The sequence below is a fragment of the Bos taurus genome, chromosome 10 (genome assembly GCF_002263795.3).
Source record: "Bos taurus isolate L1 Dominette 01449 registration number 42190680 breed Hereford chromosome 10, ARS-UCD2.0, whole genome shotgun sequence".
NCBI lineage: Eukaryota > Metazoa > Chordata > Mammalia > Artiodactyla > Bovidae > Bos > Bos taurus.
Window position 1 is genome coordinate 22,219,374 of NC_037337.1, and position 71,509 is coordinate 22,290,882.

Consider the following 71,509-nt stretch of genomic DNA (forward strand, 5'->3'; position numbering starts at 1 on the left):
CCAAATGTGTGGATTTTCCCATACGAGGCATTTTCCCAGTTCTCAGTCAACACCAACTCGGTGTTCCTAATATTACTCGGTTCTGGCATTGACTGCCCTGACTTAGTGCAGATGCCACAGGTTAAGGACTCAGTCCCACAAGACTCTCCCCTCCTTCTACTTTAGATGCCAATCTCAAGTTCAGGTTTCACCTGTGCCTCTTATCACCGGCTATAACTTGGAGGTTCCCAAGACCCCCTCCTAAGGTTTGATAACTTACTGCAATGGTTCACAGGCCCCAGGAAAACAATTTACTTACTAATGTTAAAGAAGAAACAACAGGGAATTCCCTGGTAGTCCAGTGGTTAGGACTTCGTGCTTTCACTGCCAAGGATGTGGGTTCAGTCCCGGGTTAGGGAACTAAAAAACAAAAACAAAACAAACAAAAACCAACCAAGCGAAAAAACACAACAGGTCCAAAATGGAGTCACTTGTGCTAAAACCAATTTCTAATTAGACAGTGCAGAATTTTCTAGTCAGGACCAATGAGATGCTTTCCATCCTCCAAAGAAAGATTAGGTAATTTGTCAAAAGGACCCATTCTGTCTCCCATAGGTAGGTTATCTAAACCTGAAATAATCTTTTTATTTATTTATTGCTTTTTTGACTGTGCTGAAAGGCAAGCAGGATCTTAGTTCCCTGACCAGGGATCAAACCTCTGCCCCCTGCTGCAGAGGAAACATGGAGACTTAAGCACTGGACTACCAGGGAAGTCCTGAAATAATCTTTTTTGTTTATGATTTTTTTTGTCTTGCTCCTGAAAACCTCTCCCTTTCTGTAACTCTGGAGCTCTTCTCTACTGGTAAGTTGGGATGCTGCCTGATTCATGAGTTGTTCAGTAAAGGCAGTTAGATCTTTAAAATTTACTTTGTTGAATTCTTGCTAACACTAGATTACTGGTTTATTATAAAAAGATACAATTTAGAAACAGCCATAAGGAACAGATGCACAGGGTGAGATACAGGGGAAAAGGCACATAACTTCCTTTATCTTTTAGATTGTGTCACCCTCCCAGCATCTAAATGTGATCAGCAACTCACAAGTTCTCAGAACCCCTTTGGTTAGAGTTTTTTATGGAAGCTTCATTACATAGGCATGATTGATTATATAATTGTCTACTGGTGATTGAATTCAATCTCCAGCCCTTCTCCCCTCACTGGACCTTGAGAAAGAAATGAAAGTTCCAACCTGGGAATCATGTGGTTGGCTCCCCTGGCATCCAGCCTCCATCCTTAGGGGCTTTCCAAAAGTCACTTCATTAATATAAACTCCAGTGTGGTGAAAGGGCCTTGTTATGAAAAGCAAAAGACATTCCTTCCACCTTTATTGCTCTGGAGCTATTTCAGAAACGGGACAAAAACAAATATAACAAAAGATGCTCCTATTGCTTTTACCACTTAGGAAATAATGAGACCTGGAGATAAAGAACAAATATGTATTTCTTATTGTATCATACTGTCATACAAAGAAAGGGGGTTTTGGCCACACTAGGCCAAAGTTTAAAGGGTGGAGCTGTTACATGCAATAGCAGAGAGAAGAAAAAAAAGGATTTGAAGGAGAAAGTGAAAATAAAAGGGAAAAGAACTGGAAAACAGACTTTTTCACACAAAGATTATCTTTAGAAGAGTCCTCTTTTTAGGAATATATATGTTTCTTTTGATAAAGAATGTCATTTCTTACCATAGTGAGATACACTGTACATTCATGGCTTTTGTTTATCAGGGGAACTTCTTGACCTTCCACTTTCCCATTGTTTTATAATGTTGAGTGTTCAAGGGTAGCAGAATATGCCACCCCAAACTATGCCACTTTAGTATAGCATTATTTTGAGCTGAAGGCAACTGAGAAGACACAGATACAAGAAAAGTTCTGGACTTCCCTGGTGGTCCAGTGTTAAGAATTGCCTGCCAATGGAGGGGACACGGGTTCGATCCCTGATCCAGGAAGATTCTGCAGGCTGCTGGGCAACTAAGCCCGTGCTCCACAGCTACTGAGCCCACGCGCTGTAACCACTGAAGTCTGAATGCCTAAAGCCTCTGCTCCACAACAAGAGAAGCCACCTTAATAAGAAGTTCATGCACCACAACTACAGAGGAGCCCCGTTCACCACAACTAGAGAAAGCCTGCGAGCAGCAAAGAAGACCTAGCACAGCCAAAACCAAAAATAAATAATTAAAAATAAAGGTTCTCTGCCCTCCTCTTATTTGCCTAAAAGCAGGACAGAAAGGTGTTCCTGCTCCTCTCTCTACTGCTGCTGCTGCTGCTAAGTCACTTCAGTCGTATCCGACTCTGTGTGACCCCATAGACGGCAGCCCACCAGGCTCCCCCGTCCCTGGGATTCTCCATGCAAGAACACTGGAGTGGGTTGCCATTTCCTTCTCCAATGCATGAAAGTGAAAAGTGAATGTCGAGTTGCTCAGTTGTGTCCAACCCTCAGCGACCCCATGGACTGCAGCCTACCAGGCTCCTCTGTCCATGGGATTTTCCAGGCAGGAGTACTGGAGTTGGGGTGCCATTGCCTTCTCCTAGGAAGGACAGAAAACTCTTGACCTTATCAGCCCAGAGAGGGCACCAGAGGAATCTACATAACAAACTTTACTAACTAGCCCTTATTTTTCATTAATGCTTAATATATTTACTTGCTCAACTTCATATATTTACTCACAACTTGCTTTCCTCTGTTATTTCTCTAAAAGTTTATTGCTTTCTTGGGTTAAGATACTACTGTTAAAAACAAGACAACAGGCTCAAAATGGAGTCACTTATGCTAACTTAATTACAATTTCAGTGCTCCCAGAGATGAAATCTTAAACCAGACAATCAGGGATTGCCTGATCAATACTGTGTGCATGCTCAGTCGCTTCAGTTATATCTGACTCTTTGCAACCCTGTGGACTGTAGCCTGCTAGGCTCCTCTGTCCATGGGATTCTCCAGGCAAGAATACTGGAGTAGTTTGCTGTACTATTAGGTAATCTGCCTGATAGATCCCTGCCATCCCCTAAAAGGATTTCCCTGGTGGTTCAGATGGTAAAGCATCTGCCTACAATGCAGGAGACCTGAGTTTGATTCCTGGGTCAGGAAGATCCTCTGGAGAAGGCAATGGCAACCCACTCCAGTACTCTTGCCTGGAAAATCCCATGGATGGAGGAGCCTGGTAGGCTATAGTCCATGGTGTTGCAAAGAGTTGGACATGACTGAGCAACTTCACTTCACTTTATTTCATCCCCTAAAGGAAAATGACCTTGCTGTAACTAATCTGATTTTTGTCTAGTATAATTAACTGTTCTGTCTCCTTTCTGCCTATAAAAGTCTCTTATTTTAGATAACTCCTCAGAGCACCTTTATATCTGTTGGTTGGATGCTACCTCATAAATTATTGAATAAAGCCAATAAAATCTTTACATTTGCTGAGTTGGATTTTGCTTTTTAACGTTATATAAGCCCAAGTTCTAACCACCCTTTTGAGTCACTACTGACTGTTCCCCATGCATGTGCAATGCACATGTTAAGAAACATGTTGGTTTTCCTCTTGTTTTTTTTTTTTTTTTTTTTTTTTTTTTTTATTCTTCCAATTTTATTTTATTTTTAAACTTTACATAATTGTATTAGTTTTGCCAAATATCAAAATGAATCCACCACAGGTATACATGTGTTCCCCATCCTGAACCCTCCTCCCTCCTCCCTCCCCATACCATCCCTCTGGGCCGTCCCAGTGCACCAGCCCCAAGCATCCAGCATCGTGCATCGAACCTGGACTGGCAACTCGTTTCCTACATGATATTTTACATGTTTCATTGCCATTCTCCCAAATCTTCCCACCCTCTCCCTCTCCCACAGAGTCCATAAGACTGTTCTATACATCAGTGTCTCTTTTGCTGTCTCGTACACCGGGTTATTGTTACCATCTTTCTAAATTCCATATATATGCGTTAGTATACTGTATTTATGTTTTTCCTTCTGGCTTACTTCACTCTGTATAATAGGCTCCAGTTTCATCCACCTCATTAGAACTGATTCAAATGTATTCTTTTTAATGGCTGAGTAATACTCCATTGTGTATATGTACCACAGCTTTCTTATCCATTCATCTGCTGATGGACATCTAGGTTGCTTCCATGTCTTGGCTATTATGAACAGTGCTGCGATGAACATTGGGGTACACGTGTCTCTTTCCCTTCTGGTTTCCTCAGTGTGTATGCCCAGCAGTGGGGTTGCTGGATCAATCCCTATCAAGCTACCAACAGTATTCTTCACAGAGCTAGAACAAATAATTTCACAATTTGTATGGAAATACAAAAAACCTCGAATAGCCAAAGCGACCTTGAGAAAGAAGAATGGAACTGGAGGAATCAACCTACCTGACTTCAGGCTCTACTACAAAGCCACAGTTATCAAGACAGTATGGTACTGGCACAAAGACAGAAATATTGATCAATGGAATAAAATAGAAAGCCCAGAGATAAATCCACGCACATATGGACACCTTATTTTCGACAAAGGAGGCAAGAATATACAATGGATTAAAGACAATCTCTTTAACAAGTGGTGCTGGGAAATCTGGTCAACCACTTGTAAAAGAATGAAACTGGACCACTTTCTAACACCATACACAAAAATAAACTCAAAATGGATTAAAGATCTAAACGTAAGACTAGAAACTATAAAACTCCTAGAGGAGAACATAGGCAAAACACTCTCCGACATACATCACAGCAGGATCCTCTATGACCCACCTCCCAGAATATTGGAAATAAAAGCAAAAATAAACAAATGGGACCTAATTAACCTTAAAAGCTTCTGCACATCAAAGGAAACTATTAGCAAGGTGAAAAGACAGCCTTCAGAATGGGAGAAAATAATAGCAAATGAAGCAACCGACAAACAACTAATCTCAAAAATATACAAGCAACTCCTACAGCTCAACTCCAGAAAAATAAACGACCCAATCAAAAAATGGGCCAAAGAACTAAATAGACATTTCTCCAAAAAAGACATACAGATGGCCAACAAACACATGAAAAGATGCTCAACATCACTCATTATCAGAGAAATGCAAATCAAAACCACTATGAGGTACCATTTCACACCAGTCAGAATGGCTGCGATCCAAAAGTCTACAAGCAATAAATGCTGGAGAGGGTGTGGAGAAAAGGGAACCCTCTTACACTGTTGGTGGGAATGCAAACTAGTACAGCCACTATGGAGAACAGTGTGGAGATTCCTTAAAAAACTGGAAATAGAACTGGTTTTCCTCTTGTTAATCTGTCTTTCGTCAGTCTAATTATAGGCTCAATGAACCTGAGTAGAGGGAAATAGTTTTTCTTCTCTAACAGTGTTTTAGTAACAAAAGGTCTAAGTTCTACACTGATTTCAGCTTCAACCTAATTTGATTTGTCCTCTGAAAGCCATAAGAGTTGCAGTCCCTCCAGTACCCATTATTTTGCATGCCCAATTACTGGGGCTCTGTGCTTTGCCCAACTTCTAATTATTCAGAGAAATAACAAAGCAGACATAGTTAATTACCTGGGTTAACAATAGTTAATAAGAACAAATATTTCCTTAATATTTACTTTATGTCAAGTGCTGTGTTAGTTACTGTTAACATTATCTCATTTAATCCCCACAACCTTTGAACTAAAGAATGTCACGCTTGTCATGTATCTCTAAAAGGATTGAGTCATTAGTCACTGTGGTGGCTGACCTTCAACACACTCTGAAAGGAGTTGAGGGCAGAGATCAGGAATGCGGCACTCTGTGCTTTGGGAAAACTGGCAGAACAGGCCTTCAGATGGATATTTTCAGGAGAAAATTTGAATCCAATTGAGACAGGAGGGAAGGAGGCAGGGCACAACCATTAAAAGAATGATACACAGGGGAATTTCCTGGTCGTCCAGTGGTTAGAACTTGGTGCTTTCACTGCAGGGGCCCAGGTTCAACCCCTGATGGAGGAACTAAGATCCCACAAGCCATGTGGCCTGCCCTCCATCCCCCTCCCTTCCCCCTCCCCCCACACAAAAAAATAGAGGATAAGAAAAATACCATTTAGAACCAAGTAGGCCCAAGATGGTGGGAGATTCAAATTCCAATAGACCTTGAGCCTCATTATAAGCTCACTGTAATACATGTGCATGCTCAATGACATACCCGCAGGCACCATAACAGTTCTGAGATTGGCCATAAAAGCCCAAAAAGTGAGAGGTAAACCAATTTCTAGAAACCCCCACTCCTTTTCCCAAATAGTTGGAATGATCTTCCTACTTGTTAGCCTATGAAATTACCCAACCTATAAAAACTATCAACCATGGGGCTTCTCTCCGAGATGGCCCACACTCTGTCTATGGAGTATGTAACTCCCTCAATAAATCTGCTTTCACTCTACTTCATCTAGTTCTTGAATTATTTCCTTTAGGAAGCCAAGGACCCTCACTTTGTGGCTTATCCCAGGGTCTTGCCGAAGACTTGGGAAGTGACCATCCTCTCATGCCCCATTTTCCTGCAACACAACTTCTTGCATTTCCCCACGCTTAGAAAAGCACTAAAATCATTAACTAAGACATCTGTGCCTTGTGACTAGCAGTAGCCCTCTACCAAGATGTGCTTGACGGCACTTACCCACTCTCTTCTCCACAATCAAAGACATGATCACCTCTCCCCTACCTCTTCAGAGCAGTTCCTCAGAGCTACCTGAGACAGTCTCTTGGGCTATGCTGCTGCTGCTAAGTCGCTTCAGTCGTGTCCAACTCTGTGCGACCCCAGAGACAGCAGCTCACCAGGCTTCCCTGTCCCTGGGATTCTCCAGGCAAGAACACTGGAGTGGGTTGCCATTTCCTTCTCCAGGGCATGAAAGTGAAAAGTGAAAGTGAAGTCGCTCAGTCGTTCCCGACTCTTAGCGACCCCGTGGACTGCAGCCTACCAGGCTCCTCTGTCCATGGATTTTCCAGGCAAGAGTACTGGAGTGGGGTGCCATTGCCTTCTCCGATCTTGGGCTATAGTCCTCAGTAAATCCCCAAGTAAAACTGAAACTCACAGCTCTCACATTGTGCATTTTTACTTCAGTCAACAATCCAATAAGCCAGGTATTGTTCTTTACATCTTGAACAAGAGGAAAATGAAGCTGTCAGACTAACTAACTTGTTCTGGATTAGAGAACCAGTCAACAGCAGGGCTTCCCTGGTGGCTCGGTGGTAAAGAATCTGCCTGCCAATGCAGGACACATGGGTTTGGTCTGGAAGATTTTCTGGAGAAGGAAATGGCAACCCACTCCAGTATTCCTGTCTGGGAAATCCCAAAGACAGAGGAGCCTGGCAGGTTACAGTCCACGGGGTCGCAAAGAGTCGGACATGACTTAGCGACTAAACAACAACAAAACAGCAGAATCAAGGCTCAAATCCAGGATTGTCTGAGTCTTGAGTATGTCCACTACTTAGGATGTGACTTTTTACATAGAGATTCTGATTTAAAATATTGAAACTAACACTAGTATTAACAATTTCCCACTGAGAGATCAGTCAAAAAAATGTTTCAATGATTATAGAATTGTTGCTGGAAGGGGGACCCCTTCCAGGGCCCAAAACTGGGCTCTTTTCTAACACTCGGAAATGAATTGTCTGAGGAGACACATGTGCTGACAAAGCAAGAGATTTTATTTGGAAAGGGCACCGGGGTGGAGAGCAGTAGGGTAAGGGAACCCAGGAGAACCGCTCTGTTGCGTGGTTCGCAGTCTCGGGTTTTATGGTGATGGGATTAGTTTCCAGGTGGTCTTTGGCCAATCATTCTAATTCAGAGTCTTTCCTGGTGGCACACGTATCGCTCAGCCAAGATGGATGCTAGCGAGAGGGATTCTGGGAAGTGTACGGACACGCGGTGTCCTCGGTGTCTCCTTTCGACCTTTCTGGAACTCTTCCAGTTGGTGGTGGCTTACTAGTTCCATATTCCTTAGCAGGATCTCCTGTAATAAAACAACTCATGCAAATAGTTACTATGGTGCCTGGCCAGGGTGGGCGGTTTCAATCAGTGTGCTTCCCCTAACAGAATAATAAACTGAACACAGAAGACTACTTGCTGTTTTAAGTAGTCGAGAAAGCTTTAGTTCATTATATCTGTGTTTGACTTTGCAGATCTCAGAAAAGGATGTATTCAGTAAGTGAATTTGATGTTTTTCATCTCTTCCGCTTTCCCCCTTTGGGAGTTCCTGTGGAGATGCTAATGATGATAGTAGATAAGGATCAAAGGTAGACAAAACATAAGGGATAGACTACTGGAAGGAGCCCGGATGATTCCCCTCAGGAATCCACTCCTAAATGATTAAACAGCATCCGCCTAGTCTTTAAAGTTTGAAGTTGAATACTGGTGAGGAAGCTATCGTCCTACTTACTGATGAGGCAGGGAGAAAGTTTCAACTTGTCAGAGAAACTGAGGCTTCTTGCCTTATTATATTGAAATTCAGAACTGGCATGGTTATGCACTTTTTTCTCAGCAATATAAGAGAGTTTAGATTGAAGTTCTGATAACAGTGTAAATCTCCATGAGTGTGAATATGAATATATCTTCAAATAGATTATAAAGTTTTTTGAGGACATGGATTACATCTCTTCTTTCTAGAACTAAGCAAGGTTTTGCTCATGACTGTTAATCAGTACATTTGTGATGCTCATTTGGTTCCAGTTTAAACACAAATAAGAAGTGAAAATGAATGAAGGAAACTTGCTGTTTTAGGAGTTTTGCTTGAATGCCTAGAATCAAAGTTATTAAATGTAAGCTGTAAAAATACCTGGTTCATGTACTACTTGTAGCTCAGAGGGAGAAAGACTAGGTCTGGAAGGTCAGATTCATATGAAATTAAAACGCAGAAAATGCCAGAAATTAAGGTATATCTTATTTTTCAAAAAGTTAAAATGCTAGATATGAATAGTTGATCTCACTTGTTAAAATACAAACCCTCAAACCTTCATAGTTTCCTCTGCAAAATAAGTTGGAGCTGGTAGGGTTTGAACAAGGCACCAGGCAATGCTCTTACAGGCCTTTCAGAGCTGTCATTCTGGGATAGTACGACAGGTTCAAGATGATAGCTTGGGAATAGAAGGCTGCTAAACTTAGAGAAGGAAATGGCAACCCACTCCAGTGTTCTTGCCTGGAGAATCCCAGGGACGGGGGAGCCTGGTGGGCTGCCATCTATGGGGTCGCACAGAGTCGGACACGACTGAAGAGACTTAGCAGCAGCAGCAGCAAACTTGATCATATACCCTTATGCAATTTAATGGACTTTCTCCCCGCCCCTGCCCATCACCAGCTCTTTTAAGACTATATCATATTTCCCTGAGGATACCTACAATCTAGCATAACGACCTGCTGCTGGAGTGGGTTGCTATTTCCTTCTTCAATGCATGAAAGTGAAAAGTGAAAGTGAAGTCGCTCAGTCGTGTCCAACTCTTAGCGTAACGACCTACAATTTAGCAAAATGGGGGCTGGAGGAGGCGTCCAATAAATGTCTGCTGATTGAATGAACACCTGCGGGACTAGATTTTACCGCACTTATTTCTAAGCGTCCTCAAGAGGTCAGCTCCCAAATCGAGTTCAGGGTCTGGCGGAGGTTCCCGCACCTTCGCACCGCACTTGCCTTCTGCAATAACCAAGTCTAAACTGATGCCTTCGCAGTGACCGGCTCCGGTGGTTCTCACTGCGGGACAACTTGAGTTCCTCTAATGATCTGGGACAGGCATCTGCAGTCAGTGCCCTTAACAGATTTAGGGCCGAGCGGGTACCGAAACCCAGGAAGCGCCAGACATTGACTTAAAGCAGATCCAATTAGGACGCCCAAGAACCAAAGAAAGCCGGAACCCTCGGGTAGCCACGCTGTCCGCTGAAAAACCTATCCTCCTCTTCCTCCCACGCTACCCTGTTGCTAGAGCAACTGTGGGCGTCACTAACCTGACGGCGGAAACAGGACAAAAAGAGTACACGTCTCCAGCTACAGGACAGATCCGTTGCGCAGGCGCACTAGCTTTCTCTGGCTATAGTTCTCATGCAGTAGACGTATTCTGCGTCTGCGCATTACTTATTTCGCGCCTTGGCCGGCCTATACGCCTGCGCAAAGTGGCAACTCGAGGAGGGCGGAGCTTGCATATTAGCTGTACGCATGCGCCGAGCCTATATCCGGTGTGGTGGTCTGTTCAGTTAGGAGTCTGAGGGTAGGCCGGCGGGAATATTCAGCTTGTAGCTGACTGTAGCCATGTCGGCGTCTGTGTTGTCGGTCATCTCGCGGTTTTTAGAAGAGTATTTGAGCGCCACACCTCAGCGTTTGAAGTTGTTGGACGCGTACCTCCTGTATATACTGCTGACTGGAGCGCTGCAATTCGGTTATTGTCTCCTCGTGGGGACCTTCCCCTTCAACTCCTTCCTCTCGGGCTTCATCTCTTGTGTGGGGAGCTTCATCCTAGCGGGTAATGATTCTATAAGTGATCTCAATAATAATGTGTTGCTTTGGTGCGTACTTCTATTTCCACACAGTTCCCTGGTGGCTCAGACGGTAAAGCGTCTGCCTACAATGTGGGAGACCCCGGTTCGATCCCTGGGTTGGGAAGATCTCCTGGAGAAGGAAATGGCAACCCACTCCAGTACTCTTGCCTGGAAAATCCTATGGACGGAGGAGCTTGTTAGGCTACCGTCCACAGGGTCGCAAAGAGTCGGACACGGCTGAGCGACTTCACTTCTATTTCCACAGTACTCTGTTCTGTATCAGACCACCGCCTTCTGAAGTTGTTAGGGTAATCTGCATTGCTGTGTTTTTGTGAGTGGGGAAATTGAGGCTCATTCAGTTTGTCGTACCTAACGCCAAAAAGCCGCCGAAGAACTGGACTTAAATCTAGAAACACCTTCATTCTGCTCCTCAACCTGGTGATCCACTTCACTTCATATTGGTCCAGGGAAAACTGCATTTCATCTTTAACTTAAGTTTAACACAGCTTTGAAGTTGGTAAACTTTTAAAACGGAAAACCCAACTCTGAAGCTGTTATTTTACTGTCTTGAACCCAGCTTTCATTCTTATAATTCTATTATTGGTGTGATACAATCAGAAGAATTTTATTTTTCCTTATGCCAAGTCTTTGGGTTTGAGGCTGCTGTGGCTAAAATTGAATTGGCAGACCCCCTAACTTCCTCCCCAATGAGAAGTTGATGGCTTTTCATTGAAGAAAATGCCTAGTGAGAGGGAGTAATGGAGTTCTTGTGGGGGATTGTGATTTCATAGCTGTTGGATAATAGGTAATTGGGTCTAAGAAATGAAAATTGCTTTAGGAAAAAGGATTCAGGGCAATTCATAGTTGCTGTGGAAGGGTATTGGTTGCATTTCTTTTTATTTTTTAAATTTTGTTCTTTTAAAACTTATTTTTAACTGGAGGAGAACTGCTTTACAATGTTGTGTTGGTTTTTGCTATACAGCAGAGTGAATCAACCATAAGGATACCTATATCCCCTCCCTCTTGAAACTCACTCCCACTTCCACACCCCCATCCCCCATCTCTGGGTTGTCATATAGCACTGGGTTGAGCTCCCTGAGTTACATAGCAGCCTCCCACTAGCTATCTGTTTCACACATGGTAATGTATATGTTTCAGTGCTACTCTCAATTCATCACACCCTTTTCTTCTGCTGTGTCCACAAGTCTACTGTCTGCCTCTCTATTCTGCCCTGCATATAGGTTCATGAGTACCATTTCTCTGGATTCCATATATATGTGGCAATATATGATATTTGTTTTTTTGTTTCTGACTGACTGCACTCTGTGTAACAGGCTCTAGGTACATCCACCTCAGTTCAGCACCCTCAAATCTGTTCCTTTTTATGGCTGAGTAATACTCCATTGTGGAGAAGGCAATGGCACCCCACTCCAGTACTCTTGCCTGGAAAATCCCATGGATGGAGGAGCCTGGTAGGCTGTAGTCCATGGGGTCGCTGGGAGTCGGACACGACTGAGCGACTTCCTTTTCACTTTTCACTTTCATGCATTGGAGAAGGAAATGGCAACCCACTCCAGTATTCTTGCCTGGAGAATCCCAGGGACGGGGGAGACTGGTGGGCTGCCGTCTATGGGGTCACACAGAGTCGGACACGACTGAATCGATTTAGCAGCGGCAATACTCCATTGTATGTATGTACAGCTTCTTTATCCATTTATCTGTTGACAGGCATCTCGGTTGCTTCCATGTCCTGACTATTGTAAATGGTGCTGCAGTGAGATTTGGAGTACATGTGTCTTTTTGAATTACAGCTTTCTCAGGGTGTATGCCCAGTAGTGGGATTCCTGGGTTATACGGTAGTTTTATTCCTAGTTTTTAAAGTAATCTTCATACTGTTCTCCATAGTGGCTGCCTCAGTTTACATTCCCAACAGTGGAAGAGGGTTCTCTCTTCTCCATATCCTCTCCAGCATTTATTGTTTGTATAATACATTTTTTGATGGTGGCCATTCTGACCATCGGAGAAGGCAATGGCACCCCACTCCAGTGTTCTTGCCTGGAGAATCCCAGGGGCGGGGGATCCTGGTGGGCTGCCGTCTGTGGGGTCCCACAGAGTCGGACACGACTGCATTGACTTAGCAGCAGCAGCAGCAGCAGCATTCTGACCAGTGTGAGGTGGTGATACCTCATTGTTTGATTTCTTTAGATCATTTCTCTATTAATGAGCCATGTTGAGCATCTTTTCATGTGTTTATTGGCTGGATTTAGAAAAGGCAGAGGAACCAGAGATCAAATTACCAACATCCGCTGGATCATCAAAAAAGCAAGAGTTCCAGAAGAACATCTAATTCTACTTTATTGACTATGCCAAAGGCTTTGACTGTGTGGATCACAATAAACTGTGGAAAATTCTTCAAGAGATGGGAATACCAGACCACCTGACCTGCCTCTTGAGAAATCTGTATGCAGGTCAGGAAGCAACAGTTAGAACTAGACATGGAACATCAGACTGTTTCCAAATCGGGAAAGGAGTACGTCAAGGCTGTATATTGTCACCCTGCTTATTTAACTAATATGAAGAGTACATCATGAGAAACTAGATGAAGCACAAGCTGGAATCAAGATTGCCGGGAGAAATACCAGTAACCTCAGATATGCAGATGATACCACCTTTATGGCAGAAAGTGAAGAAGGACTAAAGAGCCTCTTGAAGAAAGTTAAAGAGGAGAGTGAAAAAGTTGGCATAAAGCTCAACATTCAGAAAACTAAGATCATGCATCTGGTCCCATCACTTCATGGCAAATAGATGGGGAAACAGTGAAAACAGTGTCAGACTTTATTTTTTTGGGCTCCAAAATCACCAATGGTGATTGCAGCCATGAAATTAAAAGACGCTTGCTCCTTGGAAGAAAAGTTATTACTAACCTAGACAGCGTATTAAAAAGCAGAGACATTACTTTGTCAACAAAGGTCCATTTAATCAAAGCTATGGTTTTTCCAGTGGTCATGTATGGATGTGAGAGCTGGACTGTGAAGAAAGCTGAGTGTTGAAGAATTGATGCTTTTGGAGAAGACTCTTGAGAGTCCCTTGGACTGCAAGGAGATCCAACCAGTCCATCCTAAAGGAAATCAGTCCTGGGTGTTAATTGGAAGGACTGATGCTGAAGCTGAAACTCCAATACATTGGCCACCTGATTTGAAGAACTGACTTGCTGGAAAAGACCCTGATGCTGGGAAAGATTGAAGGTGGGAGGAGAAGGGGATGACAGAGGATGAGATGGTTGGATGGCAACACCGACTCAATGGATATGAGTTTGAGTGAACTCTGGGAATTGGTGATGGACAGGGTGGCCTGATGTGCTGCAGTCCATGGGGTCCCAAAGAGTTGGATATGACTGAGCAACTGAACTGAACTGATGCGTCTTTGGAGAAATGTCTGTTTAGATCTTCTGCTCATGTTTTGGTTGGCTTATTTGTCTTATATTGAGCTGTGTGAGCTGCTTGTATATTTTGGAAGTTAATCCTTTGTCTGTTGCTTTCTCCCATTCTGAGGGTTTTCTTTTTATTTTTGTTTATAATTTCCTTTTCTGTGCAAGTGTTTTTAAGTTTAATTTGGTCCCATTTGTCCTTTTTTGTTTGCATTTCTTTTGACACCTTTGAGCTTACTAAATCTACCACTGCCTTGTGTCTGTTTCTTGTGCTGGGGTTTCTAACTTCCCCAAGTTGTTCTATCTATTGGAAGAGAAGGGAGGAGGTCAGTTTGGCTGAGAAAGGGAATTGTAGGCGATTATGTGGAAAGATTAGGTAGTTCTGGGTGCTAGAACCTTGAGGGCCAGGCCAAGGAGTTTTATCCTGTAGATAATAGGAATGCATCTAAGCATTTAAAACATTTAAAAATGTTTTTAGATTTGAGTGAAGGAGAGACTTAAAATTGGTGTTAATGTGTAGGATAAATTGGAGGGGAAAGTTCTCTAACCTGGTTCCCTTAGTTTCTTTTTGGTAGTCTGTTCTCTTCCATCCCTTCTGCATGTGTTATTTAGCATATGCTGTTTGGAAATTGACTAGTACATTATAAATCAGTACAGGATCCTGTCACTTTTTTTTTTTTTAAAGCCTGATATTATTTGGGCCCAATGAAAATGATCTGTTTTCTTCTATTCCCTCATGACTGGGGAGACTTACCCATGGTTTCAAGAAGGAGCCAGAGGTAGAAAATTGCCATTGAGAAATCTTTTTTTTTGTTTGTTTTTTTTGATCAACAGTTTACAGTGTAGAGGACTTCAATGATAGAATATTTTTTTCTTCCAGACAGATTTCAGACATCCTCAGCAGCTGACTGTTTATCTTGTGGTTAGATATCTCTAGAAGAGACACCTGTCCCCTTTTCAGAATAGCATCCCAGTGTTGGCAGCCTTTCTAGTTTTTCCTTTTTTACTTGATTGAAATACCTCTTTTTGCTCCTTTAAAGTGCTATTTAGGAGGGATGTGTGGAAAACATTAAGACTCTTTAAAATAAGTCTTTGATCTTGAAATCAGTTTTTAAGTAGTTTCACAGCTTTTGTCTATTCTGTTTTCTAATCTTTATGAAATACTTTTGGAATTAACAAAGTTTTGTTTCCCCTGGTTTATAGATCCAAAACGGTTTGAATTTGAAAGACAAGGAGGCCTAATTCAGAGTGTTTTCTTTCTCATGGCAGCTCTTTGGCCGTGAAGACTGGAGTCCAGTGTTTCTTTGGGAATTATCTCTTAGATTCCTAGGCCCATAAGTGTTATCAAAGAGATTGGGAGTTTGGCAGCATTATGCCTGACAGTCCTGTTTCTAAATCTCATACCCATTGCTAGCTGTTGTCTTCTGTCACTCAGGCTGTCAATATCTGCTATCTGGACTACTGTAATCTTCGTTATTGATCTCCCAGCCTCTTGTCTCTCCCTCCAGTCCCTCTTCCACTATGTTTGCAGGCTTGATTTGACTTGCAGATCTAACTGTTCTACTCCCCACAGAAAATTTGTCTGTATCCAAAGAGAAATTTAAAAGATTTTTTAATGGTGTAGAGGCTTTTTGTTATCTGGCTCTGGACACATCACAAGCTTCATCTCTTGTCTCCACCTCCTCTGTACTTTATATTCCAGTATTATTGTGTTACTTATTATTCCCTGAACATTCCAAGGTGTATTAGGCTATTTTACCTTTGTTTGATTGCCTGGAAAATTCCTTCACTTCTTAGACAGCTCAAGTGCTGCTTCCCTTTGAGCCCTTGCCTGGGTCTTGAGATTTAGGTCTTCCTCCCATGTTCTGTAGGCGTGTAATGCTCTGTTCATCAATCAGTGCTTATTAATGGATATTCAGTTGTGAGCGTGCCTCTGATAAATTAAGGAATGTTGAACATTTATATGTCAGGTTTCCTGGCAGGGAACTGAGAATTTAACTATGGAACATGAGGATGTGGTCTCTGCTCCCACAGGGTTTACAGTCTGGTGGGAGATGCAGGCAAGTACATGGATATGGTGCAGTGATGGAGAAGTATTGGTGAGAATAGTGGTCCTGTAACACTTCCCTAATACGTTTGCTTTTCCAAGATATGCTTCGTAATTTCTCTCTGCACTCTCACCTGTCTTTTCTCTTTTCCTTTATTCTCAGTTGATCTTGCTTTGTTTTTTTGCTTTCCCTTTCCCAGCAAGGAATCATAGCAGCTCACCTCCACTTGTACCCCTGCTCTCTGACTTCCTGTGATGGTGGATGATATATCCCTTTCCTATCAGAGGCCACCTCCTCCACGTGTGAAGAGCATCTTGATGTCTCTTGCTCACTCAGGGACTCAGCTTCTGTAATCATCCCTCCATTCTGTACCATTAATTTCCCTCCACTGGATCATTCCCATCATACACACATGCTGTAATTAATTAGAGCATAATTAATTAATCCAATTAAAAATTAATTTGACTCCAGATACCCCTCTAGCTACTGTTCCATTTCTTTTCCATCATCACGGAATTCCTTGAAAAAATAGTCTAGTTGTTGTTTCCGCGTCCTGACTTTCCATTTGCTCTTAACCCACTCTTGGTGGTCTTTCCCCACCACTACAGTGAAACCACTCTTTGCATCTTGCCAGATCTAATGGCACACACCTCACCTTGCCTGAATGCTCAGCAACATTTAGCAGTTAACATAGTTGGCTGCTTCCTTCTGAATGAATGAAGTACTTCTCAAAACTTTTACACCACACTCTTCCTGGTGGTTCTTTCTTACCTCATTGATTTTTCTTTCCTACTGTTTGTGCTAGATGTTTCTCGGTCTGAGGGTGTGGTTCCAGACCCAGTCTGTATTTCTTTCCTTTGCTGCTGCTGCTAAGTCGCTTCAGTCGTGTCCGACTCTGTGTGACCCCATAGACGGCAGCTCACCAGTCTCCCCCGTCCCTGGGATTCTCCAGGCAAGAACACTGGAGTGGGTTGCCATTTCCTTCTCCAATGCATGAAAGTGAAAAGTGAAAGTGAAGTTGCTCAGTCGTGTCCGACCCCCAGCCACCCCATGGACTGCAGCCTTCCAGGCTCCTCCATCCATGGGATTTTCCAGGCAGGAGTATTGGAGTGGGGTGCCATTGCCTTCTCCGTTTAGGTGAATGTAAATAATACCTATGTAACTGCGACTACCACATTAATATTTTCAGTTTTTTTTTTTTTAACTAATTTTATTTTATTTTTAAACTTTACATAATTGTATTAGTTTTGCCAAATATCAAAATGAATCCACCACAGGTATACATGTGTTCCCCATCCTGAACCCTCTTCCCTCCTCCCTCCCCATACCATCCCTCTGGGTCGTCCCAGTGCACTAGCCCCAAGCATCCAGTATCGTGCATTGAACCTGGACTGGCATCTCGTTTCATACATGATATTTTACATGTTTCAATGCCATTCTCCCAAATCTTCCCACCCTCTCCCTCTCCCACAAAGTCCACAAGACTGTTCCATACGTCAGTGTCTCTTTTGCTGTCTCGTATACAGGGTTGTCGTTACCATCTCTCTAAATTCCATATATATGCGTTAGTATACTGTATTGGTGTTTTTCCTTCTGGCTTACTTCACTCTGTACAATAGGCTCCAGTTACTCAGCCATTAAAAAGAATACATTTGAATCAGTTCTAGTGAGGTGGATGAAACTGGAGCCTAATATTTTCAGTTTTAACCTGTTCCCTGAATTCCAAATTAGTAAGTCCAGTTGCCCACTTGACACCTTCACTTGATGTCTAACACACAACTCCAAATTGAACCTTCCGGCCCAACCATCTCTCTTCGCCAGTCAGAACATAGTGTCAATGTTGGTTAAATTGTTGAAGCTAAAAATTTAGGAGGTTTTCTTGATGCCTTGATTTCTCTTATCTCCCACATCCATTACATTAGCAAGCCCTTTTCCAAAACACAGCCTGTATCTCTCCACTTCTGTCCATTTTATTACCATTGCCCAAGCTCTTTGGCTTCTACATGACTCTTTTGTTTCTTTAACTCTGCAAACCTTCTCTATATTGCAGTTCTACCATCCTTAGAAAATGTAAATCAGATTATTTTACTCAAAACTTAGAAATATTACTCTATTGCTCTTAGAACTACATCCAGAGTCTTTACTGAAGCTTACAAAACCCCACTGGATTTGGCCCTTGTCCCCCTCTTGCCCTTGATCATGAGTCTAGTCAGTCTGACATGTTGTACCTAGAGCATGTCAACATTGTTCTTGCTGCCTGGAACGCTCTGCCCCTAGATCTTTCCATAGTTGGCTCCTATCAAATTTTGGTCTTAAAATAGCACCTTGTTAGAGAGATCTTCTGTTACCACCAAATAAGAAATAGCTTCCTAGTCACTCTTCTATTACCTTGTTATCTTTAGAGCATGTATCTCTACCTCATATTTCTTTATTTGTTTTCTTGTTTATTATGTTTCTCTTCATTGAAGTGTAAGTTCTTTGGGAGCCAGACTCTTGTCTTATTCTGTGCCAAAATCCTAGCACACTGCATGGCACATAGATGCTCAGTAAATATTTAGCTGAATAAATGAGCATTTAAGGAGATAAATTAGAACCACTAAAATGGAGCAAGCTGCCTCAGGGGGTAGTACGTTTCCATTTTTGGAAGTGCTCAGGGAGAGGCTGTGTGGGGGTTGTTTCTTGAACAGAGGGCTTTCATGATGACTCAGACAGTAAAGAATCTACCTGCAATGCACGAGATGCGGGTTTGATCCCTGGGTTGGGAAGATCCCTTGGAGAAGGGAATGGCAACCCACTCCAGTATTCTTTTTGCCTGGAGAATTCTATGGACTACAGTCTATGGGGTCGCAAAGTGTTGGACATGCCTGAGAGACTAACACTTTTCGAACAGGCTTTCTTTGCCTTTTTTTTCACCCCTGCATGTGGGGGATATGTTGCCTCTGTGATAACACAGGCTCTGGATGGTTTGTAATTCTCTACCTGGGCATGACTTATCAGATTCTGGAAATGGTAAGTATATTTTGAAATGATTCCCAGCTGATTCATGCAGCCCTCTTGGCATACCCATCCCCACCACCTCTTGGGCATTTTGTGCTTCGTAAGGGATGTTGGTCTCTATGACATTCAGGGTCCTTTGCATCTCTGCAAGATTCTGACTTTTACGTTATTATTGAAGTAAGTTCGGTTACTGTGATTGTGAAAATGGTAACATCAATTCATTTCCTTATCCACCTTCATGTGGAGTTTCTCTTTCCTTTTGCATTTCCTTTTCCATTCTCGAGCATTACTCTACTCCCACCTTCCACCCCAGTCGCCGCTGATAATTGTGTTTGGTATCTCTTTCCCCAGATTTTTTCCTACATTCCAAGAAAAATGAGAAAATATATTTACTTTAAGAGAAATATGGAATAGAAGAGTAGAATATTTTTGGCTCTTTTTCAATTAGTGTATTTTAGATATCTTTACTGTCAACCTATTGAGAATTCACCTCATTCTTTTGAATAATTGCATGGGGTTTTATTGCATGTCTGTAGTGTAATTTATTTAAATAATCCCTTGATGTCATTTGGACTGTTTTCACTTTTTTTTTCAGCTTTAGGTACATGCTGTTAGAATGTCCTTGTTCTGTAAGATAAATTCTTAAGTTAAAAGGTGGCAACATTTTAAACATTAATAGATGTTGCTAGTTGCCCTGGCAAATGGATGAAGCAAGCTGTACTTGCCCCAGCAGATTTTAATTGGCCACCCTTGTTTCAGTCAGTGTCGTTCATGTTTTGAAGAGTCCAGTTTCCTGAAAACATCAGGGCTGTTTCCATGTTTAAGCATAATGACAACTCTGTTGCCATAGTGATGGACTCTTGAGAACTAGTCTAGTAGTTTTCTGATCTTTGGATTAGATCTTAGTTCGTTGCCTTCTCTTGGTTAGTGGTAAAATGGATGCTCAGTTCAGGTCAGTCACTCAGTTGTGTCTGACTCTTTGTGACCCCATGGACTGCAGCACACCAGGCCTCCCTGTCCATCACCAACTCCCGGAGTTTACTCAGACTCCTGTCCATTGAGTCGGTGTTGCCATCCAACCATCTCATCATCTGTCATCCCCTTCTCCTCCCACCTTCGATCCTTCCCAGCATCAGGGTCTTTTCCAGTGAGTCAGTTCTTCACATCAGGTGGCCAAAGTATTGGAGTTTCAGCTTCAGCATCAGTCCTTCCAATGAACACCCAGGACTTATCTCCTTTAGGATGGACTGGTTGGATCTCCTTGCAGTCCAAGGGACTCTCAAGAGTCTTGTCCAACACCACAGTTCAAAAGCATCAATTCTTTGGCGCCCAGCTTTCTTTATAGTTCAACTCTCACATCCATACATGACTACTGGAAAAACCATAGCCTTGACTAGATGTACCTTTGTTGACAAAGTAAAGTCTCTGCTTTTTAATATGCTGCCTAGGTTGGTCATAGCCTTTCTTCCAAGGAGCAACTACCTTTTAATTTCATGGCTGCAGTCACCATCTGCAGTGATTTTGGAACCCCCCAAAATAAAGTCTGTCACTGTTTCCGCATCTATTTGCCATGAAGTGATGGGAACAGATGCTAGTCTGAAGTAAATTTAAGTTCTGTAATCATTTGTCACAGGTAGAAAGATATTTTGGAAAAGTGTATCCCTAGAACTTTCTTTTCATGTCAAATGGTCACTTTGGCTACAGTATCAGGTTGGAATCTTCAAGGGTACAGAAGGTGGCAATGGAGAGTTCTCTGTCAGAGCTGTGTAATTTAGATCTCTTGCCTTTTTTGAGACCAGCAGCTGCTAGAACTGGGAGATCAAAGATTATAACTGTGAGGTCCTCGTGTATACGCATCTCTGCCGTCTAATATACATGTTCTGTTGGAAATAATTCACAACTTTATAACTGGGTCTTAGCCTGCCTCCTTTGTTACTCCTTTGTTACTCCCTCAAGTACATCTCAGTCTTAAAAAGTTTATAAACTTAAGTCAGGAGATAAGAGAGTTCTCAAGATTTTCTGGTTGTATATATATTTTTTCTAAATAAGCCTTTGATTTTTAGTTTAACTCTGAGAAGTCATATTGTTCCCTTTAACAAACAACAGCAGAAAATTTAAGTGTACAACTTGATGAACTTTAAAAAATTTACCCTTTTAACCACTACCACATCAAGATATAGAACATTACCAGTACCCTAAAGGTCTCTCCGCATGCTTTCCAAGTCATCTCTCCAGTGAAAGATTAAAAACCATTATCCTGACTTGTATTACTGTAGATTGTTTTTGGCCGGTTTTAAGCTTTGTAGAAGTAGAATCATAAGAATGTACTTTTTGGCGTCTGGATTGTATTGCTCATCATGATATTTGTGGAAATCCATGATGTGAAGTTCTTTCATTGCTTTATGGTATCTGTTGTATGCATATGCCATAATTTACCCATTTTACTGTTTTGTTTGTGGGGATTTTTTTTTTTTTTTTTTGGGTTGCTCAACTTGTGAGATCTTAGTTCTCCAACCAGGGATGGAATCTGGGTCTCTGTCAGTGAAAGTGCTGAGTCCTAACCACTGAACTGCTGGAGAATACCCCCTGTTTTACCATTGATAGGTATTAGATTGCATCCATTTGGGGGCCACCGTTGGTATCATTCCTGTACATGTCTTTTGATGGACTTGGTATCACTTCTGTTAGAATAGAATTATTGGGTCAGGGGGTCTGAGTATGTGCATTAGTCATACATGTTACATACTTGATAATCATTTTTGTGTTTTTGTTCTTGTACAGTTTGTCTGAGAATACAGATCAACCCACAAAACAAGGCGGATTTCCAAGGCATCTCCCCAGAGCGAGCCTTTGCTGATTTTCTCTTTGCCAGCACCATCCTTCACCTTGTCGTCATGAACTTCGTTGGCTGAATCATTCCTGTTTACTTAACTGAGGAGGAGGAGACTAGAAGAATGTAAGTGATGATCTTAGCACTTATCACATGATGTTGATTTTAGGAATAGAGATTGGAGGGCTGGTTTTGATCATGGTTGGCAGAGTTCCCATAGTGCTGATGAGAGGTTTGCAGAATTTTCCATATTGGTCTGCAAAGCTTGTGTTAATATCATCATGATTCATCAGTGCTGCTGATCTTGGTCATTGCCTTCTCTTCTCACTGTTCTGGAAATCATTAAGATAGCAGAAAATGGGAGATTGCTTGTAGCTAATACATTAATTTCTGCACCAATAACCCCATGAAAATAACTCTGAGATCTTAGAAGAGACATAAATTGTAGATTTTGGTTTTAGTTTTGCTCTATAATTTTTTCTCAGATGACTTCAAGTGCTGGGCCATTGTTCCCATAGTACCTAGTATAGTGCTTACACCTGATACATGTATAGTACATGCTAAATGAATGATAGCTTCATGATGACAGCTTCTTGCTAATATATGTGCTAAATTAAAAATTAATGGGAAAATTGGATTAGCTTGGGAGAACACCTTAAAATATAAGATGAGATGCTATTTGGTTCATTTGTCAGTTTTCCTTTTTTTTTTTAGCAGTAGAGCTCTTTTATTTCCTAAGTATCTTAATCAGTTCAGTGCAGTTGCTCAGTCGTGTCCGACTCTTTGCGACCCCATGAACTGCAGCACTCCAGGCCTCCCTGTCCATCACCAACTCCTGGAGTCCACCCAAACCCATGTCCATTGAGTCAGTGATGCCATCCAGCCATCTCATCCTCTGTCATCCCCTTCTCCTCCTGCCCTCAATCTTTCCCAACATCAGGGTCTTTTCAAATGAGTCTGCTGTTTGCATCAGGTGGCCAAAAGTATTGGAGTTTCAGCTTCAACGTCAGTCCTTCCAGTGAGCACCTAGGACTGATCTCCTTTAGGATGGACTAGTTGGATCTCCTTGCAGTCCAAGGGATTCTCAAGAGTCTTCTCCAACACCATAGTTGAAAAGCATCAATTCTTCTGCGTTCAGCTTTCTTTATAGTCCAACTCTTACATCCATACATGACAATGGGAAAAACCATGGCCTTGACTAGATGGACCTTTGCTGACAAAGTAATGTCTCTGCTTTTTAATATGCTGTCTAGGTTGGTCATAACTTTTCTTCCAAGGAGCAAGTGCCTTTTAATTTCATGGCTGCAATCACCATCCGCAGTGATTTTGGAGCCCCAAAAATAGAATCTCAATATATAAAATGGCAGAGGAGCCAGGGTTGTTTTGATTGACAGAGTTGAAAAGCCCTCTTTACTTGGGCTCTCCTCGTGTGTAGTATGCCCTCCCCTCCATCCTTCCCTCCTAAGCAGAATCCTAAAGCTCTGAGAAGCACTTGACTTTGTATTAATACTTATTTTATATATGAGGAAAGAGAGTTCCATAACAGTCTAGTAGGTTTCCTTGGCCATGCAGCTCAGTGTTAGCAGAGCAGTGTCCTAGTCGAGTGGTGCTCTTCCAGTATCCTATGTTGCCTACTGATGAGTAAATGCACTCTATTCTCCGCCTTTTCCTACAGAATTAAATGTTGCTATTACTGGGGTAGAGAAAAGAGAACCGTAGAAAATGTTACCGTCTCTGGGGGAGGAGGCCCAACCTCTTTCTGTTGTACTTGGAAAGCTGTCATTTTTGTATTAATCAGAAATCTAACACATGAGTTACAATAGCCATGGGCAAGGTAAATGTAATAATGTGACTGTACTTCAATTTCTATCATAAGTCAATCAGTTCCTTAGTATATTACATAAAGCCTTTCCATTTTTTATATTGTCTCAAAAACAGATCTGTTAGTTCAGGTGAAGTTTCACTTTTGGCAATAGTTAAGTTGACAGAGATGGTTTCTATCAGTGAAAGAGGTTGAGAACCATTTCTTTCTACTATCCTAATACAGTTGAATTTTTTGGAGACCTGATCAGGACTTGAATTGTTCTCTCATATGCCAGTCAATGCCTTGATACTGGGAATACAAAGAAAAGGAAAACATAGTTCCTGCCTTCAAGAAGTGAACAGTCTAATGGAGAAGCCATGTACCCACAGCAGTTAGAGCCATGCTAAAGACCTGAACAGAGTGCTGTGGGGGCTGAGAGAAGGTGGCTGCCATACTATCTGGGAGCAGAGGCCGCAGGCGAGGTGTCTGACCAGTGACAGCTTCTTCAGTGCAGGTGGAAAACTTAGCCAAAAACACTGACGTTCTTTGACCTGTGAACGTCCTGAGTAACCCTTGGGCTCCGATAGTAAACTTGCTGGAAAGGTCATAAGTCTTCTGATTGCCTTCCTCTAAAAGCAATGCCTTACTTTAGAGCAATGCCTTAGTCTAAAAAGTAAATGCCTTAGTTTTTTCTAGATGAGTCATGGTGGTGTACGCTTTAACAAGGGGACAGAGCATACAGTCCAAGGATGTTCTCTAGGATCAGGGAGATGCCAAATCATGAAAAATTATTTCTTAGGGCTGTCACGATTGGAAGAGGACTCTGCTGCAGAGAGCCTAGTATTTCAAAATTATGACAAAAACAGACAAAAAAGCAGGCTTGGCAGAAACTGAGTCTGCATACTACAGACCATATTAACGACCTAGGGCCACCTGTTCAGCTGGGAATTATGGGTCCAGGGTACAGCATAATCTTCCAATCCCAGATTACAGTGTTAAATCATTCTATAGAGGGTGTATTCATAGAGAAGTTCTTCTGTGGGGGACTCATCAGGGTTTTTTGTTCCCAGAGATCTTTCATTTGACATATAGTATACTGTCCTGCTCTCAATCTTCAAATAGATATTTTTCTGCTCTTTTTCTGTGTTTCTAATTCAGTTCTATGTGCAGTGTCCTAAAACACTTTTAAAAATGGTTTTTAAGTGAGTTTTCAATATTTATATCAGAGGGTACAACAAAAATTTAATACTTTCCATTTTTGCCAAGTATGTTGGGAGTTGGGTATAAAAAGGATAAACATATATAGCGTACTGCTCTTTGTGAATTTCGGGGTAGCATTTAAAACCAGCAGCGACTTTGAAAAAGGCAGATCAGAAGAAAATGGCATTGAGTTAAATAAATGTTTTCAAGGAGAAGTAAGGAAGTTAGCAGATAGTGAATGCTTACATGGATCAGGTTTTAAGTGCTTCTTATTCTGTTTTATTTTCAGAACAACCTCTTGAGGATAAACTTGCTTATTCCATTTATGAACGGGAAACTAAGATTCAAAGAGCCTTACTGGAAATCTTTTAAGTTTGATAATCCAGTCTTATGTAAAAAAATGTTTTTAATCTCTATTTTCGCTTGTGTTACTTGCTCAATTTTGTCCGACTCTGCATCCCCAGAGACTGTAGCCCACCAGGCTCCTTTGTCCATAGGGATTCTTCAGGCAAGGGTACTGTAGTGGGTTGCCATTTTCTTCTCCAGGGAATCTTCCTGACACAGGGAAACCTGGGTCTCCCGCACTGCAGACAGATTCTTTACCATCTGAGCCACCAGGGAAGCCCTAATTTTTGCTTAAAATTGCTTATTATAGGAACTTCCCTGGTGGTCTAGTGGCTAAGATTCCATGCTCCCAATGAAGGGGGCTGGGTTCGATCCCTGTCAGAGAATTAGATTCTACATGCCGCAACTAAGAGTTCCTTCACCACAAGTGAGGTTCCTGTACCGCAGCTAAAGATCCTGCATGCTGCAATGAAGACTGAAGATCCTGCGTGCTGCAACCAAGACCCGGGGCAGTCAATAAATACATACATAAATATATATATATGTAAATCAGCCTTAAAAAAATTGCTTATTATAAAGTATTTGACAATTGCACAGTCATAGAAATGTGTTTAAAATGTGGCCACAGTTATTTTACCACCATCTTTTCCTTTATTACTTACTTTTTTTGCTTGTATGGCAATGTTAAAAATACAGAAAAGTACAGAGAATAATATTACACCCCCATGTTCATTACTTGCAATGAACAGATTTTGAACAGAAACTAAGCTAAAGTTCCTTTGAATCCCTCCAGTCCCCATTGTTTCCCTCTGCTGTAAGACTTTACTGTCTTCTTGAAGTTTATAAATATATGAAAACTACTGTTAGCACAACCTTATCCAAACTTCAGACTTTGTGGCCCCCTGAAAACATGTCCAGAGATAGCAGAGTGAGACACCTGTGGTAAAAGTTGGCTGTTCAGTTGGCAACACTGGTATAGGTGGCTATTGCTGGGTTCAAGAAGAGACTTCATAATATTTAAAAAATTATAAAAAGGAAAAATGCTCCTGGTGAGCTTCTGAGTTGGGAGAATCCATGCACCTCTAAAGTGATGGTATTTGGCACATAGGTGGCAGTAAGTCTATTTTGAATGCATCATATTCAGTAGATTTGAATATTTAAAGATTTACATAACTACAGGTGAATATTTCCTGTTTTGTTTTTCCATGTCTCCTTGTGAAATTCTTTTCGGAAAATGTCAGCCTACCTCAGGTGTTCGGAAGGGAAGAGAGACTTAGCTACATTGGATCACAGCTTGGGAAGGGAAGTTCCTGATGACTCGGCCCTGCTTCAGGGGGAAGAGTGAGCAGGGCTTTGAAAAAGGGACAGACCTGGGCTTGGAAGTGTGCTTAGCCTGGGGGAGATAGTTTGCCACCAGCTTGTGCTGAAACCTTGTTAGTGTTACTTTGTTTTTATGGTGGAGGCTGTTCTACAGGTCTTTAAAAATTCATAGTGTTTAATCCTGGCTGAAGCGAGGGTGCTACAAGGCTGGGCAGAACATAACTCTGGGAATTATATTCCAACAAGCAATTGCTGTTGGCTTTTCGAATTCATCAGTAAATATCAGTACTATAGTAATCTAGAAAATTACCTCTAAAGGGAATCTTAATGTGATTTTTTAGGCTCTACTGCCACCTAGTGGCTTGTAGATTTCATTGCTGAGAGTGTACTACAAGCTCAAAAGAGAAACTGAGTTTAGGGGAAGAGACCACAAATACTTTTGTGATAAAACCTAGTTTCTTTCCAGTCACAGGAGGGCAGCAGAAGTCCAGGTGGGCCTAGATGTTAGGTGGGGGTTGCTTTACATTCTGACCAGAAGTGGGCAGTGTCGAGAGAGGCACAAAAGGGCACGCAACCTTACAGTGACCATGGGATTCTGTTACATGTGAAGACCAAGTGCACAGTGGCCCACAGATGTACTTTTTATTTCTTTTTCTTATCTTGTCAGTTCAGGAGCTCCCATTTTGGCTTATTCTAGACCTGTTTCTGACTTGATGGACGGGAGTTGGTGATGGACAGGGAATCCTGGCGTGTTGCAGTCCATGGGGTTGCAAAGAGTTGAACACAACTGAGTGACTGAACTGAACTGAACTGAGGCCTGGTTTTACTCTTCTCCTGGCAGCCAGCTTTAAGTTTGTGTGTGTGTGAGGGGTTAGTGTCTATTTCATTTTCTCTGTGACATTTCACCTTATATTGAATTAGCCATCAGATAAGTTCTGAAAAAGGGGAATACTCTAAATTTGTAGAAAACATTTTGAGTTAGCATAGTCTTTTTTTCAACCCCCCTTTTTTCCCTTGGTTGGAGAATGAGCTTAGTTTTTTTACCTATTCTTAAAACCTTGAATCTGCTTATTTTTTTTACAAAAAACTGATAACTGATGAATTTTAATTGGTGATTTTGCTCTATTTTTTATTTGGTTCATTGAAAACCAGCAAAAAAAAAAAAAAGGACTATCAGGTAGATTTTTTTTTTTTTTAATTTTGTTCTGTTTTTTAAATTTGGCTGAGCTTTGTGTCTTATGGAGTCCTAGTTCCTGACTAGGATGGAGCCTGGGCCCCGGTAGTGAAAGTGCTGAGTCCTAACCACTGGACCGCCAGGGGACTGCTACAGATTTGTGTTTATGAAGTCCCTGCCTTATTTTCTCTACCCTTGCAGCTCAGATGATTCCTGCTGCAAGGCATTCTGCCCCCAGGTTGCATAGGAGCCTCTTGGGGCTCTCACGGTCCCCGGTGCCTGCCCCTAATGCTGCACTTACCATACACTTATGAAACCATTCATTTTCCTGTCTCTCCCACTGGACTTTTAAATGCTCAGGGAATAGGGACCTTAGAGCTTAGCACAGAGCTAATAGTCATGGTGCATGTTTGGTGTGTAAATCATTTTCAGCAGCAAGAACTGCTGTATAAAATGGCTGTATCCTTAGTTATGTGGATGCTCAGACATGAGGAATGTGCTGTAGAAGAACGAAGCCAAGGAAACAGTCCGCATGAAGGGTGGTAGAGTGGGGCACGAGCAGGAGACTAGAAGTCAGAAGACCTGTGTTGTAGACTTTGCTGTGCTGTTAACTAGTTGGATGGAGAAATAAGCTTGTCGCTGAGCCCTCATTTCCCCTATCTTTACAGGAAGGGAATTGGCCTGGGTGGTCATCAGAGTCTCTTGCAGTTGTTGAAGCCTCTGATTAATAGTATTCATGATAGTCCCATTGTGTTTGAGGAGGATCACACTGTGTGGATCCTCAGCTGAGCTTTGCTTTTTTTTCCCCTGCTTTTTTCCTTTAGTTTTTGCTTTTTATACATTACCAGGTTTTCATCATCCATCAGGGTGGTGGAAAGTTAAAAATGTACAATGTTTGTATAAAGCCTTTTACAAAATTAGACATTTGTTGAATGTTTTACCTCTATCACATGACCAGGTTTGCAGGACTCACACATTCCACGTGCACTTTTATACACAGCAACCTGTGTCATCCCCCAGCTCACGCTGGGGTCAGTTCAGTCCAGTCGCTCAGTCGTGTCCGACTCTTTGCGACCCCATGGACTGCAGCACGCCAGGCCTCCCTGTCCATCACCAACTCCCGGAGCTTGCTCAAACTCATATCCATCGAGTCAGTGACCCATCCAACCATCTCATCCTCGGTCATCCCCTTCTCCTCCCGCCTTCAATCTTTCCCAGCATCAGGGTCTTTTCCAATGAGTCAGTTATTCACATCAGGTGGCCAAAGTATTGGAGTTTCAGCTTCAGCATCAGTCCTTCCAATGAATATTCAGGACCAATCTCCTTTGGGATGGACTGGCTGGATCTCCTTGCAGTCCAAGGGACTCTCAAGAGTCTTCTCCAACACCACAGTTCAAAGGCATCAATTCTTTGGCACTCAGCATGGCACTCAGCACGCTGGGGTGGAGGTAGACAAATAGTAGTAATCCCTTTCTATACATGAGGTAAGAAAACCTTGATGAAATTTAAATTAGTTTGTCCAGGGCCTGGAACTAGTAAGTGACTGAGTAGGAACTCATTAACTGACATTTTTACTCCAAACTTTCATATTCCTTCTTCTCTATAGTGTTCAAAGACTTTTGGATGATAAATATATATGTCTTGTTAGAAGGTTTCTTTTAACAGTATCAAAGTTGCTTCTCTTTTTTAAATGGGAAAAACTTAGAGGTAAATGTTTCTGCACAGTAAGTCATCTTTAATATGATCTGGAAGAAATGGAGGAGAATGCACATCAGGAAACCTGACTTTATCTCAAGAGGGTGACCCTGGGCCAGCGCTGTCCAATAGAACTGTGCTTTAGGCAAACTTGAGCCTGCAGCCGCCCAGCATGGTAGCTACTGGTCACATGTAGTTAGTTATTAAGCATTAGAGATGTGGCTATGTAACTGAGGCACTATTTGTTTTTCCTTTTTGGCCACACCCCGGCATGTGGAATCTTAGTGCCCTGACCAGGGATTGAGCCCACACCCCTTGCACTGGAAGCACAGAGTCTTAACTACTGGGCCGCCAGGGACGTCTAAGACACTGAAATTTTAACTTTATTTAATGTTAACTCAGTTTGAATAGTCACCTGCGGCCAGTGGCTCTGGTGTTGGACAGCACAGCTTTGGACAGATCTGTCAGACTCTCAGATGGCAGTTGCCTCATCTGTAAGATGAGAAGACTAGATGTGCGTTCATTCCTATTTTCTCCAATTTTAGTTTTAATTGGGTGAGTAGAATCTAGGATGAAATGGATTTGAAGGAAAATCGGTATTTGAGCATATCTGCTCAGTGCTGGTGTCTGAATAGACATGGTGCTGAGGAAACAGATATTCCAAATGGAAATGACCCTGTCTGGCATCATCTTTTGTGACTTCACAGAGAGTAAGTATTTTGAATAGTTCTTTGTGTTGTGCCTTGCTTTCTCTTGAGATGACGGGAACAGGTTGATGGAACGGTGCTATCTTTCCTGCTCGGGTGGATAGACGGAAGAAGCCATGCTCACTCTCCTGGCTTCCACTTTACATATCTTGTTATCAGGGGAGGACACTTTATTAGTCAGTTTCCTGAAACCTTTATCCCCTGGTTAACAGTTGAAATCATTCTTCTGACCTGGTGAATCGTTCACTTTTGTTGAGCTAATAATTCAAAGACTCCTAGAAGCTCTGCTTTTAGAATACTGTCTGGTAAATATACTTTTGCCTTAAAGGAGCAGATCTATGTAAATAGGAATTTTCTGAAAACTATTTTCAAAGAAATTTACTCTCATGAATCATTTTCTTGCCTTTTAGATGGACCAGTCCCAATGTCTTAGATTTAAATGTTTTAATATCATAAGATCTCAAAACTTGACTTTCCTAGTAAATGAGGATTTCTCTTAGCATTCTCAGGGGGTCAGGGCTCTTCCCGGAAGTGGCCAGTGCTCTAGTCCTCTCTCACCTTGGCTGTTAGCACTGATGTGATAGTCTGTTGTCAGAGAGTTTGCTTAAGAAATTTGATGGAGTGAATAGGTGAGTTTCAGGAGATCTGTTTGTTCTTTGTTTGGCACTGTGATCACTTTTGCTCCCCAATTTTTGCTCTTTGTTTTACATATTTCTTCTAATTCCACTGATGCAGGAATGTTCTGCAATTATGTAGCATTTCTGTAAGTGCCATTGTTAGTGAAATGACAATCTGGCTAGGAGTGTAAGATCTTTCCTTTATGCTCTGATGCTAGAATCTCCAGATCACCTGAACCAATACACAAAGTAAGGTGGTGCCCTTTCACGTAGGGGGTAGCCCCCCCTTCTGAAAGGTGGGATTTCCCAACATTTCTCAAGTCATGACACACGTGGAAGATGGCACACTGCAGGAAAGTGGGCTGCTTGCGGCTGGGGACGCTGGGGTGCCTAGAGCCAAGGGGTTACCCCTGGCCACGCTGGGTTGGAGCACACTGTGTAGGTAGCCCTCCCAGAGGGATGAGAAAGAAAGCCACTTCTCGGGGTTATTCTCTACCTCGTTCTTGCCAAAAATCGTCTTACCTTTAAATGAAAATTATTCCTTCTCTTTTGGTCCTTTGTTAAACCTGAGGTTGGGGATCTTTTTCTGGGTTTTTCGAATTCTTCTTTCTTCCACTCCCCACCACTCCCACCCCAATGATAAATTAGTGCTTTATAAGCTTTCTAAATCCAGAAAAGTTCTTTAGGTTAAGTTGCAGCCCTCTCACCACAGAGAGGGTTTGTGGATCAGGAAGGTCAGAGTGACTTATATGAAGTCACACAGCTGATTAATTGTAGAGCCAGTGTTAGAACTGCGTCTACAGTTCCAAGTCATCTATATCTTGGAATTGAGATTTGAGCATTAGTTTTTATGGATACTTCTGTAAAATGTTCATTGAAAAATACTCGCTTTATTTTGGTTGTTCTAGCCTGGTTTAAATACTTTCCAGAACTGGGGAACCCTGTAACTGCCTTTGTCTATACAGGTTTAGAATTTAGGTTAAAGGATTTGACGCACTGTCTGTAGTATCACAAGACATTTTAGAAACCATGAATATCTCTTCTTACCTCTCTGCTTCTTTCTTTCAGGTTCACTTTTTAATTTCCCCTGGATAAGAGCTCTTTGAGATGGCAGTTTGCTGGACACATGGATTTTCTTCAGATTTATGCTCACTACCAACTCCTTGGGGTGCAGGTGGAGAGCCTAGAGAAGTTCCCTAGGTTCCTTCCGAGCCAGAACAACTTTGTAATAAGCATTTGTTAGCACAGCTTCTGCCTTCCATGAAGTGTAACCTTTTTGCCTTCCAAATTAAAAAGTTCCATGCCACTCCTTCTCTGCCTCTGGCTGTGTGTTTTGGTATTAAAATCCTTTTCCTTCAGTCCTCTGTGCAGATTTCTTTAGGAGTTGATAACTTGCAACTGTGAATCTACCTCCATGTTTTCGTTCAGTGTATTGGAAGTTAATGACAAAAGGCAGCTCTGACAACCCTGGGAAAGGAGAGCCCTTTGTCTTTTCCCTGGAGCTGGTTATCCCTTACTAATCCTTCAATTGTTGCAGGTGGTTCTGCTCTTACGACACAACGCATTCCTGGAACTGCATCAGTAAGCACTTTGTGAGAAATTGAACTACATGTGTGCTTCCCCATTTATATCTGTTTCACTGTTATTTAGTGGTGAAAAGTGATACACGTATCTCTTAGTGTAAGAAGAGTACAAAAAGTGTGGGACTTGTGTATGTGCTTATTTAATCTCAGGGGTTCCAGTCCTCATTAGGTAGATGAAATTGAAGCTCTGATTTGTAACTTGCTTTAGATCAGAGTTCATGACATGCTTGGGTGGAACAATAGGTCTGCTGGCTGAAGTCTAGGCATATTTATATATTGTGGTGGCATCCTTATTTCCATCCTGGGGGCTGTATATAGGAAATAAGCTATGTTGAGGATTCCACTATTTAAATTTAGCCAACTGCTGCCTTGGTATGTTGGGCTCTAGAGATTCCCCAACTTGGCTGCACATTAGAATTGCTTAGGGAACTTACAATCTCAATGCCCAGGGCACAGCCCATACCAATTAAATAAAAATCTTTGGGGTGGCATCTTCGTACAGCTACCCAGGAGATTCTAACATGCAGCCAGATTGGAGAAGTACCACTGGATTCTTGTTCCTAAAAACGTAGCCCATTGACCAGCAGTATTGACATCACCTGGGAATCTTTGAAAAGGAGACTCTCCAGCCCCACCTCACTCCCTCCTGAAGCAAAAGCTGTTTGAACGTGGTCTGCATGGGAATCACAGGCATATTACAATTTTGAGAAGCACCCATCCAGACCAGTGGTTCTCAAATCTTGGTTTATTTCACAATTCTCTGGGAACTTAGTAATGAGCTTGGGCCTCTGTTTATTAGCTCTCCATGGAACTCTGATACACACTGAGGTTCGAGAATAGCTCTGTATCAGGAGTCGTCATCACCGAGTGATCTGTCAGTGTTTCACTAAAACTGTATCACAAAGGCAGGATGTTGGTCCTTGGGGCTTGGTTTACCATTCTGAGGGATATTAGTTCGCTCATAACTAATAATGTTTTCAAACTTGTGTGCAGGTATGTATCTTTATCAGGAGGCTTCTGAACAATTTTTAGTGTAGATTGATAGACCAGTATTTTGAATAAGAAAAGCAGTATAAATGGGCTTAAAAACTGGGAATAATAGTACTAATTTTATCAAGGAAGACATTACAACTTTCAGAGCCTCTAATACACACATTTTAATGTCTATCCATGATCTTGAGATACACAGGGCAGATACCAAGCACCCACTTAACCGGGTTAGCTGTTACCTCAGAGGTGATTTACCCAAGCCAGTGACCGTCAGTGGGAAACACTGATCTCGTATTGCCTTCTCACTGTTTCCAGTAGGGCAAAAGCCTATAGACGGCTTTTAGAATCTTGATTTTAAATTCAGTTTAATAAAACTCCATTTTTGAGCTTTGTTCACTTGTTCAGTGGTGTCTTAACTGTTATTTTTTTTTTTTTAATTTATTTTAATGGGAGGCTAATTACAATATGTGGTGGTTTTTGCCATACATTGACATGCATCAGCCATGGGTATACATGTGTTCCCCATCCTGAACCCTCCTCCCACCTCCCCATCTCATCCCTCAGGGTCATCCCAGTGCACCAGCCCCAAGCGCATTGTTTCATGCATTGAACCTGGACTGGCGATCTGTTTCACATATGATAATGCACGTTTCAATGCTATTCTCTCAAATCACCCCACCCTTGCCCTCTCCCACAGAGTCCAAAAGCCTTTGCATCTGTGTCTCTTTTGCTGTCTTGCATATAGGGTCATTGTTACCATCTTTCTAAATTCCATATATATGTGTTAATATACTATATTGGTGTTTTTCTTTCTGACTTACTTCGCTCTGTATGATAGGCTCCAGTTTCATCCACCTCATTAGAACTGATTCAAATGCATTCTTTTTAATAGTTGAGTGGTTCTCAACTCTAGAAGCAGAAAATTTACCTGTGAAACTATTTAAAAGTTTAAAAAGTACATCCCCTCTCTCCCCAATGGAATTTCTGATTCTTAGGTGTTTTTTTTTTTTTTTTTTTTAGACGAGAGGCACTGAACCAGGATGGGTAATCTTTTTCATCTAATGGGTCTTCCAACCTGGGTCTTGATACCCATCAGCTCTGTTGTGATGGTGCCCCTCTATGGGTCTCACACATGGGTGCCCAAAGGAGCATGCTGCAACAGTGGATTTTGAGTACTATGCCACAGAGTGAGCTATAGTCTAGCATTTTCTGGTGTCTCCAGCTCAACACCTTTATGAAGTAGCTTTATTTTTATTTTCTATGCTCTTCTGTGGGGCCGGAAACCATTCACCACAAGCGCTGTACATGGTCTGTTCCCTGCCATTCTTTGCAGTGGCGGGAAGCCCGGCCCTGAGCACCTCCTGCCCACACACTTCCTGCCCCCTATCACATGGAAACCATCATTTGTGTTTTCTTCTCTTAGCAGCCAATACCTTTGGCCTCTTTGATCACATCCTTTCATCTTAGTCTTCAAAACACTTTTGTTATGATGGTTGAAAATACTTGGGGGGTGGGGGTCAGAGAGGCCTGCTCTCTGGTTTTGGCTCAGCAAACTTGCCCTGGTGGTTGCCATGGGCTGGGGCGCTTGTGTACAGACTCGGTGTGACTGTGTCTGCTCCTGTCTTGGCTTGCGGCTCAGGGCTTCTACAGTCTCAGTGCTGTATGACTTCCTGCCTTTAACTTTTAAAAACTTAACGAATATAAAAAATGGATTTTTTCCTTTTGGTAGAAACCAACACAATACTGTAAAGCAATTATCCTTCAATTAAAAATAAATAAATGGATTTTTCCTGCACGAGGAAACAATACTTCACAGAACAAGGATTTTAGATAAGGAAATGAGGGAGAAAAAAAGACTTCTGAGGAATTTAAAAAAATACTTGCTTAGGTTGAATTAATAGGTGGGTTCAAGCTTATGCAGACCTGTCCATGGGATGAAAAGGAGAGGCATTTTCAAGACCCGAGTTGGGCAGCCGGCTGGTGCTGGAAGTACCGCGCTTGCCCTGAAGGTGTTGATTCAAGGACATGTTCTGCCACTTCTGTCTGTTGACCGAAAGACCTTTTGTTTTGTCTCTCAAATTTAGCCAATAATTAGGCACCCAGGCATGGTGCTGCATAGCACGTGAGATCACCAGAGACAAGATAACAGCCTTGCTGTCCAGGAGTGGCTACCACTGAGTGCCCTCCGTATGTCTGGCATGGTATTAAGTGTCCTGTTACTTACGCTTCCCTGCGAGATGGTTGGATGGCATAATTGACACCATGGACATGAGTTTGAGCAAACTAGGAGATAGGAAAGGACAGGGAAGCCTGGTATGCTGCAGTCCATGGGGTTGCAAAGAGTTGGACATGACTTAGTGACTCTACAACAATAGTCCCATGAAGAGAAGGTAGTGTTCTCTTTCAGATGAGGAAATGGAAACTCAGACGACTGTGAAGGTTTGAATCCTTTTCCTATCTGATTTCAAAGCACTTGGGTTAGACTTTATGAGAAAATGATAGGCTAACATGGGGCTAATAGGACTTCTCACTGTTGTCCCAACAAAATATAAGTGAAAGTACCTTGTTAATACGACTGCTGTACAAACGTACTGGTACCCTGAGGGCAGTCGTCAGAAATGCGGGAAACTGTCCACATGTACTGCTTTTCACCCTCAGCTGCACGTCCAGTTTTACTGGCTTTCAGCTAAAGGACTGTGGTGGCCAAGGTCAGGTCTTCCTCTTTTTCTGGAGAAAGACATCCTCAGGGAGTCCCTAGATGTCCCTAGAGACATCCCTGGGCTCTGCTATTTGAAACTGCTCTGCCTTTTTAAATCCAGGGATGAACAGCTTTGTTTCTTAACTTTTTCTTACTGAAAATGTCGCAGACACACAATGCACACACATGCATGTCAAGAGATAAACTTACAGATACCCAACATTTGGCTTCAAAAATTAGCCATGTTTTTTACCCCATCAGGACTTCCTTTGTGGCTCAGCTGGTAAAGAATCCGCCTGCAATGTGAGAGACCTGAGTTCGATTTCTGGGTTGGGAAGATCCCTGGAGAAGGGAAAGGCTAGCCACTCCAGTATTCTGGCATAGAGAATTCCATGGACTGTATAGTCCATGGGGTCGCAAAGAGTTGGACATGACTGAGTGACTTTCACTACCCTGTGTAGTTTCAAGATACTATAAGAGACGTCTGACGGGGAAGCTCTTTCTATGACTTCATCACTGAGTTAAAAAATATTTGTGTGCCTACTCTCCAAGACATGCAGAGGTGATCAGAACAGACATAGTAACTCCCTTTTTGAGCCTTACATTCTAGTCAGGAAGAGGGCCGAATTAGCACATGAATATAACTGCTGTAAGTGGAGTGAAGGACACAAATGGTATGACGTGATTACCAATGGGGTGAGGTGGGAGCTACCTAGACACAGTGGTCAGGAAAGCCTCTCTAAGAAGGAGACGTTTATCATCAGTCATGGCACCGGCAGCTGGAGTGTGTCTAGGTATTACTTTACTAACTCTCGTTGCCTTGTGATTGAGTCCTGGAGTTTGCTTTTGCAGAAAGCATTGCCTCAGGAGATGACTAATCAACAACATTTACCGAAGGAGTGTCTCCAAAGCAAACTGTTTTGCAACTCTACTCTAATCCTAGAGGACGATCAAGAGTCCTGAAGAGGGAAGGGAAATCCAGACAGAATAGAAGACAGCAGTCTTGGGGCGGGGTGGGAGTGGGCGATCAGTTGGTCCTGAGACCCCATCTTTTCCTGCTCCTTTCTCTGTGATGGCTGTATCTGGAGCCACCTGGGATTTGGGCTTCCACTAGCGCTGATGTGGGCCTCATTCACTGTGACGGCAAGGGAGCCACTTCGCCTTTCTCCGTTTGTGAAAGGGAGGGACCATACCCTGCCTACTGCTTAGCTTTCCTGTGAAGGTCAAAGCCAGATCATATTTGCTTTGGTGTTGCACAGACACGCTATTCTTCATAAAGATTCCAGATAAGGATGTCACCTCACCCACGTCCCCCGGTAAATCTCTGGAATAACTTGGGTCAGCAAGGAGAGGCAAGGCCTCCCTAGAGTTTGCTAAAAATTGTCTCACCGTCTCCACTGGAAAAAAGTCCTGTTTCATGTTAGCCCAGTTTCCTCCCATCAAGGCTAGAAGCATGAAATGGAGACCAGTTGCTGACCACTCTCTGAACCACAGTCCTTCATCTACTCAAACTCTTTGAAGTCCTGCCAACCATGTCTCACATTTATAAGCTCTTTCCTTAATGGTTCCTTTTTTTCCTCCTTGGCTGAATTCTGTGTGGGTGGCTCAGGAAAAGGGTAGACAAGCATGCTTTCTGCTTCTCGGGGGGATTTTTAAAGAATCTGACAATGGGAGGGCTCTCTCCCCTGGATCCTATTGCCTCTGGAGTGGGAGTGTGCCCATATTTCCAAAACAAACAGTGAGAATGGGCTGCCCTTTTCCCAAAGGTGGTGAGACCCCTCTGGGATGATGTATGGTGTTCTGGCTTGGGACGATGGCTGCCCAGAGAAACGACCCATTGTGGGGTGGTCTACTTTCTTTCTTTCAGACTTTACATCTAGCCAGGACTCAAGGGGGCCCATTTTGGGGGAGAGGCTTGTACCATGTGGCATGTGGATTCTTAGCTCCCCGACCAGGAATTGAACCCATGCCAGCTGCAGTGGAAGTGCAGAGTCCTAACTGCTGGACTTCCAGGGCATCCCCAAGGGGGCCCTTTTGAAAGCAGAGAGGGCCCTAGAGGGTGAGAGGGGAGATAAAAAGCAAGAGTGTTCAGGGATGTTGCAAAGAGCAGAGTGGGCAGCCTGGAGTGGCCTGGGGCCGGGAGGGCTGGCTTTGTTCTGAAAATCTGCTGCAGCCTTGCCAGGGCCTCCCAGTGCTGTAATTTCCCCTCCCTCAAGCTCTCCTGGAAGCCGTGGAGGGGGAAAGAAAATGCATAAGATGGTGTAACCAGAAGCTCCTGGGGCCCTAATGAGGGGAGAAATGCCTGTGGGCAACAGAGACACACTGGTGGGCTGAGAACTCTAGGCTCACTTGGGCGCTGGCCTAGTGAAGCAGCAGTCCCACTTTTATCTCAGCGTGGTGGTCCAGCCTGACCCAGCTCTATTGACCCCCAGGCAGGGTCTCCATTCAATTTTCTGGGCATTCCCTTAAAATTTGCATTCAGTTTACTATGCTGAATCTGTGCATGTGTTAATAGGAACAGTACTTTATTGTATAATTTACCTGTGCTAAAATGCACAAATCTTAGTGTACAGTTGGGCTTGTTTTGACGTGTCTATACACCTGTGTAAATCACCCAAATCAAGATGCAGAATATTTTCACCACCTGGAAGCTTCCCTGGGGCCCCTTTCCAGCCAGTCCTTGTACCCTAGAGGCATCTACTGTTCCCATTTCTGTTGCTGGTGATTAGTTTTGCTTGTTCTTGAGCTTCATCTGTGTGGAGTCCTAGAGTTTGTACAGAGCCTGGATCCCTGGGGCCTGGCCTGTGTCCGCACTTGGCAGGTATGCACTGTGAGAGGAGCCTTGGTTCTTAAACTACCCTGTGAGAGAGCACTGATCCCATTGGGAAACTGAAGCTGTGGGTGGTTAGTGAGATGCCCACAGGGCAGGAGGTAGTGGTGCATCCTGGTGGCTAGCCCAGGCTCTCTGATTCTGAATCCAAAGCTCTCTCCAGGCTCCCAGGGGGCTCCCCCAACCCCTCCCTGGGGGCTCCTATCTAATGCTCTGGATGAAGGAGCCTGGTGAGCCTGGGCAGGTAGCGCCCCCTGCTGTCTACCGGGCCAGACCCTACACCCTCTCTCCTCCAAGGGCTGAGACAGGATCACCCGGGCAGGAGCCCAGGGCAGTGATGGACAAAGGGCAGGGGCTCGGCTCCTGGAAGGAAGTCTCCTGTCCTTTTATTTTCCTCTGAAAAGACGTTTTCTTAAGCGTTTGGGGCTTTTCTTTCCTCAAAAGAAGCGGATTAAGGGAGAAGAAGCATCTTTGGTGGAGCTCTGCTGCCCCCACGTGGGTGGCTGGGACACTACCACAGAGCTGGACGTCCAAACCCCGCGATACTCAGGTCTCAGATTCCCATGGTCCTTCTGTGGCTCTCCATCAACCGGCATCCTGAATCCTGGTCTCCTTGGCTTCTGAGAGCCAGATGTCCTTCTAGACCATCATCTTGCACTTCAACCCTGACCTGGAGCGGTTCCTTGGAGAACCAGCTCCAGCTGTGCGTAGGAGGGGGAGATGTGGCCCCACTCCTCCCGGGGAGGGCGGGCTGGACAGAAGCCTAGAGGGCCTGTCCTGCATAAAGCAATGGTGTGATCGAGTGAGATCAAGGTTTGATCTTAGGACTTGGCTGGGGGGGGGGGGGTGATAGGCGGGGCGGGGGTACTTCTCGCCATGGGGTGCACAGCCCCCCTGCCTACCGTGGGCGTGGGTGCCGCCGCTAGGGCCCCGCCGGCCCTTCCCAGCTCGCCGCCTTCCTGTCGCACCTGCGGTCGTGGTGGTGTAACGGCCCGGCCCTCCCAGCCCCGGCACGTGGCCTGGGGTGATGCTATCTCTAACTCGGTATTTTTAACTCGTTTTTCCAGAGGATGTGGCTTCTGTGGGAGAGCTTCAAAGGGTGCCCCACTTGCCCCTCGCGGCAGCCATGACGTCATGGAAATGGGAGGGGCCGCCCCAAGCCCCCTCAAACACCTGCACGGAAGTGGGAGACTTTTTCCACTTCCTGTCCTACATCTGGCTACTGACTCAATGTCTGACCTGCTTATTAATTTCAAAATATAGCTCTCAGTGTGATACTCAGAGGAAACCTTACTCATGTGTGTGTCTGGGTGAAACTAGGCCTGAGTCCCAGGTGGCAGGGCACTGGCCCGCCAGCCTCCTGGCCTCTCAGTCTATTCATTAACAGAGTGACAGTGGCCTGGGCTTGCAGACCTCCCCAGACCCACCCATCAGTCAGAAGCTCTACTTCCCACAGGTTGCTCCCAGAGGTAGATGGAGAGAGAGTTTTAAGACAGGACATGTGGACAAAGTGAGGTGAATGGTAAGGTGACCTGCAGCCCTGGACCTGGGCGTGGTCCTTCAGTAGCAGGAGGGCTGATTCCTAGAAGCCCTGTGTGCCTTCCCATCCCCCAGGCTCTACTGGATGAGTGCCCACCCGAGGCTGCTCTGGCCAAGGGACCATCACTCAGGTTCTGCTTATCCTGATAGTTCTTGACAGGTTACTCTTAGCTCTTGGCTAAATTATGAAATACCTTCTCAGGAGGCTCAACAGTAAAGAATCTGCCTGCCAATGCAGGAGACACAGGAGACTCGGGTTCAGTCTCTGGGTCGAGAAAATCCCCTGGAGTAGGAAATGGCAACCCACTCCAGTTTTCTTGCTTGAAAAATTCCAAGGACAGCGTGGCAGGCTATAGTCCATGAGGTTGCAAAGAGTCAGACAAGACTGAGCGACCGCACATACACAAATTGTGAAAATGTGGCTCGCTGGGCCACCTTGTCTATTAATCCCCGTTTTCCTTTCTCTTATGCTCCCTCACCCACCATACACATATACATCTTCGCTCCTTCCCCAGTGCCTGATGAGCCCCCTGCCTTATTTATTTGTTCACTTGCTGCTTAAGTGTATATTAAACATCAGTTGTGTGCCAGGCACTGTGCTGGGTGTTACAGACACACGGATGAACACCATATACTTCCCATTCCAAGGAGCTCATAGTTGAATGGATTTTCTTGCTGAGGTATTACCTGATAACTAAAGTGATATCTGTTAAAGGCTTTACATGTGACCCCCTGGGGGTTAGATTTTATGGGCAAACCAAGAAGAAAACAATTCTTTAAGACTCAGATGGCTCCCCCTCCAATGGTGGGTCATGGTGAGGGGTGCTTTGTTGGGGCTGAGAACCCACCCAAGTGTTCCTGAAGCACATACTGGCTTAGCCTGCCCTTTTCTTGACCAGATCATGATTCCATTTGGACTCAGGGGGCAGATTTCTGGGTGAAGCGACAGAGAATTCTCTAGAATCTTGGGCTTGGGGTCCAGAGAAGTCATTTGGTCCCTTTTTCTGCCTCCAGGGTTGGCCTGAGCTTAAGTCTTTTGGGGGCAGTAGGATGTCTGTCCAGAGAATTCTGCTCTGCAACTGACCTTGGGGGCACATTCCACCCTGGGATGGCATGGCTGTCCCTCCCTGAGGCTGGCCCCTGCTGCTGAGGACTGGGGCTCTTCAGGGCTGGGCCTTCTCAGGGACTTGGTGACCATGTCTTCAGGTTTCCTCAGCAGCCTTTTCCCTCCACACTGAACACTGTCTTGTCCCTTACTGCATGGAGGGATCTGCTGCAGTGGCCCTCAGCCCAGCGCTGCCCTCCTAGTGGGCATAGGCACCCTTCCCCAGGCCTCCTCACAAGGCCACTTCAATCCCCTCTGACACCCTGGTGGGGCCTGGGCCAGACGTGAGAACAGAGTGGACACAGCCGCCGAGGACTCCGCATCACCCCTTCAGCACTCTTGCTTAGTTGGCTGTCGGCTTAACAGCCTCAGACCTGAGAGAATGTTCTTGGTGGGATAGAGGAATCTGGATTTGAGATGGGAAACTTCCCCAAGCTGATGCTGACCCTGTTTTCCAGATGGCCTCTTACCTACCTGAGGCCTTGTCACTCTCAGCTTGGGCTGGGCCTGGAAGCAGCAGGCCTTCCTCCCTCCGTGGGTCTGGGAGGATCCCTGGGCACTGTTGCCGCATCCCTTCCTAGCTCCTCAGGTGGCTTCAGGGGTCCAGTGACTCCAGGGCCCAACGTCTGAGGACCCTGAGCTGGCATGACTCCACAGGCTCCCTTGGTCTCCTTCCACCTGGGCCTCCTCTGCAGTTCTTGGAGGGGTCTGTCTTTGGCCCCTTTACTGCCTTTCAGAGTCCCTGCCCATGTCCTCTGCCACAAGCCCCATTTCCCCTTCATCCTCAGCATCTTCGCAGCCAAGTCTCAGGAGCAGACCTGCCTCCCCAGCCACCCACACAGTCTTTTGCCTGGATCTTATGTATACAGACCAAAGTGGATTACTATTTTAGGAGGAAAAAAAAAAAAGACCTAATTTGCCTAAAGTTTTTAACAGTTGATAAAGGCTTGCTCTGTTAACCCTCCCAGGGGCATTTTCATTTAATATGGGGAAGAGAATGCTTTAATTAAAAGAAATTCCCAATGGTGGAGTCTCTGGCATTGTGTTCGACTGATGAGGAGGCAGTTTTGAGTTCCCTGCAGGTGGTAACTCTTCTTCTGGGCGTGAGAGTGACCTGCTATGATGGGATTTCCTCTGAGATCTTTCCCTTTAGTGATCTTTAAAGGCACTTGTATTTAGGCTGCACATGAGGCTGCTCAGAGACCACTGGGGTTTCTGTGACTATCCTTGGTAGGGCTGCCAGTATTGAACATGGTTCTTAACCTCTATAGAAGCCATAGAATCAGAGATGAGGGGAGCTGGAGGCAGCCTCCAGTCCTAAGTGGCATAGGTTTTACAGGTGGTGATCCTGGAACTCGCGGACGGGAGGGACACGCTGATGTTACCTATTGAGCTGGTGGCTCCATCCTTGTAAAAAACCACAGACCTGAATTGTAGCCGGAAGGATTTGCTTGTTTCTGGCTGTGTGGTCAGAGACACAAAGGTGAACTGTAGATGTATTTGGGGCTAGAACCCCCTCCCACTCCTGCACCAGGAATTGGTAAGCACTGGGCTCCAGTCTTGAGAGTGGTAATTGTGAGGTGGATGGCTGAGTGGTGTCTGAGGGGTGCCCCCCTTTCCTAAGCACCCCAGGAAAGGTGCTAAGACAGCAGGAGGCTCAGGAGAATCCAAGGGGACCCCGTCTCCTGTCTTCTAGGTGAGGGCTTGAGACGCCTACTCTCCTTGGCCAACTCCCTGGGCTTGAGAGGAGAGAGCTCATCTCTGCTTTCCTTGTTCTCACATTCAGGGTTGTGGGAGCACAAAGTCTGGCTAGGGTCACCCTCTTCTCCCCCTTTTCCCCACTCCTAGACTGACACTCCAAGGGGCTGAGCCTCTGGTGGGCATCCAGGCAGTGGAGTGGTAGGTGGTCCCCAGCCATGAGCTTGTAGAGCAATGCACAGTTTCAGTGGGAATCCAGTCTGAAAGGAAAGGCAAAGGAAATGTTTCTTCAGGACAAGAGACAGTGGGTGGCCTTTTGGGGACACTTGCTGTGTGGTCCCTGTCTGCCAGATTTCAGCTACAGGTCATTACCACCCATGTACATGGGCCTCTTGCTATGAGCTGCCCAGTGGAAGAGCAGGGATCCAGGCTTTTAAGTGGGTTTTCCTGGCCCCCAGCACAGCCTTCTCAGTGGAATTTTTTGGAGGTTTTTCCAGGAAAAGGTGGACTTAAGCAGCTTGTTGAGTTAGGCCCACCGAAAGTCCTCATGGATAGATGGCTTGGTTTCTTTCTGCCCAGCTAGTGATCCACAGCAAGCTGAAAATGACCTGGACCAAACTCAGTCAAACAGAAGCACAGTCTCTTCCAAATCGCTTTTATTGAAGCCGTGGCAGCAGAATATACAATGTGGCTCGGATACACAGAAGAGCAGGGCCTAGATCGTGAAAAGATAATTTTTCCCCACATGTTGGGGAAAAGGGTGATATATATTTTTTTATGAACACTATGTAAAAAAATATAAACAACACACAACATTCTCCAGGAGCTAGAGCCCAGGAGAACCCACTGGGGATCCACCATCCAGTGGGACATCAGAGGCAGTCTCTGGGGGGTGGGGGTGGGGAGGGAGTGTCCCCACAGCCAGGAGAGGCTGCAGCAGCCCCCCGACTTTGCCAAGAATGCCAGGCAGTGACAAGCAGCAGTGAGGAAGAGAGTGGGTGGCAGCCGTGCTGGGCAGCTTGTCAGCATCTTGATCACCAGTATCTGGAGGATCCAGTTGGTGTTATGGCCAGCCAGGCCAGAGAGGAGGAGGGAGCCTTCTCATCCATGGGGGCAGAGAGTGCGCCTCTCTGCTTGAAGAGGGAGAGGAAGGGCGACGAGGAGCAAGGGGCGAGGGAGCACGGGGCTCTCAGGTTGTCGGTGACCTGGGATGAGGAAGAACAGGGTCAGGCTGCATAGTGATGAGATTCAGGACAGTCAGGGATGTGATGAGGATGCTTCTGTTTGTAGAGTTCTAGGGGCAAATGGACCCAGAGTTCTTTTTGATGAGATGGTCTTGTCAGTGGGATGACCTGGGACACTGGGGGAAAGGGTCTGGAGATTCTAGTCAGATTTAGGGTGGATAACAAATACAATACTGCCTCACCACATTGGGGTTAGAGGACCTGAGGAAAGGAATGGGGGGCCCCATAAAATTTGCAATGAATGGGGTACAATGGAAGGCATAGGTATGAGTGAGTCTGGGCCCTAAGTGTCTCCTAAGTTCCACTCATTAGCTGTGTGGCCTTGATGTTCCTTGGCCTCAGTTTCTTTATTCCCAAAATGAGGATAATAGCAACTGTTCCTCATACTTTTTAGGTGAGACGTGGCTTAAAGGCAGTGACCAATGTCACCTGAGGAGTGTATTGTGTTTCTTAAGTATCTGGGGCCATTGCTATTAACAAGAGGAACCATGAACAGGAAAAGAGGAGTCTGGTGGGTCCAGACTTAGGCCCTAAAAGCAAGAGCCTGGGGGAAGTTCCTTTTCAGAGCTTGGGGACCCGCCCCCAGGGCCCCACCGTCTGGCTGAGATGTCAGCTCACCTCAACTGGACCAGAGCCGCAGCGTCATGAGCAGATTAAACCCGACCACCTTCAGGAGGAGGATGCGGAACACTATCACTGACAGGTTTTGGGAGTTTAGGTTTATATCTGCAAAAACAAGGAGCCACAGCAGTCATGGCACAGGTCTGCACAGCCCCCGTGACACCGAAAGCAGGGTGGGGAGTATGGTGAGCTTCAGTGCCTGGATCTGCCTCTCCCTTTGAGCTTTGGTGCACCATCCCCTCATAAACATATCTGTACATCCCTCTAGGGTCAACATGGGCTTCCCAGGGGGCACAGTGGTAAAGATTCTGTCTGCCAATGCAGGGGACGCAAGAGATGCAGGTTTGATTCCTGGGTTGGGAAGATCTCCTAGAGTAAGAAATGGCAACCCATTCCAGTATTCTTGCCTGGAAAATTCCATGGACAGAAAAGCCTGGTGGGCTGCAGTCCATGGGGTTGCAAAGAGTCGGACACCACTTAGTGACTGAGCACGCACGCACCAGTGTCAACAGCATTTCATTTCCAAAGGGAAACACTAACAGCGCTTACTCTCTGATTTAGGGCTGAGCCTCTCAGTGGATGGGGATGGTGAATGCTCAGAACTTGGCACACGCAACACCCTGGGTCAGTGCCCCTTAGTGAGAATCTAGTGGTGGAACCATAAGAGGGATGAAAGTGAAAGTGAAAGTCGCTCAGTCGTGTCTGACTCTTTGCGACCCCATGGACTATGCAGTCCAGGGAATTCTCCAGGCCAGAATGCTGGAGTGGGTTACCTTTTCCTTCTCCAGGGGATCTTCTCAACCCAGGGATTGAACCCAAGTCTCCCACATTGCAGGTGGATTCTTTACCGGCTGAGCCACAAGGGAAGCCCAAGACTCAGTACAAATGACTCAAATGGAAATGAACGTGGGCCCAGAGTAGGTGGTGAGGAATGGTGGGGATCTTTGAGAGCCAAGGTCACTGCCCACATGAGTTTTGCTGCTCTTCTTGAAAGAAGGCAAAACCCCCAGGCTATGGAGGGAGAACATCCTTGGGAAGACCTGGTTAGTCTAGGGCTTTATGTGAGCTGGTCTGAGATTTCCCAGCTGGGCCACCCAGAAGCTCTCTTGATCTCTGTGGACAGTGGAGCCACTGAAAGGAATACAGAGGCCTGGGAATGAGTCATTGGGCTAGCAAAACTAGACTTATCCTCGAAGTTCTTAGAGTGGAAAAGAAAATTAGAGATGGTGAGAGGAGTCTAGGGATTCAAGAATGTCCCCAGGCAGCTTTGAACGGGGCTTGAACTGCTATTCTTTTCCTTAGAACTTCATTCCTAGATCCACATGTTCCTTCACACTGCCTCTATCCCGTCTGGGTGATTGTGGGTTCATCGTTTCCCCAGACCTGTGTGAAGCCAGGATGGACCCCTTCCTTACCTGTTTCAAAGCTTTTCTCTACCAGCTTGGCATTACAGGAGATTTCTAAAAAGAGAAATAAAGACATTTTTCTTAGAGTCCTGAGCATTCTGACTTCCCACCCCAGAAGCCTTTCCATGCCTCCTTGTGGAGAGATCTGGAAGGAATTTGTCCCACATGGGACCACCTGTTGAGGCCACCACTGACCCTCGAAAGGCCAGCCCCCTGGCTTCTAGGCACCATTTCATTTACTTAATACTGGTTGTGCTAAGCGCATGTTACATGACACAAGGAGCCATCAGAGCCCACCCTTGGGTGAGTTCCAATCTGGAGTCTCATAGAGGAAGTAAGGCAGACACAGTGAGAAGTGCCATAAGGGGTACAGGTGCTTTCATCTGTCCCACAGGGTTTTGACCCCTGAACCCCAAATCTGTTTGCTTGTTTTTTCTGACTCAGTACATGGCATTATCATTGACCCAGCTGCTCAGAAAGAAAATCCAGCCACATTCCTCAATTCCCTCTTTTCCTTTTCAGTCCTGCATGGTTCTAGCTTTGAATCCCAAATAGTGTTGAGCTTTTAACTCCCCTGCCACAGGGACTTCCCTGACGGTCCAGTGACCAAGACTCTGTGCTCCCAATGCAGGGGGCCTGGGTTCTATCCCTGGTTGGGGAACTAGATCCCACAAGAGTTCAAATGTCCTAACTAAGGCCCAGTGCCTTAGTTAAAGAAATAAAAAACAAAATATCAAATGAATAACTCCCCTGCCACAACCCCATCCTGGCCCCCATCATCTCTCTGCTGCAGGAGCTTCTTTTCCGTTTGCACTCTTGGCTCCTACAATCCATTTTCCACTCTAGTCAGGGTGGTTAAAAAAAAAAATTATTTATTTATTTTGGCTGTGCCAGACGTTCCTTGCTGCTCAGTCTTTCTCTAGTTGCAGCGAGCGGGAGCTACTCTCTAGTTTTGGTGTCAAAGCTTCTCACTGTGGTGGCTTCTTGTTGAGGAGCACGGGCTGTAGGGTGCACAGGCTTTAATAGTTGCAACACATGGGCTCAGTAGTTTTGGCTCCTGGGCTCTAGAGCACAGGCTCAGTATTTGTGGCACACGGGGCTTAGTTGCTCCATGGCATGTGGGACTTCCTGAACAGGGATCTGCCTGCCAGTGGGTTCATCGGCAGTGCAGGCAGATCCTTTACCACTGAGCCACTGGGGAAGTCCCCAGAATGATTTTTTTTTATAAAGTAAATTGGGTGTCATTCGCCTGCTTATAGGCAACCAATATCTCCTCACTGTACCAAACAGTGTCTCCCGCTCATGACGGGCAAGGCTCTGTGATCTGGCTCCGGCCTATCTCTTCCATCTCATCTCCTCCTGCCCTTTGCCTTTCTCACTGTGCTCCTGACTCTGTAAGTTCCTTTCTCTTCTTATGGTTGGTACCTCCTTAGCCTTGAAATCTCAGCTCAGATAGCATTTCCCCAGAGGGCCTTCTCTGACTTTTGTCCGTAGGGTGGCTATTTCCCCAACTCCAAGTTAAAGCAAGTATGATAATCTGGAGTTCTTTAGATTTCTGCTTGTTGATGGTTGGTCTCCCCCAACTGGAATGGGGCTTGCTCAGAGCAGACCCCTCATCGTATGCATTTTTTCCTCCATGGCAGCACCGGGCATATTATACAGGCACAATCAGCAACTGCTGAGTGAATGAATGAATGAGGTTAGGAGCTGGGAAAGTCCTTTGGCCAAGAGGGAGGAGTAAAAGGAGGGATCTGGGAGAAGCACACCGGAGCCTGGAGGAGCAGTGAGGGGCTGAGCAGAGGCAGGGGGTGGGGACTCAGAGAGGGTGAGCTTCAGGGCCCTCGTGCTCTCAGGCCTCTTCCCCCTCTGCTATTTGTCTAGGACGTTCTGCGACCTGCCTGGCTGGGGCTCACTGATGCTCAGGAATGAGAAGGGAGGGGTCTTTGCTGACAGTTGATGAGGTTGAGACCACCAATCAGAGCAGCTTTTAGATGTCACAAACCTGAGCCCTGGGCACAAATGAGCCTCTGGATGGAGGAGACAACTTAGAGCAGAACCCAGGCTGCACTCACCCAAGCTGGAGGCGAAGGGAATGGTCTCGTTGAAGGTGTATTCGCATCCAGCATCGCTGGTGTTTCCCCAAGTCACTATCCCGTTGCTCTTGGATCCCAGGATCTCCATGTTGAGCACGGTGCTGTTTGTTTTGTGCACCGTGCTCCCCTCGGACCCCATGATTTTTTCCATGTTGACTTGATTTGAATCAAAATCGGTGAATAGGCAGACAGAAGTGTCACTGGATTGGGGGCTTCTCAGCTGGTACACAGTGGGGTTGGGGTCCTTGACTTCTGTGGACCAAAAGGACCCAGGTTAGGAGATGGTTGTTTTCCTCCTCCCTCCAACCAAGGCCTGAGTCCAGATGCCAGTGATGGGCAAGAATAGGGCTATATGGGGCTGGCAAGTCACATTCTCAGGTTTGAGGTGGGAAAGAACATTCTAGAAACCTTCTGCTCACAACGGACAGGACTCAGGGACAGGCACAAACTACGGGTCCTGGCCAAGAGACCAGGCTCTCAGTGAACACACTCTGCCAGGCCCTGCCTACCATTCAAGGAAACTAGCAATTCAGGGCTACTTAGGGATGCTGCCCATTTTTCTACTTAATAGGAACTTTTGCAAAAGCTCAGAAGGCCTAGGAAGCAACAACATAGTTCTGGCAGGACAAAGCAAGCACAGAAAAGAGACCCAGCAAAGCAAGCCACATGTCTTAGAGTCTAGGGTGGTCTCCCCGTCTTGGGCTGGTGTTGACAGGAGTGTGATGTTTGTAATAGGCTGGCATGAACTTGGAAGATGGGCCACATCACCAGGAGATTTCTCTCACTGATAAAAGCTTTAGGCTCTAAATCAGAACCCTTGTGTCTAAGCCCTGGCTCTCCCATTTACTAGCTACAAGGCTTTGAGCAATTCATACCAGCTCCTTGAGTCTCAGGAATTTCATCTGTCAAGTGGGGATATTGCCTCATCTTTTTTCCTGACCAGGCTCTCCTGAGAAGCTATGAGAGTTTCTCCATATAAAGTTATATTTAATAAACTGAAATAATTTTAGTAATTGCAGCTCTTGATACTGCCAGTAGATTGCCATGATAACTGCGCTACCCAGTAATACACAGTTTCTATTCTTCCGCCCCAGGAAAGCAGGAGCTGCAGGAGGCTTTTCTTTAGTGCTGAGAAGAAGACTCAGTATTTTCATGGGATTCTGTGTTTTTAAAGCAACCCCCAGTGTTTATTCTTTCAGACCTCCTGCGTTTGGAGGAGGAAGCAGAGGTTTACTAGGAGGATTAACACGTTGGGGCCACCCAGCAAGTTTACAGCAGAGCTGGGATGGCAGCTTCCGGGGCCCGTGGTTCTCTGCTCCCCTAGCTTTCTCACCACACAGGCAAAGTCTTGCAGACCAGTGATGTAGGACGCACCCCGTGTGCCGAGCCAGTCAGGGTGGCCTTGGCAACGCAGATATCCAGCTGGATGGAAACCAGGGGAATCAGCCCTTGGCATGGCCTTGGGATGCTGAATCAAGGCAGAGCTGCCTATGGGTAGGGTTGTCCATGGTCACCTGTGAGCCACACCCAAAGCTCTGGCTTCAAAGGATTCTGCCTGCTCCCCTCCAATCTCCATGTGCCTGAGAGGACGACATCACTGTGGGTTAAGGATTTATGGCAGAATTCTTTTGCTGGGAGGGAAGAGACGGGAAGCCATTAGCTAATACCACACCCCAGTGGATGTGTCAGTCGTTAGCGGGAGTCATGGGTGGGACCAGAGAGGGTGATGTGGAAGGGTGTGGAAGTGCTGAGAGAATGTGGCCACAAGAAAGCTGAGGTTAAAGTGCCACCAGACACAGTTTGACCTCAGAGGGAGAAAGGGGTTTGTTATGGGGGCCAGACACCTGACTTTGAGTCCTGGTTAAACTCTCGCTTAGATCCTAGAGCCAGTGGCTGTCAGTCTGGAAAGGGTCTAGACCATGCTGTCCAGTGTGATAGTCTTTAGCTACACTAACCAACATCAAGCAAACTCTGGGGGATAGAGAAGGACAGGGAACCCTGGTGCGCTGCAGTCCATGGGGTCACAAAGAGTCGGATACGACTGAACAACAACAAACGTCAAGTAAAATTAAAAATTCAGTTAGCAATTAAACCTTCATGTTGAGACCCCAGTAGCCACATGTGGCTGATGCCTACGGTGTAGGACAGTGCAGGTTGACAGAGTATTTCCATTGTCACAGAAAGTTCTATTGGATGGCATTGGTCTGGAGGGTGCAATGCCACAGACCGCAAGGAAAGGCTGAGGGGGCTGAGAGTGAGACTTAAAGCCAACTGAGATCCGTGCAGGGTGACACCAGGGCAGGCTTACTGTTGCTCAACTTTGCTAGTGAGAGATCAAAATGAAAGAGCAGTTAGTGAAGTCAGAGAATTGGGGTGATTTTTAGCCTCTCTCAGTTCTTGTTTTTACTAGTTGATACCCTTGGGCTTTCCCCATGTGCATATTTGCTGTCGTTTCTCTGCCCAGCTTCCTTACCCCTGGTTTCCTTCTTAGTCACCCTCTCCTGCTCCCCCCACTTCAGTTTTTTCTTTGAGCTCATCATCCAAATGAGCTGTCTATAATGTGGAGCTGATCGAGTCACTTTCTGTTCAAAATACTCCAGAGACTCCTATCGCCTATAGGATAATGCCCATACTCCGTGGCACAGCATTTGGTGGTTGCCACGATTTGGAGCGCTTGAATTTCCTCTCTCAAGTCCTTTATATGCCTTGTATGAGTACAGCTGGACAAAACTCTTCATCCTGGCTCCCTGGAATATAAGCTCTGTGATAACTAGGACCTGTCCCTAGATCACTGCTGTGTCCCTAGTCTTTGCCATATGCTAGGTGCTTAAGAAATAATTGTGGGATAAATAAGCAGCCTAGTGACCGTCAGATTTGGAAAATTCCTATTAATTAGATTTTGGGTCAAAAAACCTGGATATTGATCCCTAAACTTGGCTTTTTAAAGCTCTCTTTAAAAAAAAAAAAAAAAGCCCTCTTTTAGGGACTTAGGTGGTGGTCCAATGGCTAAGAATGAGCTCCCAGTGCTGGGAGTCAAGGTTCGATCCCTGATCAGGGAGCTAGACCCCACATGGCATAACTGAGAGTTAGTGTGGTACAGCTAAAGATATTGCGTACTACAGCCAAGACGCGGCTCAGTCAAGCAAATCAATAAAAATAAACACTAAAGAAGAAGTCCTTAAAAAATGAAGCCCCTTTTACTTTTATCCCCAGGTACCTCAATGCAACATTTTTGTCTGAAAACAAAGAATGAGTCATTATTAATCTGGAGATCTTTAGGGGTCCATCTGCCAGAGCCCCGGGAGAAAAACATCCTGTTCCACTTTAGTAAGATAAATGCCTCCTACCACTGATGACATCTCAGAAGGTAGGCTTAGCAAGACTGGATCAACTTTTCAGTGTGGAAGTCCAGCTATTTCTAGATGCTCATCATTCATTTTAATTCAGAATTAGGCACAGAAGCACACGTTCCAAGGCTCTAGGTTCTAAGATCCCCAGGGCACAGCAATGATGGAAAGCTCCCATACCACCAAATCTGTGTTTGGAAGTTGGGCACCAGGAACCCTAAATGTGAGTGAGCAGTACTGACTGAGTTGAGTCCCACTGAGGCCCTCGTGAGCGTCAGGAAGCAGTGAACCTTCAGAGACATACCTGGAGTGATGGAGACTCTGGTTCCCTTGCCAAACTGCATCTGGGAGCCAACACCTCCATCTCACTCTCACTGTCTTCATTACAGAAAGCCTTAGGTTTCTCCTCCTCTGACGGATGGGCTCTTACAGCCCACTGAGCAACAAAGGGGGGTGGTCTAGGCCATGAACTGTCCATGGGAAGAACTGGCCTCTCTCACCTTCACCTCTGGTCTGCATTTCTGAATTGTTTCCCTGTTTCCCAGTGGCTGGCCTTGGGCCTAATGGTCTATACTATCCTGAAGGCTCTAGCATTCCTTTTCTCCATTGTCTCTGAAGGCATCTTTGGCTTTCTCTCCATCTAACTTCATTATCAGAGTGTTTACTTGGCCAAAATGCACATGCCTTGTTCATTCCTGAGATCATGCCCTCTGTCTTGGTGTTTCTTATGCCTGGAAGTCCCCTCATCTCCTTGCTTTGCCCAAATAGATCTTAATTTATCCTTTAGCCTCAACAATTCTTTCTACTTCATAAAACCTTTTCCATGTAGCCCAACTTTTCAGCCAGAACCCCATTTCTCTGAATCTCTACCGTGCCTGTTAACATCATCAGCTGGTTGATACAAAAATGGTTTTCAGGTTGCAAAATTTACAATATCTTGGTCTCTTTGACTAGTTTTTATACTGTTTGGAGACAGTTCAAGCATCTATCTTAGATATTCATACTCAGTCTCACATTTTATAGAATGATGGCCACAGAGAAGGCATTTAAAGTTATCTGCTGAATGATTAAAGTCAAATTTTAATGTGATTGACCTAGAGAGACACAGATTTTCAAGATCAAGAGGGTTGCCTTTTCCATTCACAGAGGCCTCTGTAAGACAGTTATAACACTCACAGTTAGCCTTGCCATAGTAATACCAAGATCTCCAGGGAAAAGGTTAGTGATACTAGTTCATGAGGTTGCAAATGGTGCCGCCTGGAATGACTCACCAGATATTATGGACACTTGGGTTCCTTTCCCAAAAGTGAGTTTACCGATCGCTCCTCCTGTATTCACACTGCTGGGGACACCATTACAGAAACTCACTGGCCCTGGCTCCTACTTCATTGAGAAACACTGGTCTCTCAGAGGGGACAGAGGATCACACTCTTTAGAGTTAGACCTTCTGCTCTTCTGTGTCGAATCTTTGTCTCTTATCCTTTTCTTCCTGCCCCATCCTGCTATAGTGCCCTGGATTGGAGGTTCTGATTCCCATAAACACAGAATTTAGTAGACAACCCACCCTGCTCAGGACAATAGTGTCTTGGATCCTCTCGTGAAAGGTCCAGGACGCCTTGCCCATCATCTGACTCATGATTTTTCAGGTTCTGGCCCAAGGGTGTTTCCTGAGCATTGAGTGCAGGATGAGAGGATGTTCTGGGATGAGTGGAAAGAACCTTTTGGGGCTCGACAGGAGAAAGCACCTGGGCTCAACTGGGCATCTCAGACAAAGAAGAATTAGCTGTCAATGTCCACCTTTGCCCCACATTACTTACTTGGATGGACACTCAGTCTGGTCCCTGCTCCGAAGTTTAACTTATCAGTGCCGAATCTCCACTGAGGGTAAGGTCTTTGCAATAACCGTCCTGACATTAACCTGCTGGAATCTACCAGGCTCTGAGGGCACCATCTGAGAAGGGACCCTGGCTTTTTTTCTTATGTTTCCTATTTTCCATGGAAATTGTTCCTCTTTCCCTTTACAATAATTAAGCTTTAGAATAACAAAGCCTTCATGATGATGATGATAATAATTATTAATATTATTTAGAAAAGCTGCCAATTATTGATTACTTGCTATATGCCGAGCATTATCTCATATTATGATGTGGTAATTTTTATTTTTCTGTTGAGAAAGTGAAGACTTAATTAGCTGAAGAGGACAAATCCAGACTCCCCCCAAGGTCTGCTAGCCTTCTAAGCTATGCTGTGAACCCTACACCATCCTGCCTCCATACCTTGTCGTATTTGCCATTCACATAGGGGTCTGGGTCATTTTTACCCTGGGAGCAGTTCAAAATTCTACTCAATCTCAGAGAGGAAGATTCTGTGAGCAGCTATGCCCACACTAAGCTCGTTAGTCCATCCAGGGAAGTTAGCTACCTGCTGCAATAAAAGAGAATTTGTGTTTGCCATTAACTCATCTCTTTCCCCCAAGAGCATTTAGCTAATTTCCTGAATGCTCAGATTATCTGGTGCTGATATGATCCGTTTCGCTTGAAAGCACCAAGTATCTGCAACTCTTTTTATGTTTCCGTAAATTGTTCTGCTCAGGTTTTCATTTACCCAGCTGGCTCTTGGCACTTCTACTTTAACATGAGAAATGGGAGCATTTCAAGTTACCAGAGAGTTTGTAGAAATGGAAACGAGTGTTTCACATGTCCTCAAGTTTGCCATAAATCATTGCCGGTTTTCTCACAGACAAATGGTCAGTCACTTTGCCTTGGTCATTCACACCGTCATACTCACGTGAGTGTACAGTCAGCCTGGTTCCGGTTCCAAAGGTCAGCTTATTGTAGACACCAGAAGACACCCACTAGGAGGATGCTTTACAAGAACTCTAGTGCCTGGCAGGGTTAGCAATGACTCCTATGTCTGTTTTACAGGTTCCTTCAAAATTCCCCTTTCTCTAGCACAAGAGAGAAGTCCGGGTCCTAATTCCTGAGCTTTCTGTGTAACAACCTCATACACCTTTCTCTCCCAGCCACCCTTCAGCAGGTCAGGCTCTTTGTGGAGGGTGGATGCCCATTCTAGATTCCACAGTGAAAGTGAGGAAAGAAAACGGAAAGAGTCTGGAGAAAAACCAGAGATTAATTGGGAAATGAATCTTGAGGGAACATTCACAGCACTGGCAATAGATGGAAAACCTTGAGTACAACTTAATCATGGAAGGGAGGCCTGTGAGAGCTCTCCTATCAGAAAGTGGTTCCATTACTCCTTGAGGGCAGACACAGACTAATATTGCCATAGGAATAGCCTCATGAAGTGCACAAGGAGGACTGCTTAATTGTGAAGGTTGTGAGAATCAGGAGTGAGTTGCAGATGGGGCCCAAGAATCTAGTTCTCTGGAAAGTTCTAAGGTTAGGATTAACGTTCATATGGGAACAACAAAAACAAAAAATCTCCAGTTTGAGAGTGGTTTAGACAAGTCCTTTTCAGTGAGAATTTCACAGAACTCTAGTCCTAAATTTCTCTGCAAAAAAGATTCTAAGCTCAAAGAAGTTTGGAAAATGCTGTATACTCTTTTTTCAGTCCTGAAGCCTGACAACACATATTAGCAGTCTAAAGGCTCTGAGAGATCTTACAATAAAGAAATTTAGAGCTTCTTAAACTTATTTGATCCAAGAATGTTTCGTTTCTTAAAACATCCATTAACCTCTGTGGAACATGTACAGGTTTAGATATTCATTCCCCGGAAGTCCCTTTTCTAGTTTAAAGAATTTAAAATTCATCCTAAATTTCAGCCTAATTTTATCCTTAAGCTTTTGTGTTCTGAGTCTGTTTGTTCTCCTACCAACTCCTACGGACACAATTAGGGGTCTTATTGATGCTGATTATTTCTTTCTAATCATTATGAAACAGCTTCATTCTATTCGGGCAAATGCTGAACAGTAGTCAGCTATGCAGCAAATTTTCTTGCTGCTGTCAGGAATGGCTCGAGGGAAGATATGAACGAAGTCATCATGCAAGACCACATCACCCCAGTACTTTGCAGGGTTTACCTACTGGGAACAATGGCAACTTGAAAGCCTTGCCCAAATGTGAATTTGTTGGCTTTCTTTCCACACACCTTCCTACAGACCTTAGAGCTATGTGCTTCAAAGGAGATTCTGGTCCTCATGGAGAAAAGTTTCCGTCCTGGGTGGTGTCTCAAATAGAGACATATACTTCAAGTATTTATCGTTAGACCAGTTTCCTTTTTGCTACCATAGGATTTTCCACTTGTGCTACTTCCCTAGCTGCTGCTGCTGCTGTTGCTAAGTCGCTTCAGTCGTGTCCGACTCTGTGCGACCACATAGACGGCAGCCCACCAGGCTCCCCTGTTCCTGGGATTCTCCAGGCAAGAACACTGGAGTGGGTTGCCATTTCCTTCTCCAATGCATGAAAGTGAAAAGTGAAAGTGAACTTCCCTAGCAGGGTGGTGCAATTCTTATATCTCTGAACTCTGGTTCTTCAGAAATATGATGGGGTTTCAGGCTTTCTAAAGGCAACCTGATCTGACCCAGGGCAGGGAAGAGACTTCGGTGAGTGCACAAATGAATGGACAAGTACGGAGGAAGTTTTCCCTCAAGAAATGGGCTCTCACCCACCCATGCACGTTCAGGTGGATTCTGTCATCTCTTGGTTTTGAAATTTAGCAACTCTGTTGGGGAATACTTGCTGCCATCTAAACCAATAGGTTCTAAGCAGTTACTGCCTCTGCACTGAGGTCTTCCCCAACTTTCGAACTAAAGGCGTTTTTTAACAGTCACTTGTTTGGTGATGCCTATGTGTCAGGAATGGTGCTGGGGTGTGGCGGTGAAAGGATGAAGGAGAGCGGGTCTCACCCTCACAGAGCTAATAGTGCAGTGCAGGGTGGATGAAAGTACCAAGCAGCTAGGATAGGAGGTCAGGATGCCTTCCTTTCTGCCATTCCATCGCAACTTGTGTGTACTTCCACGGCAGTGTGGTGACACTGTCTTTAACTGTCTATTTGTACGGATGTCTATCCATGGGGAGATACTGGATGACAGAGACTCTGCCTTTTCCTTTCTTCCTTCTCTCCCTTCTATCCTTCCCTTCCTCCCTCCTTCCTTCTGTGGTGCTTGGCCAAAATGTTTGTTCAGGCTTTTCTGTAAGATCTTTATGGAAAAACCTGAAGGAGCCTTTTGTGTGTGCTCAGTTGCTCAGTTGTGTCCAGCCCTTTTGTGACCCCGTGGACTGTAGCCCGCCAGGCTTCTCTGTCCATGGGACTTTCCAAGCAAGAATACTAGAGCAGGTTGCCATTTTCTACTCCAGGGGATCTTCCTAACCCAGGATAGAACCCATGTCTCTTATGTCTCCTGCATTGAATGAGCCTTTTGGTCAAGCCAATAATAGTTATTTGCTAAATATTTGTTGAATGAAAGCCCTCTCAATATTTTAGTTCATTTTAAATGCAATCCTGCTATCTTCTCTTATTAAGACTGTTTCATTTATCTTTTGAGTTCTGTATAGGTCCATTTTCTAAACTCAATATTTTTATTGCATTATTTAGGCCTTAAGTCCTTCCCATATCTCTTGATTAGACATGGAGCTTTGTGAGAGTGTATCCCATGCCCATGGTCTTTGGGAAATTTAACTTATCACCCTTCATGAAAATTAAATGGCAACAAAAATAAGTTTTTTGGCATAATCAGTCATAATTTCTTTTCTAATAAAGGTCTTTTGTCTCAAAGGAATCTAGAAATAGCAAAAGAGTCTACCTCTGTAATGATGAAAAGGCCAGGCCCCACTGGCAATGACTACGTTTAGAAAATAAACCACTGTTGAGCTTGCAGCTGGGAATTCAAATTTCAAAACATTCAAACCTCATGAAGAAGCATGAGAAATTAGTTCGGGAAGTGCAGACTCAACATCCAAGAAAGCAGAACAGGGACTTTCTGTGCTTTTGGCTGGAGTCTAAGGTTGGGCACTTACTTGGATGCACTCGGAGTCTTGTTCCACTCCCAAAAGTGAGTGTTCTGCTGCCTGTGTTCACACCCTGCCACAATGCAGTACAAATACTGCTCTCTGAGGGTGGCTGCCCTCACCCCCTCCTTCCCCCATATTTACAGCCTTCACTCTTGGGAACAGAGCTTTTAAACAGCCTGTTTCAAGGTTTTGATGATAAATTTCTTTCGGTGTTACTTTATGCCCAATAACCAGTCCCCTTAGGTTTCTACTCCTCTCCCTGCCATACCTGAGTTCTGCCAACCAGGTTCAATGACTCTACTCATCTCTTCAGAAATGATGAGTCCTGGACCAAGGCTGCCATGGTTGCCATGGCAACAAGGCTTGGGTTGGGCAAACCAGGGACCAGACCAGTAGCCTTTGAGGTCTGTGATCTTCCTTCACAGAATGCAGGACGGACAGTGGTAGCAGTGTGGTGGCATGGTTAACAGTAAGGCCCTGGAGTCAAATAGATCAGAGTTAAATTCTAGCTTGTCATTCCTAGCTGTATGATGTTGGGTTGGGCAAGTTATTTGGCTCAAGCCTCTGTTTCTTTATCTGTAAAATGGGCCTAATACTAGCTACCTAGCATTAGGATGGGTGTGAGCATTGAGAAATTCTGTGGAGGAGAGGATGTAGTCACTGGCACATGTCAGACATTCCGTAAATAGTAGCTAATAATCCAATAGTTCCCAGCAATGATTTCCACTGAGGGAGGGATGAGGCTTTTTGCAGCCAGAAGAGACCTGTCCCTGTTCCATCACCCTTTCCAACACTGCAGGGTGCCTCAGCACCCTGACTGGGATGCTCTTGCCTGGGACAGATATCTCATGGATCCAAGACGACATGGTAAGAGATTCTCAGCCACAGAATTGAGGGGTAAGATGGACCCCTTGGCTGCCAAGAAGATAGTTCTGCTTCAGAAACCTAACCAAGAGTGAAGCCTTTTTTCTCAACCCTCAGGGATTTGTCCTCTGCACCCACCATGCAAAACCCTTGTCCAGCACAACCTCAATCATTTCATTAGACCTGACACAATGGTAGGTTACTCCCAGGCAACAATGGGCTCTCTAACGACGGAGCAGACCAATCACAGACTCCCTCATTATTGCAGTATCCTTCCATCATGTGTCCTCTGTCTACAGAATATCCCTTGACTGTTTCTATAATACTCACGTGGGTGAACAACAAGCTTGGTCCCTGTTCCAAATATAAATCCATACTTTAGTCTTGATACACACAGCAAGGAAAGCCCTTGCTAAAACCCATCTCACATGACTTTCCTATTGCAGGAATCTCCCACAGTTGTCCAGGGCCCCTGAACCTAGAGGTGGTGATGGGACTGGAAGAGCCCCACACTTCCTTTACTCAGGAGAATGCACATGCTCCTGTCAGTGGAGAAGCAAGGCAGCAGCTCCCTTGTAGCAGCAGCACCACCAGCGCTGCCTGCTTGCCTGGGGCCACAGCAGAGTCTGACTCTGTTATTCTTTCGTCAAACACAAGTGCTCCCAGAATGGAGGCAAAGGAGATTTCATACTATATTGTCAGTGGAGATGCTGAGAGAAAGCAACAAGGGGCACATAAAGGTTAGACACAAAGGTTCTTAGAAGTGACCTTCTAAGAATGTTAGGTGTGGCATTGGTGGAGGACATGCCCTTCCTACTCCCATGAACATAAGTTGTCCAGCACCTATGGGGTAGGAACATCGATGGGTGGGGGAGAGGGTCATGTGCCCAGAAGGATCCCAGCTCACTTACTTGGTGTGACCAGCACTCGAGTCCCATTTCCAAAAGTGAGTCTGTTCCCATAATCACACTCTGGGTAAGTGCATTACAAAAACATCCTGGCTTTGCCCACCCTCTCATAGAGGACACACATACTTCCCAGGAGCTCTAAATGCTGGGAACCTGGGAGGGCTGACCCTAACCTTTTTCCTGGGATGGGTGATCTGACAGCTGGAGAGAGATTCCCTAATGGCTGTAGCAGCTTCAGCCCCACTGCTACCCAGCACCTCCATTTTCCTCATCACAGCCATCAACAAACAGCCTCTGGCTACTTCTCCTGCACAGGGTAGGGGGGAAGCAGAGCCTTGACAACACTTGGTGAAAAACTTGTCTCCTACCTTGGCCGGGTGGGTGTGCATGTTTCTGAAGGTACTGGCAGCAGCGGGCATTTCCCACCTCAGCTGCCCTCCTGAGAGGAAGGCACCATTGTCTTGGGGACATTTGCGAAAATGTTTGCAATGTTTCACTTTGCCAGAAAGAGTGGGAGCAAGAACATTTTCATTAAGCCGTGCTGGGGCACACGCTAAAAACATGCTTTGGTGAGACTCAGAGTCACCGCATCCTCCTTGGGGCTGAGCAAGACTCCTGGTTTCTAATGCCTGACTCATTCCTGCTTCTACTGTTGCTATCCTCACCTCAGTCAGGCTGTTTTCTGTCAAGGGTTGTCAAGAAAGTCAAGCATCTCAGCAGATAACAGTCTTAGGTCCTTTTCCAGAAATGCAGGGGTGGAATCCTGCTTGCTCTCTGCCAGGGAATGTGGACTATCCACTGTCCTGTTTCCAGCTAGTAGGGCCCCAGGTCCCGTGCATGACCGCACGCAGCATGCTGCTTGGCGCACCCACATATAAATTGTTAATAGACTTTTAATAGATGGGTGTATTGTTTTTCTGACAAGACTGGAAGTTCTCGAGAGCAAGAACCACATCTTACACTTCTTCTTTTCTTGGTTTGTTTCTTTTTAAATCACATATGGCCCCTGGCTTGTTGATGATACTCAGTCATCACCTACTGAGGTGAACTGAGTTTTACTGTGCATAATTATTGGGACAAGAAGGCCAGTTTAGGGAGAGGTTAAAAGCTAAATATACTCTGGGTAAATATGAGCTGTAAAATCTAAGTGCTTAGGCAGGGAAAAGCTAAGGAAACATTTCTCAGAGAGGTAATCGGGAGGCAGCATAGAAACCAAAATACTGTGAGGTTAATATGGACCCTCAGTAGAGAGGGGGCAATGGAATGAACAAGTACTTGATTCCAAAGGAAACAGATGTTTTTCTCCTGTTTTACCTTCACACTGATTCTCCTTAAAGGGTAAAATGAATAACGTGGCAGAAAAGTAAATTCAAAGTTAGCAGCATTGTTATGATTAATAATAACAAAACAGTAGTGCTAATAATAATAATGAGATGACAATGACTATTGTCATCATCATATTATGTTTAGACCAGAGCAAATGCTACATAGATACATGTAAACCCAATATTCGAAGTGAGGTTACACATTTATAGAGATCTGACTTACTTGGGTTGATCAAAAGTTGGGTGCCAGTTCCAAATACGAATTTCTGATAACCTGTGCTCACACTCTGACATAACTCTATACAAAATGGCACCCCATGACTGGGCCAAGTCTATATACATGGAGCCCTGTAGCTGGGCCATAGCCTGGGATTCCTCAATCACACACAAGTTAGTTATTAAGTGTGTGTGGTCATCAAAGTGGGAAGAGGTGTATAATTTTACTGTTTAACCTTCATTTCTAAGAACATTGGAAGATGACAAGAAATAAGTCACAATTCAATAGAAAATCCTGCTCTGTATACAGTAGATTATATTAAAAAATGTGTGAATATTCAGGTTTAAAAAATCATTCATGTAATTACAGAGTTTTAGTTCTAGACAGGACATAGGGTAGCTATGTCCATCCACACTTACTAAGGTTCACTACATATTTCTACATGAATAATGCTCGTGGATATATATAATGCAACTGTACCATTGCCAACCTATCTTATTTAAATAGCGGACAAAACTCTGGGGAAAAAGTCAATGAAAACAGATATCCATATCTTTCAACTATAATAAAAATCAGGTTATTTCATGGAACTTACTTGTTTCAATAAATAGCTTTGTTCCTGTCCCAAAAACAAATTTGAAGCCTCCAGTATATCCCACAGTGATTTGTGCTGTGACAAAATGGGCCACTTCCTTCTTCCGTTTTTATGCCACAGCTGGGGATTTGGCTCAGGGAGCCTTGTTTTGGGGAAGGTATTCAAAGTAAGGAGCACTTTTTTGTTTTTTCCTTTTTTGGCCAAGTGGAACTTCCCCGACCAGGGATCAAACCCGTGCCCCCTGAAGTAGAAGCACAGACTCTTAAGCAAGGAGCTTTTTTTTTTTTTTTATAGTCTCTCAGTAAAACCCAGTTTTTTCCCTGCTCTTGAACGATCTCATACATCTTTCCTGTCAGAAGTGTTAGTTCACCAAACAGTAGTCATGGAATATGGCCCAGAGACCAAGATCCCCACGTTTCAGTCCCAGCCCTAGTTCTCACTGAATTTATGATAATGGACAGTTCAGTGAACTTCTCTGGATCTTAATTTCCTTATAGAAAAAAAAAATTTCCCTTTCAGAGCTAAAGTTCTATGATCCAGCAGTGCCCAAAGTGCCCTCACCATTGCATATTTCTATAATTCACAAATGAGTGAGGCACTTGTAGATGGATTACCCTGGGGGCCGTCTGCCTGGGGAAAATACAACAGGTACTGAGAGGAAAGGACAGTCCGTGTTGAGGAAGTGGCTGCTGCCAGCTCTTCTCTCTGCTGTCTCCACTGGGGTAAATGCTCTCAGCAGCCCCCCTGTACTACTTATTTCTCATTAAAAAGGGCAGAGAATCCTTTAGATTTGCAGCACCCAAGTCAAGATTGCTCAAGGCTCTATCTCTCAGTCATGGCAGTATCTAAGAATAGAAAAGATAAATTTCATATATTTCCTTAGTAATTCTGATTGGCATCCTCTCTCATTTCTAAGTAAGCACCGGCACAGGGTCTGTGACATAAAGTAGTAGAAAGAGTAAGTCTTTGAGATCAGGCAGGCAGATCCTGGTTTGAATGTAGACCCTTCTACTCACTAACCCTGGGATCTTGGGCAATACTTCTTTCTCTGAATTTCAGTTTTCTCTTCTGTAAAATAGGAATATTGTTCCTTGATCGTAGAGTTGTTTGAAGATACACAATACTATATGTCATGCGCCTAACATGATATCTACCCATCATAGAAACTGAGATGGTGGTTATGATTTCTATGTTGTTAAATTATTAATCAATAAGGCTTTTTTTAGTGTTAGAGAATTTGTTAAATAGCCATAAGAGTCAATATCCTTGGATTGTAGTGATATAAACTCTAGGGTGCTATCGGAGTAAGATCCTAGAACCATAGATTTTGAGTGCTTCAACCCTCTCATCTCACACTGGAGGAGTCTGAGGCACACAGAGGGGCAATGACACAGTCATTGGGGTGCAATCAAATCTAGAACTCTAGACTGAAACTAGAAACCCTGGGTTCCTTTCTCTGCACTTCACTGACTCTTCTTGAATAATGTTTAGTGCAAAGGGACATAGCCTCTGAAATGAGCTGGGGCATAAGGTAAAGTGAAAGTGAAAGTGAAGTCGCTCAGTTGTGTCCGACTTTGCGACCCTGTGGACTGTAGCCCACCAGGCTCCTCCGTCCATGGGATTCTCCAGGCAAGAGTACTGGAGTGGGGTGCCATTGCCTTCTCCAGGGGATCTTCCCAACCCAGGGATGGAACCCAGGTCTCCCGCATTGGAGGCAGATGCTTTAACCTCTGAGCCACCAGGGAAGCCCTGGGGCATAGGTAAAGTGACCTTGAATAGCCTCCTATGGTAAGTCTCAGAGTCAATGGCAGTGGAGGTAGAAAAATTCTATTAGATTACGGCCATGCAATTTCCTGCTTTTTATCTTTTTTCCTCTTTCTGGCATTTAGCTCAATTTTAGTGCTAAAAACTCTAATACTGGACAGAGCTTTTTGTCCTGTCCATTTTCCTCCTGTTACCTTCACACTGATTCTCCTTAAAGGGTAAGATGAATAACGTGGCAGAAAAGTAAATTCAAAGTTAGCAGCATTGTTATGATTAATAATAACAAAACAGTAGTGCTAATAATAATGACATGACAAAATAATGATATTATTATCATCACCATCATATTATATTTTGACCAGAGCAAACGCTACATAGATACATGTAAACCCAACACTGGAAGTGGGGTCACACGTTTCTGGAGATCTGACTTACTTGGGTTGATTAAAAGTTGGGTGCCAGTTCCAAATGTGAGTTTCTGATAACCTGTGTTCACACTCTGACATAACTCTGTACAAAATGGTGCCCCCTGACTGGGCCAACTCTATACAAATGGAGCCCTATAGCAGGGCCTAGGACAGGCTAGACACCAGGCTGTTCTTGAAAACAGGCTAGTCTTTAAGCAGGAAGCCAAGCTATTTCTGGAGAAACCCAGGTTTGTCAGCCTCACATCTTGGGAAAAGTCTTAATAGTTTGCTAAATTTCACCATAAGGAAAGGATGCTCATACAATGTTTGAATATTTTCACTAATTTATCTGAGTGCCACAATTCTTACTTCAACACTAGATTGTGGTTACTTATAAATAAGATACAAATGACAAAATCTCCTTGACAAACTTCCAGTCACTGTCATTGGAATACATTTTGCATTTACCATGGAATTGCACACTTACTCAGCTTCACTTGTAGGTGGGTGCCTTTCCCAAAGATGAGTTTGTTTCCTCCTCCCCAATTCCCACAGTGTTTGATGCCTCACAATAAACTCCCTCTGTCACGTCACCCCTTTTCTTGATTTACCTGATGAGTTAGAAAATGTTTTAGACTTAATATAGCTATTTGACTTACTCATATGAGAAAAAAACTCCCTGCAGCCCAAGAAGAATAAATTCACGGGCTGCTGGTGCCAAGGGGCCAGAGAGGCCATGCAGACCTACTCTCCCATTTTTGGATGAGAGAACTGAGGCCCAGAGGCAAGAGATGTGCTCCAGGTTTTACTGCTAGCTGGTAGCAGAGACCAAAACATGAGTTGCTTGACTCTCAATCTAGTATTTTCCCCTCTCTACCACATACTGATACGTACTGTGTCACTTACTGTATTCTCTTCTTCTCTGTGGCCTGGAAACTTGATCTCTCTGGGTATTCGATTTCAATTAAACAAGCACTTTTCAAGCACTTACTTTGTAAAAGGACCGTATTAGATACTTCATGGTATATAACAGGAGCCTCTGCTCTTAAGAATCTTTCAGTTTTAATAGGCAGATCTCACTAATGAAAGAATTCTGTAGCTGTATGTGTCACAGACTGTCCAGTATTCCACGGCTAGATACGGGATACTGAGGGAAGAGGAAAGGAAGGGATACCAGGGGAGACACCACAGGCTAGTCGTCAAGCAAGAAGCCAAGCTATTTCTAGGGAAACCCAGGTTTGTCTTAATCACCTAGGGTATTAGTCTCTATTCCATCCTGATCTAGTGAATTAGTTCTACTAATTCAACTAATTCTACTAAGCCAACTCTTCTGTTGGTTACTTTCCTTTTTCAAAGTCTTCCATGAGGGCTCAACCTTAAAATCATAGGTCAACTGATAAAACAAGGATGATGTCACAAGGGTAAAACACAGTAATTACGTGTAGAAGCCTTAAACCAGAGAACGAGAAAAGAGGAGTGGGATTAGGTCAACGTTTACCTGGAAAGACAAGAAGCACAGTGCCCTTTCCAAAAGTAAGTGTGTTGTATCCTGAATTCACACTGTAGCAAACCCCCATACAAAAATAGCCGGTGGTGTTGGGCCCTCCAACCTCTGACCTACTTAGGAAGGGAAAGAAGACCTGCACTAGAATCTGTTATGTGCCAAGTGGGTTAACAACCTCTGTATAACCTTGCCTTATTCGGGCCATAACTATGCCATGAACTCTGATACTACTATCCTTACTTTACCAAGGAAGAACAGATGATGGGCTGAGCACGTGGAACTAGTCCTGATATACAAGTATCCTGGAAGCGTGAGACTTTTTAGGGCAGGACAGATACATGTTAGGAGGAGCTATGGGAGAAGGACTCTCCTTTTTGTTTCTAAGAGAATGAGACTGCAAATGTGTTGCAGTTAATCCTCTTGCCAGAACCAGATGTTAAAACACTAGTATCAGTGACCCCCAAACTCCAGCTCATCCTCTATCATGCCGTCATTTCCTGAGACATGAAAACATGTTCATCAACCTTCCTGCTGTTCCTCTGATACTCTACTCACCAGGCCTGACCAGCAGTCTAGTCCCACTTCCGAAGGTCCATGTATAGCCTCCATCCTTCCCACAGTGTTTCTTAGTCAGTCAAAAACCCCTGCAAGCCCACACATCTTATACCCAAGACTGAGAGATACAGCCCCTTCGTCTTAACTTTCTTTTTACATTCTGCATAACACAGGCCATTCGACTCAATTATGAGCATTTATTGTGCAACACTTAAAATGAAGCCTTGATCTACTCACAGCCCTGGGTCTATCACCATCCAACTTGTGATTTTCAACTCTGTTTATCCAGCAGATGTATCTAGCTCTTTTGTCTTCATTACACTTATCAAACTTTAAATTCCTGCCATAGTGTCTCTCCCAATTTTAACTTCAATCAATCTGAAACTTCAGGGAATAACATCCAGATCACAGAGTGACAACTTACTGCTCGCTCCTACCTCCTTATCTTGCAGACTTAGTGGCTCCGTGGCACCTTGGTTACCTACTTGAGTTCTGTTCTGTCCCCAAAGTCAGGCATGCCTCTGATTAAAGGGCATCCATTCTGGTTCGGGTCTGATTAAAAAAAAAAAATCACTTGCCTTCTCTTTGGTTCTTATTCTCTGCAAATTTACTGTTTCAGTTGGCCTCATGGGCAATGTCTTGGCTTTCTATTCTATTAAGAAAGAACACAACTTGGATGAGACAAAACTATTAGAACATTAAGGGTTGGATGAGGGATCTTTCTAAATAGCTTTATTTAAATCTTTCAAAAAATGGCCAGAAAAGGCTTATTACATCCCCATCATGCGCTCCAAACATTACAATCTGTGAGATGACAACACAAGGAAGGAGAAATGCTTAGGAATTTAGACTTACTTGGGGTGACCTGAAGTGTCGTTCCAGTTCCAAAGGCAACCTTTCGGTCACCCCTAGGATTCACGCTACAATGCAGGCCTATACAGGATGGCTTCCTTTCTGCCATTCTCATGTGGGTGACGTTTAAGTGTCTCTTCTACTTCAGTAGAAGAGAAAGCGGTTTTCACCAATGTCTATGGCTACAGATCAACATGAAAATAGCTCTTTTACTAAGAACCTACATATTCTCTATGGAGAAGTATACTAGCCATCCTAGCCTTTTTTTCTGAAAACAATCATAATATTTTACATGTACATAGCATTTACTAGTTTATAAAGTAGTTTCATATCCATTAACTTATTTTATTTTTATTTATTTTATTTTTTTAAATTTTATTTTATTTTTAAACTTTACAATATTGTATTAGTTTTGCCAAATATTAAAAAAACTTTTGAGGTGAGATGACGTATTTTCATTTTACAGGTGAAGAAATTGTGGCTCAGATGCACTGATCTAGCCAGGTTTAGAAGGACTAGCAGTGTTTAGCCAAACTTTGCTTTTTTCTTTATGGTCTACTCTCGGACTGAACTGTTTCAGTCTGTTGCTTTTGGTTCATCCACATGACTACTTTTGCTCCACGTTTAGCCTAGCCTCCGTGCCATTACTTTAACATTTCTTTCTACATCAGAATGAATGTTAGTCCACATAAACCATTCATTTCTTGACGCTCAGGCCCTACAAATACTGCAGTAAGTTCAACAGCCACATTAAGCCTCCTACTTTAGTGACATATTGTCTACTTACTGGGTTTTACTGATAATCTTGTCCCACTCGCAAAGATGAATGTGTTATAAATCACAGCACCGTGCTGCCTGACAATAATTCCTGAGCTACCTTGATAGTAGATTAGTGTGATTAGCGTGTATCTGTCCTCCTTCCTGGGAACTCTGGCTGGGATTTCCTCCTTTTTTATTATTGAAATAAAGACTAAGCCATGGAGTTAAGCCTCTGAAAGCTTCTTTTTCAGAGCACAATAGGACTGATGGAGGGGAAAGCCTGAGAAGAGTCCAAGTGATAGTCTCTAGACAACTCTGACGTATTTCCTTCAGAAAGATTTGCAAAATTTCACCAAGTCATATTGTTTTACCTGCCAAAGGATATCAGCTCTGGTCCCCATGTTTACTTAGGCATCAACCCCTGTACACAAGCTCCCTTTACCAGTGCTTAGTGAATTGCTCCCATCCCTGTAGGTAATCTATCTTTCTTTTATCACTCACTTTAGTTTATTTTAAAAAACATTTGTGAGCATGTAGTAGGTATGGTTGGAGTATTAGACATGGGGGATAGTACACATGTTTTTCATTTTGTCTTAGTGCCTTTCATCATCAAACCCCAGTACTCCTTGAGTTAAAAAATAAGGAGATAGGGACTTCCCTGGTGGTCCAGTGGCTAAGGCTCTACACTGCCAAGGTAGGGTGCTGTGATCCCCGGTCAGGCAACTAGATCCCACATGCTGCAACTAAGAGTTTCCATACCACTACTAAGACCTGGAACAGTCATATAAATAAATATTTAAAAAGAAGATACACAGAAACACAGGACACATTTAGAAAAAAGAATGAAACGTTTAGTCCCCTGCAGATTAAGTCTGCAGGATAAGTTCAGGTGTTATGATCAATAATAACCAGGTACTTACTGGGATGCACTGATACTGTGGTTCCTTTCCCAAAGACCAATGCATTTCCTCCCTGGTAGGCACAGTGAAACAAGGTCCTGCAAATACCTTGAGTACCTGCTCACTCACCTGACAAGGGACACTTGTATTCTGTCCTTGCCTTCAGCAAGGAATTCAGTGAGCTCCCAGGGTTTGGGAATGCAACAGTAAAGCTTTGTTACTTTGTGAGAAGGAAGGTAGATGTGGTGGGTCCTGTGCTCACTTAACAAACTTCACACAACATCTCCATGTGTGAGGCCCAGTGCTAGGTGCTAGGATACAGCTGAAAGCCGCTGGGACACTGTCCCTGTCCCCGTGGCATTTACAGTCTAGAAGGAGGCACACAGGAACCAATCCATAGATAATACAATGTCAGGTGATGAAGTGCAGGAACAGATCAGGCTGGATAATGGGGTGGAGAGCCAGGCACTGTCTGTGTTTGGTGGCTTGTTGGATGGATTAGGCAGGAAAGGTCTCTCTGAGAAGGTGATGATGAGATCCAAGCTTGGAAGAATGAATCGTCACCTCCATTTATAGATCAGCAATTTGAGGGCCTGAAAGATCAAAGCCTGGTTCCAAATCACACAGTGTCAAGGATGGCCATGGATGCCTAGATCATGCCTTCTCTCTCTTGAAATACTAGATACAGTTCCACCTCATACCTCATTCCTGCTTAGGAAAGATAAAATGAGACTGAGGTTCTTCCAAAGTGACTTTGGGACATTACAGGAATTGGGAACTGTGGCAATGGTTGTTGAGTGCATTAAGGTTGTAAGAGGAGGACCGCTGGAAGAGAAGATATTAGCCTCTCAGAGTGTTTCTCAGATGACTTCTCTGATGGGGCTGACCACTGAGATGGGGAGACTTCTGCCATTCTGGTTCTCTATTAAACTGTCCAACAATGCAAACCATTACCTAACAAAATGAGCTTTTACACTTAGGATGGAGAGGACGTGGGAAGAACTCTGTTCTCCACTAAATCTGAATAAACTGGAAACATTTGGCAGTCCCCTTAGATTTACAAAAAAGTCTGTTACATGTCTCAGTAACTAATAGATTTCAAAATTCAATACTTACTAAGATTCACCTTTAACATGGTCCCACTTCCAAAAACCAACTTCTGGCCACTTGAAAACCCCACAGTGATCTACTTCACCACAAAAACCAAAGTGAGCTTCATTTACAAGCACAGGAATTCTCCCAGGATCCCTCACTTGGTTGATACGCAGTCCAACACTAAACACATATTTAGGTAAACTCAAGAAAAGTCTTAAAGTCATACATTCTTCGGCATGGTAGGAAACCTCCGAAACCATTTCCTACACGCTCACAACCTCACTCATTTCTCTCCCAAGTGATCTCAGGTCTTGATGGTCTCCAGGGACAGTCTCAGTTCCCAATTCTCATGTTCTGGTTTCTCAGGGCTGGAAAGGTTCACCTTATATTCGCGTTCAACCCTTTCTCTGCCATAGCCAAGATCCATGAAGCTTTTTGATTTCCAAGTTTATCCTCAAATGGAATTTTTCATAAAATCTGACTCTCAAAAAATTCATGAATCATCTGACTGCCCATACTTTTCAAAGAGATTTCACATACATTATCTCTCTTGATTCTTACAAAATCCTTTGAGCTAGGCAGAGCTAGAATCATAATCTCCATGTTGTAGATGAACTGAGGCTTACAAGGCTTCCCATGGGCACGTGGCTGGTGAGTGACTGAGCCAGATCCACTGTCTTTTGGCCCCGAGTTGAATACCTAGTGGCTCAGTTGGTAAAGAATCTGCCTGCAATGCAGGAGACCCGGGTTCAATCCCTGGGTTGGGAAGATCCCCTGGAGAAGGAAATGGCAACCCACTCCAGTATTCTTGCCTGGAAAATCCCATGGACCCGGAGCCTGGTAGGCTACTGTCCATGGGGTCACAAAGAGTCAGACATGACTGAGCGACTTCACTCACTTCACTGAATGCCTTAATGATTTTTTGTACATGTTCATGTATTGATCATATCACCATGGCTTTCAAGGATCTCTTCCTTCCTTTTTCTCTTCCCTAATGAAAAAGGCAATATCATCAACAACAAAAACAATATCCATTTCCTCCCTTAGAAAAAAACAAAACAAAACAGGACCTCTCTAAATAAACCTCCAGCTCAACTTTTTCAGAGTAATGTCCTTTTAATCCTCACATGCTTTCTGTGAGCCAGGAGATAAGAGTTACAAATATTTCAGTTGCATTAATTGGGAAAAATGAGGGCCAGAGGAGATAAATCAGAGTGATGGTTATAGGGGGTGCAGCCTGGTACAGACAGCAATATATTGCACCTTAGAACATGTAGGTGCTGGCCCTGCTATTGTGAGCACGTTCGAATCCTTTAACCACTCTGAATTGAGAGAATCATTGCTTTCCTTTTTCTTCTACGTTGTGGGACAAAGATGTGAAGAAATAAGGAAAGGGCCTTAACTATTTTCCTTTTCTTAAGAAGACAGATCCTAGAAAATATCAATATAGTGCTATTTTTCTCCACACTGAATTTGTGCATCCCTATATGCTTATGCATAAGAGCAACACTACACAATTTTAAGGCAAGTTTGAGACAGATTTATGTGGGCCCGCATAACACACTCAATCTAAAATTGATGACTAGGTTCCTGCTTCAATGTTGGAAACAGAATTTTGGCTCAGGTACCGGTACTCACTCAGCTTGACTATCAGCCTGGTTCCTTCTCCAAAGGTTAGCTTGGTCCCTGCAGTGGTGGTCACACAGTGATTTAAGGCCCAGCAAAAACCACAGGGACCAAAGAAATCACACTCTTTAGATGCCTGACCCCTGTCCTGTGGCTGGGGCAAAGTGGAGGGCTTGTGATGGTTAGGGTAATCCTGGCTCCCAGCACTGTGCCCATTTTGTAGAGCTGGAATGCTTGTCTGTGGCACATACTTGGGTCTCATTCTTTCATATATTAACTTACTTCTCTGCTTTGGCTGTTTGGACCTGGATCTGTGAGTGAGAATAATAGCTGTCAACAAAGCCTCACTCAGGGGC

General features: G+C 44.3%; 2 protein-coding genes and 1 long non-coding RNA gene across 4 annotated transcripts in view; 1 reads left to right on the plus strand and 2 right to left on the minus strand.

The window, feature by feature from the left end:
- Positions 1-7,662: 7,662 nt before the first annotated feature.
- On the minus strand, positions 7,663-10,029 carry LOC132346291 (uncharacterized). Its single transcript, XR_009496077.1, has 2 exons — positions 9,968-10,029; positions 7,663-7,988 (listed from the first exon to the last, which is right to left on the minus strand). It is a non-coding gene; the product is annotated as an uncharacterized lncRNA (long non-coding RNA).
- Positions 10,030-10,188: 159 nt separating this feature from the next.
- Positions 10,189-31,970, plus strand: DAD1 (defender against cell death 1). Of its 2 annotated transcripts, none has more exons than XM_005211393.5 (3): positions 10,189-10,479; positions 21,749-21,923; positions 25,091-25,217. In XM_005211393.5, the coding sequence occupies exons 1-2, from the start codon at positions 10,269-10,271 to the stop codon at positions 21,877-21,879; spliced, it is 342 nt and encodes a 113-aa protein (XP_005211450.1). In that variant the 5' UTR covers positions 10,189-10,268; the 3' UTR covers positions 21,880-21,923; positions 25,091-25,217. The 2 variants fall into 2 exon arrangements, with proteins under 2 accessions (XP_005211450.1, NP_001029933.1); NM_001034761.1 differs by lacking the exon at positions 25,091-25,217 and adding an exon at positions 31,728-31,970 and having other exon boundaries at positions 10,204-10,479.
- Positions 31,971-43,741: 11,771 nt separating this feature from the next.
- Positions 43,742-71,509, minus strand: part of LOC100336282 (T cell receptor alpha chain MC.7.G5) — a gene marked incomplete in the record, with an annotated part of 1,089,855 nt that continues 1,062,087 nt past the window's right edge. Inside the window, 4 exon segments of the mRNA XM_059890704.1 lie at positions 43,742-44,307; positions 44,965-45,072; positions 46,383-46,427; positions 48,446-48,718. Coding sequence (XP_059746687.1) covers positions 44,966-45,072; positions 46,383-46,427; positions 48,446-48,718 — 425 coding nt within the window.

Excerpts from the sequence above, each read along its gene's own strand:
- DAD1 (XM_005211393.5), top strand. The coding sequence starts at position 10,269 with ATGTCGGCGTCTGTGTTGTCGGTCATCTCGCGGTTTTTAGAAGAGTAT. Across the intron at positions 10,480-21,748 it reads GGGGAGCTTCATCCTAGCGG|TTTGTCTGAGAATACAGATC; the intron begins GTAATGATTCTA and ends GTTCTTGTACAG.